This window comes from Tauraco erythrolophus, chromosome 5 (genome assembly GCF_009769465.1).
Source record: "Tauraco erythrolophus isolate bTauEry1 chromosome 5, bTauEry1.pri, whole genome shotgun sequence".
In the NCBI taxonomy this organism is placed as follows: Eukaryota; Metazoa; Chordata; class Aves; order Musophagiformes; family Musophagidae; genus Tauraco; species Tauraco erythrolophus.
Window position 1 is genome coordinate 65509880 of NC_141469.1, and position 72089 is coordinate 65581968.

The following is a 72089-nucleotide window of genomic DNA, read 5'->3' on the forward strand; positions in this document are numbered from 1 at the left end:
TAGAATCATAGAATGGTTAGGGCTGGAAGGGACCTTCAAAGGTCATCTAGTCCAACCCCCCTGCAAGGAACAGGGACATCTCCAACTAGATCATGTTTAACTCACTGTTCTAATAATCCCATAAACTCATTGCAGACAGCATAACATATCCATGATTTGTCAGCCATCACAAGTGGTAACTTACTACATGAGGAACAGCATGAGGATCCGTGTTCAGATGCTCCAAACGTCCCTCCAGTCTCAAACTTCATTGGAGAGGTGAGCTGGGCTCTTCTGAATTTCACTAAAGGATGACCTAGAAAGAGGTCAGACACCCTGCTAGGAATTTCTTACCAGCTCTCACAGCTACTGCGTTGCAGAAGCCACACGACATTACGGTGCAAAAAGTAGAAAAAGACAAAAAAAATGTTTCAGTGATATGAACAAACAATACCAGTACTTGGGCCAGATAATAAAATTGGTCCTTTCCAGAAACTCTACAGGATAGTTTCTCAGATGTTCTTTCTCTGTTCTCTCTGCCGCAAAGTGCCTTTTAAACTGCTCATGTCAAAGTAAAGGGCTATTAATATACTGCAATTGAGCAGCACTGCTGGGTGGTCATACGATGGTGACAGTCAGACTTACGGCTTACACTTATGAATCTGTAAATCATTTCAAGGTGAACCTTTATGCGAAATTAGGAACGTTATTAAACCATATAAACACTTTTAAGGTGAGCCTTTTCTCTTTACAACAAAATATAGTGGTATCTCTCTAAAAGGTAAAAAAAAGCAGAAGTGGACTACAGCATCCTGCTTAGGGTCAGAGGGGTGTCTGCACATGGTGCCATGGTGAGAGATGGGCAACAAACCTTTTCAGTGGCCTTTGTCAACGTTTGGTCATCTGTTTTCCTACTGGTCAGAAGATACCTATCCTGGAGAACAGACACAATTTTACTATTGTAAAATGGTACTTCAAAACAAATCTGGGGTGATTCTGTTATAATTTTTGCTATCTAGAGGGAGAATTTCTAGAGCATTTAAATTTGATGATGATAGCTTGTTGCACATTTTCTTTCTAAGACTATAACAACAGACAGTCTTAAAAAGCTTTGGGTAAATTTCCGTTTATGGGAAACGTGTTGATATATAACATAACAGCCTAAAGAGAAAAGTTATGCAACTCTTTTTCTCTAGAAAGCTTGAAAAAACCTTTGCAATTGGTTTCTTTGTTACATTTGTTTTAAATTGTGTTGGCTTAGCAAGCTTGTGATCTCAGGTAAATAATTATTTGAAATCTTCTGTCGGCTGTATGAAAACATCAAGCTGTTGGAAAAACTGGAATGACTTTCAGAATACATGGTACTTGGTAATTTAAAAGGGACACCCATCATTCATTAAAAAACTTATCCATCAGGAGGTCTGAAAGGTGAGCTTGCTCTCTGACTTTCTCTAGCAGACCGAACATTTTACACTTACAAGGGTATAACTTAAAAGACATTCTAGGAAATTTTTTAGGAAACATGGACGTTGCTTTACTTTCTCAAAACTATAAAAGTTTAATACATTCTTCAGTGAAGGTGATTACTACTGAAATCAATATAAATCAGTTGATAGTGACCAAGCAACAAGCAGGGTCAGATGCTTCAGAGAGGTGTAAATATCTAACCATAGCGAAAACAAGCAAGGTGATCTGCCATTTAACTGCAAGCACGTAGAGTTTGATGACAATCCTGTATTGAGAAATGAAGCATTAGAACTCATTTCCCTCAAGATGTGTGCTGGTTTATGACAAATTCTCTCTTTTCTACATACTTTGTGACTGTTCTTACTGCACTTAATTTTTATCTTCTCTTTAATGAAGTGATACACTAATAACTATGTTTACTTTTATAGAATTCATCAGTAAAAAGATGTTTACTAGCTGCAACTGTATTTATTTGTATTAAAACTGACTAAATACGATGGTAAATATATAGATAATCAAATTATATCTATCATGATACACATTTGGGATTAAATATTTAGGTGAAGGGAAGGAAATATTTTTCAAGAGGCAAATCATTATTTTTAACTCATGTGAAAAAAATTTTCAAAAATACCATGTTAAAATAAACAGATTACTTATTCTGTGATTGATTAGTTTATACCTCAGGTTTGCCGCAGCAGGGAGTATATTATCCTCCTGCATCAAATCGCGCTTTGCAGAAGGATTGCTTGCTTTCTCTCTGTCTCTGTCCCTGTTTCCCACTCTCCTCATGTCGGAACCCTACAGAAGCTCGTGTCTTAATGCAAGGACTTAGTCTGCACAAATATCCCTCTTTTGGCTCCCTCCAGTTAAATTTCTCAGCATGTCCAGTGCATGCCGGGGGCTGAGGGCCCCTTCCTATCCTTTCCTTTCTAAAATGGTTTATTTGCATATGCCTGTTCTTTTTCCCCTAAAGCTAAGATTTACTCTGTACATGGACATACACTTTCTATAAATTTCCCATAATACACATCACTTCTCACTTTTTCGTACTTCTATCTGATGATTACATTAACTGAAAAGGTGAGAAGCCTTGTGCATTATAGGAAATTTATCAAAAGTGCATGGCTATTCGAAACAGTGCCCCCAAACAAGACAAGACAACACCTCACTGTCAGCCTGTCAACACTGTGAGTGAAACAGTTTCTCAGCATAACATCTGCTGCTCTTACTCTGTTCTCCGTCCATCTTTAATTTATCAGAATGAGCCCCTCAAGCCATGTACGTTCTTCATGGAGTCTCCAGCAATAGCAGAATTCAAGATACTGATTTGATTCGGATAAGATGCATTGTCATGCACTTTTCTTTTATGAAGTGTTTGGAAAACATTGTGGATTTTACGTTCCTTTTTTTTTTTTTTTCCCTTTTTTGGTTTTAGTAGAAATAAATAAGCTCCAGGTAACATCCTCATTGGGAACACTGCATAAAATTCTAAGTATAGATCTGTAAAAAACCTCCTTGTCTTCTAGGACTTCAAAACTGTTTCATATTTAAACAAATCTAGAGAATCTCTTGGGTTTAGGAAGCACAATGTGTAAGTAAACTGCAGAAAGTTATAAGGGAAGAGTGGACCAAAATATTTAAAAATACATTCTCCTGAAAATACCTGAATTTCCTTATATAATGCACACATTTCCACTAGATACAGATTAGCCCCGTTTAACAGACTTAATAGCAACAATGAAAAGCATGAATACATAAACTACCCAGAGAGAGAGAGAACCCCAAAGCTCTCTTCCACAGAAACAGCATCACACACAAGTGTCTCAATTACCATGTAAAGACAGAACATAGAACTCAAGAAATAGAAGCTGTCATGAAACATTTATCTCTGAAATAACAGAAGAAACTAGAAAGAAAAAGTGAACTGAAAATATTACAATCATTGATATTTATAAAATGAGGGTAAAATTTTCTAAAGGCTTTATGGTAAGAATATTCTACAAGAAGTCAGAGCTGTCACTGTGTGGAACAAAAAGAAGTGGAGGATAGTAGACGTGAGAAGAAAAGCCTTCATCAATCAAAAAAAAAAAGTTATTTAATGAAGTGCTGTGTTTGGGGGTTGTTTTGGTCAATAATAAATCATAGAATCATAGAATTGCATAGGCTGAAAGGGACCTCAGAGATCATCTAATCCAACCTTCTTGTCATGGGCAGGGACGCCTCTCAACTAGACCAGGCTACTCAAGGCTTCGTCCAACCTGGCCTTGAACACCTCCAGGGAGGGGGCATCCACAATCTCTCTGGGCAATCTGTTCCAAAGTCTCACCACCCTCGTACTGAAGAATTTCTTCCGAAGATCTAATCTAAATTTGTTCTCCTTCAACTTAAACCCATTTCCCCTTGTCCTATCAGTGGACACTCTTGTAAAAAGTCCCTCCCCAGCCTTCCTGTAGGTTCCCTTCAGATATTGGAAGGCAGCTATTAGGTCCCCCCGAAGTCTTCTCTTTTCAAGGCTGAACAATCCCAGCTCCCACAACCTGTCCTCGTAGCAGAGGTGCTCCAGTCCCTGGATCATCTTTGTGGCTCTCCTCTGAACACACTCCAACAAATCTATGTCTCTCTTATGGTGGGAACACCAGAACTGGACGCAGTATTCGAGGTGGGGTCTCACAAGAGCAGAGTAAAGGGGAAGAATCACCTGTCTTGACCTACTGACCACACTTCTCTTGATACATCCCAAGATGCGGTTGGCCTTCTGGGCCGCACGAGTACACTGCTGGCTCATGTTGAGCTTCTCATCTATAAACACCCCCAAATCCTTCTCTTCAGGGCTACTCCCAACCCACTCTGTGTCCAGTTTGTATTTGTGCCTAGGATTGGCCCGACCCAGGTGAAGGACCTTGCATTTTGACTTATTTATTTTGACATAAATAACTCCCTGTGTCCTGCTGTGGTTGTGGATTATTACCTCCACCTTATATACGCTACAATACTTGCCCTTCTAACAACGTATTTACTTAGTCATTAGTGAGAGGAGACATTATGAATGACAGCTATTTTTCCCATGTGTTTCTGTGTTGCTTTCTCCAGCACTTCCAGAGCCTTGCTTTGTAGGTATTCGTGTCCAGATGTAGATGAAATTTAGCATATTTAATATTTTTTGATGTCAATTTATTTAATTGTTCCAATATAACAGATTATCTATCCAAAAGACACAGGGAAAACTCTCTTCTCTTCCTTTAAATACTTTTAATCTGTTCTAATGTAATCATATCACGCCCGTTCAGTCTTTTGAATGGGCCTCTGATAAATATGCCACAGCCTATTTAAACAGGTGTGCAGAAAGTCACATGGATCTCCCATGTGCAGAAAGTCACATGAATCTCCCGTGAAATGCATTCATGTTTCTGCTACGCCTGCCAGATTACCTGAATTAGGAGAACTACCACTTGTTTGGGCTCTTTTACTAACATCCTCCTCTCATAACACACATCAATTAAGACAGCACCTTTCTCCAAGACCAGCACAGCATACTAATACATTGTCTATAATTGCATTTGTCCTTTCACTCACTCCACAGAACATCAGGCTGTGGGTTTTTTTTTCAGAAAGGCGTTTCCCCAGTGTAACACAGCACAAAGTATTGAGTGTGCATCAGCCACTAGAGCATGTCAGATGTGGGGCCTGTAAGATTCCTTATTATCACAAACACGGGTAGAGGGTTTATTCGCTAATGTCAACAGAAATCTTAAATTGCTAATATGTGGGAATTACAGAGATACATATTTTGACATAATCAAGTTTTAGTCAGTTCTAATATTGTGCTTGTTTCTGCATGCTAATGAGTTAGAATCCACTGAACAATGCCTGCCTCTTCAAGTGATCACTGCTTTTGAGCAACCACTTTAACATGTTCCAAGACTCAGAATGATTTGGTTTATGATTTATCTTAACAGCCCAAACCATTTTTTGTTTACATTGGGTACTTAGTTAATATCAAACAGAAAAATAACCTTTGCAATGACAGACTATATCTTTGAAGCATATAGTCTGAATGACATACTATTCCCGATGGTCAGTTAAACTGACCACAATTGAGAACCATCAGAAGAGACTTTGTGACACTTAAAACACTGGTCTTGGCCTAAAAAACCCTCTAAAACCAGAACTGCTCTTGATTAGGAAGATTTCAATATGGAGCATAGATGAGGCTGAAGAGAATTGTCCTTTAGTCTGACATAAAATACTTACCTGATTTAGACAATTCAATTTTTTTTTCCCCAATGGTAAAATGAGGACAATGATATTTTATTATCGCACAGAGTCCTCACTGAGCTTGAAGTGCTTGAGTATGTTGTGTGTGCTATAGGTAAGCCTGTCTGCACCTCAAAGACTAGTCTCATTGGTGAGAGACAACACGATCATTGTCTAATAATCCTGTTCATAGCCAGGATGGAGCAAGAATTTACTCTGAGCTAAGTCATCTGGATTCTTGGTTAACACAGTGTATTTTTATTGGTAATATATATTTCCCATCTATGAATCTTAATGGATTGTAAAATTACTTTGAAGAAGCAAGAGGGAGCACAGAAGGAAATTTGACTCTTAACTAATTTAGTCCCCATGAGACAATTCTTACTTATTACTGGAGGATGGGAAGCGTGCTGCTCATCTTAATATCAACTGGAGCTGTCGATACTCCGAACCTTGAAAATAAGACCACTTCTTTTGATGCCTGAAGTGGCTATGAGGATTTTGGCCTTAGTGTCTATCTCTGAGTTATACATTAAGTTACTGGCAGAAATAAAAAAAAAAAACATGACCAAACAAACAACAAAAAACCACCACCAAACACCCCATACGCACTTCAGGTTCATCCTCAGGTGTGTTATAACTTGAAAACTTACCCTCTCTTTATATCTCAGCTCTGCATTGCAGGATCGTTTTAATATATCTGCTGAAAATATATGCTGAACTGTTCAAGTGAGTAGGTCCAATTTCAAGAGCTCTGGGAGATATGTTAGAAACAAAGTTGTCCTAACACATCTTAATGGCTTTAGAGAGTAGCTCTGTATTTTCCTGTCAGTGTTGCAAACTGACGCACTCTGCTCCTGGCGGGGAGGCGGAAGCCAAAGCAATGTCTGCCAGCTGGTTCACAAAGATGCTGCAGCGTCAGCACATTAGGGAGCCAAAGGGCCAGATGGCGAGAGAGACCAGACCTTTGAGTAGATTCCCATTCTCATCGCTGCAATCACCTACAGCTGTAGTTGGGCCAAGCCAGCTCATTTCTGACCATCTTTCCAACTGCAACTGATCAGCTTGTCACTACTACTTGGAAGTAAAAATGGATGATGTACTACTGAAATCTATGAAGTGGAATTTCAATGTTTCTCCTCAGGGTTGCTGAGTCCAGCAGCCTCCTGTATTGATCCTACTTAAACAATATTTCATCTAGTTGTTTATAACACTATTCTGTTTTCTTTTCTCTATTTGCTTTCCAAAGCAGATGTATGCAGTCCCGTTTCTAACGAGCTTTGTATCCACCTGCTTCTCATTGAAGTTAACAATAAAACTTTGTTAGAGATGAGAGGGTAAGAAAAAATACAATTACCACCTTTCCCTATGTGAAACTCAATTTTCATTTATTCCCCGCCCACCCCCCAAGAATGGTCTGCACAAGAATGGTCTGCACACTCACCATAACAGCAGATATGAATCACAGCATCAGCCAGCTCTGTCGAGAATAGGACTCCAAAAAATAGTGGTAATAGGAAAAAATGGAGACATTCAATACTTTAAATTGCAACCTATATACACGGAAAATCTTCATCTTTTCCTCTTAATAATGTCTTTCCCCACCGCTGAGAACAATCGACAGGAAACATTTTCATTTTAAAACATCTTGCATTTGTTCTCCTGACACTATTAAGTCTCTATAACTGCAGTATCTGTTGCATAAGTGTTATTACAATGTCCTCCTTTTTGAGGTGTACACAGCAGCCTGGAGGATTACGCAGACCTGTTGTAACAGGACCAGAAGGCACCTTCCTTACACTGGGCTCAGACTTCTGTCACAAGCAGCCACATCACACATATTGCCTTTTGTAATTTGTTTTGTAAAAAGTTTGTGAAAAACCTCCTCCTTAACAACAAATAGCCTTTTTGGCCTTCATTTTCTCTTTCTCATTTAGAACTATAACCTCTCTCTCTGACAGTTAGAAAACTTCTGCAGTTTTCAGTCTATATGTGTTCACTCGCATGTTATGCTTATTTGCTTTGATGTAATCTTTGTTCCTTACCTTGTATAGTTCTCTTCCCTCCATGGTGTATATCCATTTGCAGCAGTTATAGAAGCAATGATACCTCCCTTAGACCTCTGCAAACTCAGCTGTCTATTGCTTTGAATTTCACTCCTAATCCAGGCTGATTTTTTTTATATTTTCTTTCTTCTTAAGAAGTGAATAGTACAGGAAAATCACTAATTCTATATTTAATACAGGTAGTAGTCCTCAATCTTCAGTGGAGATACTTCACATGTGATATGTCTTAGGGTCATATTGCAAATGGAATTATATCAAATATTATACTCTTTAAAAAGCCTTATATAATTTTTTCTGTTGAAAAATCAAAAACTATCAGGTGGTTCTGATATAATCTTTCTTTGACACATGGGCAGGGCAACAGTTCACAACATTTCCAATTTAGTACTACTCAGATTGATAAAGTAATCAGAAACCAATTACTTTAATTCTTAATCTTTCAATTAATTAAGTCTCGTTGCATGGATTGGACTTCAGTACACATGTGAAGCTGGTTAAAAATTTAGATCATGCTTTGGCAAAATAGCATAGCAAAATCTTTGTTTACTTTTTTTTTTTTTTTTACTGGTCATTCATTTCCCACTAAAGCCGTCATACAGATTTTTGTCTTCAGAGATTTCTTCTGAAATGACAACAAAAAGGTTAAAAGACACTCCAGATCTTTGCTGCTTGTTTTCCATACTTAGGATGTGACATTTCTCCATCTAATATTATATACTCTAGTTTTTATCCAGCACACACAGGTGTTCCATTATGTTTAGCATAAATTAAATCAGGTTTACTCAAAAGAAATGCAAAAGAGCTCACATTAAAGGGCTGTTTTATATTCAGAGAAGAATTAAGTCATTTAAAAACCAACGTTTGTTCCTAGAACTCTATTCAAAACATTTACAGTCACCTGTTTCCAGAAGAGGAAATCCAGTGAAATATAGTTTCCAATGCTTCTTAAACACAAAAATCAATTTCAAAAGACTGCAGACAGAAATAATGAGCCCCTTGAGTTACAGAGAGGTAAAGATCTTAAAACAAAAGGATTTTTACATGCTGATGCAAGAAATCTGGGAAGAGCATAAGGGCAAAACAAAGGTTAGGAAGATGTAATTGGAAAAAAGAAGCTAGGAACACTTTGTAGACTCTGTGGCACACCAAGCCTGTCCCAGAGCCCTTTGCCTGCTCGCTGCCAAGGTAATAGAAATGAGAAACACAACTTTGAAATTTAAAATTTCCATATAAGTACTGATGGGGAAAAAAAAGGTGCAATTCTTTTCTGACCTTTCAGACTTAAAGGCATAGCTTTAGTTCATAAATCCATTCATCTAAACCGTATCAATTCTACATGACAAAGACTATGATCTCTGTTAATCTGATTGTTTGGAATAGAGCATCCAAAGAATTCCAATACATCATGTAACAGAAAACTTATAACAATAGAAAAACCTGGACTATTTATGTGCCAGTACATTCCTGTCAACTCAGAATGGTACATAAAAATAAGAAAACAAAAGGAATCCAACCTGCAAAGCGGCAATGTTTAAAATAGAGTCCTGGACTTTAGTATCTTTATGGTCTTTCCAAAGAAAACAGGTCTCCCTATTTGTAGAGTCTAGGAATTTCCATCTCTTGGCATTAATGAGCAATTCTATAAAATCATGACTGATTATTGAAATGGTAAATATTTAGGAAAGGATTTCTCCTTTCCTACATCCTTTGTTAAATTAATATATGTGAAAATAATCCTATGATTAATAAAAAAAAAAAAAAAAACCACCCAAAGAAAAAAAGCTGAAACCTCATTCTTTTCCTCAAAACTGGAATAAATGTGATTTAGAAATACATGTTCCTTTGAATATAGTCTTTCAGAAGATAATCTGAAAAACAACTAAAATTAAGTGTTTGATCATATATTAGAGAAGGAGTATTTTTTGGCTATTTTGGCCAACATTATTAACATGTAATATTGACTATTCTTCAGAAATTCACGTATTCATGACAGCACAGATCTGTTTTCATCCACCAAAATTCTTGCTAACAAATCTCAAATAAGTTTATCAAATCTGAAAACTGGTATGTGACTGGTTTGGGCGTAGATGTTAGCTACAGACAAGTTTGTAATGTTAAATAACAGTTCAAAACAAGATTTTTTTCATCTTCACAATGCATATAGACATGAGGTTCTGCTGTCATGAGAATAGTTTCTTACTAGTGCTGAAACACAAATTTAGCTCCAGGCTACGCAGCTCACTTGCACTAAGTAAAACTTCAAGTATTGCAGCACCAGAGACTGATGTCATGGAAATAATTATACTGTCAGAAACTCAAGCATACTGGAGATTTCCCATTAAAGTTAAAAACCTATAAAGAGTTTAAATAATTATATTACTTTAAAAGTTGCCAAGGATCAAAGGAATAGAAAATATTAACCTTGGATGACTGAATAAAAAAGACTTATTTTATTGTTTAAGGAGGTGTGCTTTGACTGAAACATTAAGGCAAAACTCAAGGAGCTGAGTCTTTTTCACATAGTCAGTAGGAATTTAGGAACAAGTTTTATCAAGCTCTAAAACATTAACTTTTATAGAAAAAAAAACAACAAAACAACAGAGATTGCAGGGTAGTGTGATAGGTCAGTTGGATGGGTAGCAGGGCAGGTCCTTTAATATGCAAAAAATTCTATGCCTGAAAAGTCTGGTTTTATAAAAGAAAACAGGCCTAGACACAAAGTGCTGAGGCGCTAAACAAAACTAGCAACAATCTTCCAGGTGACATGAGCCTGTAAGCATGAATTGGAATTTCTCCAGCAGAAAGTGGGAAGTATTTACCTTGGCAAAGTAACACAGGACATTCCCAGAGGTATCAAAGTCCAGAGATGTGCACTTCTTGGACAATCACCGTATTTTTGTTTCACAGTCAGATCTACCCTACACAAAATTTTTAATATCCCCTAACAACTCTTTTGCACAGCTATCAAGTGTGTCTACTATGGTGGCATCCGTTTGCTATTTTGACAGGTTGGCTCTGGGTACATAGTGGCAGGACCATAACCTTTCTGGCTTTTTTTCCTCTCAAGGTCAGCAACATCATTTCCCTCCAAAATTCAGTCTCTAAGATTAGAAAGTAAGAAGTACTCCAAATGTTTCCTTCTCGTCTGTTATTTCTTTACTCCGACCTTCCCAGATACGCCTGGAACTATATAAGTGCATTTGAGTCCTTAAAATTAAAGAAATACATATCTCAGAAATTTTATCTATATAAATTTTATACGGAGAAATATTAAACATAGTAATCTATCAGTTCTATTCTCTTAAACTATTTTTCTCAGTGGAGAACACGAGAAAATTGGCACTGAATCAGTGCCAATATCCCCATAAAACCTTTCCCTGTCTTCCATTCCATGATGGAACAAAACTTTCCTCATCAACGGAAGATCATCACAGTGACTCTTTTCTTTCAAGCATCACTAGTAAGAATACCTGGGAGAGGGAAATCATGCTACCTGTAACTTCATATTCAAACCACCAGAATTAAAAATTCTACTTGAATGGTAACATTATTAGTTAAGAATAAGTAGACTAGACAGATAGTTAATGCAATGTACTGTAAGTTAATGAAAGTGAAGGAGAAAAAAGGTAATAAAAGAAGGGAAATAAAATCTGTCTGTATTTACCAGATGGTCAAATAATTAATCTATCAATCAACTTATTTAATAACCTAGTTACAAATTTACAGCGTGCTGGAAGTACGGTACTTTTGAAATTAAAACCATATACCCAAGAATAAAATCTGACTCAGGTCCATTCATATTGAATCATACTTCTGCAGAACTACACAAAATCAGAATAATTTTTCCTGTGTTTGTGTTCTTTTGCTATTGTGTATTTTCACCTGTATTACTGATTTTACCTTATTCTCCTATGGACCCTGGTCCAGAACTCTTTGAAGCCAAAAATTCTTGAGAGATTTAGAACTGTTATTTTTTCCCCCCTCAACATCTGCAACAGAACTGCTCCTATTTACCAAGCAACAACAGAATCTATTTTATGCGCAGGGATGTAAATGTGTTTCTAAAAAGTTAAGAGATGTACCTAGAGGGATGAAAAAACCACAAGAAACAGTGCAATATTTTAAAGGTAGAAGGATCAGCTAAATCTACAGAATAGGCAAAACCAAAAGCAAAAACAAAACCAAAAAAAAAGGAAACAAATAAATGAAATGGAGCCAACCACAAACATCATCTCTCCTGAACTAAGAAGGCAAAAAACATGAGTCAAAGAACAAAGCCCAGGATAACCTGCTGCAGAACTTAAACAAAAGTAATGGCTCTCCAAATGAGAAAAGAAAGCAAAAAGCACTTATCCTCCACCGGTTTTGTTTTTTTCGGTATCTCGATGATTCTTAAAAATGAAACTGGTTTGTGGGTACTTAGCAATTTTTATGAGGCGTGCTTATTTTTTTTGAAACTTCGCTACCAACTTATATGCATAAAGAATGAAGGGGAGGGGAAGGAGAGGTAAAGAAATCAGCTCAACCTTTCCAAGCAATTAGTTATGCATCGGGTAAGTTGTTTTCTACAGCTGCATAACTGAACTTCTTTTTAGATTTGGGATTCAAATTGACTCATAAATATTGAAATTATAAGCTTAAGAAAACGGTACTATTTGATGCATGGCCTATTTCTAAGAATTAATCTAATGGAGAAATCATGGCTAAAGTGTTACCATTTTAGTATGGTAGTACTTCTATTCTACTAACACTTCGTTGACCTTCCTAATAAAAGGTCTGTGTAGTGATTATGGTGTTACTGTGCACTGTTGTCTTCATCCTACTACTATACAGTTCCCTGCAGTTCATTAGGTTGGATTTTCATTCAGAAGTGCTTTCCTCACTGTTAACTATTGCAGTGCTAAAGCATCTAACACCAGTCTGTTTCACAGGCCACTTACACAGAATCAATAGGACCTGTTTCTGTACTGGTTTCTGGTATTTTAAGATTTTTACCATCCTGGATATGAAACTAGCTGTGCAATTCAGTCTTCCTCCTACGGTCCACTTTTCTGTTTACCTCTGAATGAACACTCCTTTTCTGTATATCACAACTGATAGTCCCCTTTCTGGGAGCAAGCTATCCCCAGGGTACAGTGAATATGTCTTTAGAAGGAAATCAAACTGTTTCATCAGTCACAGTTTGCATCCAAGGCACTACAGAGGCAAACGAGATATACAGAGGCCAACCACAAACAGATTCCTTCCAGCTCCAGACTGCAAGTTCTGGTGCTTTGACCCCTTCAGTGTACGACTGCAGTAATAAGAATTATGAAAATGATTATTCTGTTTCCTGACAACTTGTGAAAATTTGAAATTTGGTTGAATTTTGACCCTGAGAATGAAGGACTCTGGTAAGGTTTTACTGAAGACCTTTCTAGCACTACTTCTATTAGCTGTTTTAATATCTGGTTGGTTCATTTGAACATGCTGTATATTTTACATGCGACTAACTGCCAGTGTTTCCTTCTAATGGACAAAATTTCTCAGCTTTCAAGGTTCTAAAATTCCCACCACTCTTTAGCATCCAGTTCTCGAACACATTCATTCTTCTCGTTGATCTTTGCATATCCTTTGCACTGTCACCCCACCTCAGTGAAGCCTGCTTAGGGAGATGTGTTGCAAATTATAACATAGTTGAGTATAGAATCTGTTCTGTTTAAGGACACCATCATTTCCCCAACTGATCTATTTGTTCTAAGCTGACTGATTTTCTCCCTATGTTAAAGTTTCACTGTTTCTTTGACTCCCTCTTTTGATTGTATCTCCTCCTTAGCAAGCGTTTTATTTCACCACTCTTGATAGCCGATATCAACATTGCATTGCAGCAGATGTAGGGGGCTTGTTAAAATACATGCTTTACAATGTTCCTGAAAAAAATAACCTTGAGTGTATTACAACTTGTAGTAAATATGACTGCAACAAGAATTGTAACTCACATAAAACTAATTCAGTATGTTCTTTCCTACCCAGAGAATATTAAACACCAACATCCTGTTAATCAACTGTTAAAAAAAAATTACTTTAATGACTTGTAAACAGCCTCTGTGCTGGGCACAGTATCTCAGCTGTCATATGTAATCATAAAAGTCAGTTGCATTAAGGTATATCATCAAATGTAGGCTTGTTCCCTTGCAGCACTTTGTTGGAAGTTTGTCGGGAGTCTAGTAATTACTGAGAAACTTTAGACTACCAAGAGCCTGACTATAAAAATGAGGCACGGGTAACCAGCCAAAGACTCACTCTGAAGTTCCTCACAACATTCAAATCAATTCCAGGAGCAGAGTATTTTCTCGGTGATCTGTCGTCTAAATCTAACTTAGGCATAGCTCCAGACTGATTGAATACTCATGAGGTTCGGACCTGCTAGCATGAAGAGGTTGTGCCACATCACAATCCAACAAGAAATGACTACGATTTACTTGATATGAACTGTGTTAAAAGCATTACAGTCTTCAGCTATTTAAGTTTCAACTGTGCTGTTTTTTTCTCTAATAACTTCTGATACATTTCTGAAAACCGCATTAGATAAGCATAGCAGAGAGAATTTGCAAAGACAAGCAAGAAAAAAGGGCATGTCTAAGAACTATCTTCACACTGCACTGTGATATTTTTAGATTTTGTATTATGGAAGTCCGAACGCTTTAGAAACCAATGTGTAGTCAGTCAGGCATGCATAAAAGTCACAAACTAAAATGAACCAGCTGGACATAAGAATTAGACACAGGAATACAAACAATTGAATGAAGACACAACTCTACAGTCAAATATAGCCTCCTTACTCAATTCCTCAGCTCGGAACAAAATCTTACTTACTAACTATAATAAATGCATTCCTGCTGCTAAAAGATTTCTCACAAATCATAGGGATGAGAATATATTTTAATCTAAATAGTTCATATTTGTTATGGGTCAAAATAGAGAATTCTAAAGTATGCTGGGTACAGAATGACCTGGCAGTAAGATAAGGTTGAGCAAAAATAAAATACATCTTGAAATGAGAGGATTGAGAACACAGATTGAGACATAATTGCTGCACAGGCACAGTTAATATAATTGTAATTAACAAAAAGAAAGTAGGAAGAAAATGCAAAATGTGCCCAGTATAAAAAACAGGTTGCATTTGAGAACACAAGAATGAATATATATTTAAAAACTTCTTTTTAAAACTTCTGAGGCTGAGGGCCAGTTCAGACCAGTATTACCATTTCTAAGAAAGCATGATATGGTTTCAGTAATATCTTCATGTTATGTCTTATCTAAGATTCACGTTTTTTACATGCACTAAATATTGTCTTACTGTTGTAAATGTTCTGATTGCAGTTTTAGTCTAGCAACTGACATGCTGTTTTCATCAATGAATGGATCTGATACTGAAAGAAAAAACAGACCAAAAAAAAAGGTAAATGGGTTCTTCTCTAAGTTTTTTTGTGTTATAAAGCTAGGACCTTTGAAAATACAAGATTGTAGAGCTGCGATCATGAGTTACCTTTTCATCAGTGGACCATGTGAAATGCTTCACAAAAATGAGAGAGCGGATGTGCACTTCTCTGAAAGACAGGAGGAAACTCTCCAAACTAAACAGAACATTTCTTCCTAGAGATTATTCAGATTGGATCCATACAAGTCAATTTATTCAGAGTTTAAGACCTGATAGGTTGCACAGAAATTTTTTTTAACAGCCTTTTTTTCCTGTATCCAAAAAAAGTCTTTGGCAAACGTAAATTTAATGCAGCTTCTGCAATATACAAAATTCTTAAACAATTTCATGCAGACTTCAGAGGAAAGAGAAAGCACTGTCTATTGTGTTAATGGCTACAGAAAGAAAAAGATAAGCATTTATTTATGCATTCATCATCCACAGGCAAAAGGGTAAAATAATGAAATAGCTTCTGCTAAAGTCTTCTGGCTGCCTCAGAAATTCCTAATGCTCAAGGACAAGAAGCATGTTCCTTGAAATGACCCTCCAAAGCCCTCCCAAAAGGGTTATTATCCATTCTCAGATCTGTTAGCAGAAAGTTGGCAACTGGATTTTATTTTCCTGGCTGAAGTGCCAGCTAACTCCTGTCTATCTTGTCCACATCGCAAAGCCTTGGAGTAGACATAGGTGCTGCCTGTGTCAAATTTCTCCAGAGCACTTTTGTGTCTGGATAACAACACACATTAATCCTTCTATCACACGTACCTAAAACGTAATTTGTGATTATGCCAGCATGCCTTTATTTAGGCTTTATAAGGCTTTTAAAGGTTTGATAAATTGGCTGAGGAAGGGGAAGGAACAGGAAAGAGTGGGATGCTCAGGAAAGTTTCCTCTGTCTCAAGGCACTGTGTCCCACCTGACTCCTATCCACCATGTCAGCTCACATACTCTACCGCCAACGTGTCTTTCTGTTTCACCTCCCCTTCTCTCCCTACCAATACGTACAGTTACACTAAGACGTAGTCCTTGCAAGTGTTGACCAAAGCAGTGTCTACTTCTCTAAGCAAGCATTTTAACTTCATAAGGGCACATGAAAATGAAACCTATCATATATCAACATACCATAGTGTGATACCACTTAAAGTGGACTGAGCGCTTTGGGTCAAGGAAGAATATGCAAAGCCATGAGACTTTGCGAAATATCATCTGCATGGACTACCATGGGCCAGAAAAGCCAGATATAGTGCAAGCCTTATTTATACTGTAAGAAGCAGTGAGAGCATATGTTTTAGCATCTAGTCCATGCCCAGATTTCCTTTGGCTAATGACCTACTCAGTTCACCCCAGAAAGCACACTAGTATGAATTTGTTATGAATGACCAGGAGCCATAGCATCCACCAAGAGATACAACATCATAAACTTCCCAGTATTGAGATTTTCGTTTGAGCCAAGAAAGACAGACTTTACAAACATGGGTGAAGGAGTTTCAATCTAGTTACTATGATGCTCCAACTTTCTCTTAATAGGTGGAAAGAGAACAGGTGTATAGAACATTACCGCCTCAGGTTAGAAAGAATATGAAATAGTTCAGCAACTGTTTTGAAATGTAAACTGGAAAGGATTAAAGCTTTACAAAAGGCTGTTAATTCTAAAATATCTGAATACTTTAATGTGACTCTGAGTGCTTTCAAGCCTACACATTTGCATCATAAACTTTTGAAAATGGTTCATAACAACAATAATACCAGAGAGATTTACTGTTACTGCAGTTCCTCCTTGCTTTAGAAGAATGTTCTCTACTCTCAGTCGTGCCTCGGGCCATTAAATAATAAACCAATAATTACCAGAAAATTAGGAACTGTTGCTTCATTATTAAAGCAGGATATGGTTAAAAAAAAGAAAAAAAAAAAAAAACAAGTGGAATTTTCAGAAATTACTTCACATAAAGAATAAACAAAAGCTGATTTCTTTCCAACGTAAATTTCGTGCTTGCAACTCAATCCATGTGATACAAAGGTGAAATAAATAAAACATAATGGGTGATACTAAAGCAAAATTTGCAGCCTGAGGAAAAAAACGGCAGTTGGAACAAACTTTCTAAATAAATCAAGGATTACAGCATGGATGAAGCACACGTGAGCAGCCTGCAAATAGAGGTCCACATTTGCTAGGTTTTAGCTAAGTACCACCTTATGGAGTCTCTTTCCCATTTGTCCTTTCAGCTATTCTTCTGCTTGCCTTGCCACTGATTCTCTATGCATTTCACAAAGAGATGACGTATGGGATTCAGCTACCCCTGCACTTTGATATAAAGAGAAACTTGTTGTAGAGAATAGTCTCAAGTTCAACTTTGCAAATTAGGTAAACTCTTGAAGTTTAAGATACAAATTATGCACCAACTCTGAGCAAATGGAAGCCAGCTAAAGGTAAATAAAGCTGGTTGGCCAAAAGTAACACAGGAACATTTTCTTTTAAAGGCTGCAAATGAAAAAAAAAACAAAAAGATGAAAGATAAGATTTTTCCACAGTGTTGTGTGATGGCCCAACTCTCTGCTCTCTTGAATTCTATATTTAGTATAGAATATATTATATATATTTTCATATATATATATATATAAAAATTACTGGTTTTACTCAGTGTAAACTGTATGCTTAGAGCTATTAAGTTTTCAAGGGTCACAGATTTGTTTCAAACTAAATGTAATGTAAAGCAAAATACTAATGATTTCTACTTGTATTACTGCATTAAGATTGTTCAGTAACAAAATAAACAATTCTTTGACTTCCTTCTCATTAAATTCATAGCTTAAAGCACACAGTATAAAATGATGCCAGTATAATAATCTGGACATCACTGAGGATACCTACATGTAAAATTACAAGGGCCAAAACACCAACTAATATCATGTTCTACTGCATGTTCTGCATGCCTATGTGTATTTATAAACCCCCTGTAAGGATAGGAAAAAATGAAGTTACTAGAATCTTTTCAGTACACATACAAAATACCATTGGTCTCCTTCTCATACTTAACCTGGTGAAAGTGCTTCTGAGAATATTGTATCTAAGGAATATCGCCCCTGCATAAAAACTGCCCAGAAACAGCTTATTACACAAATTACCATATTCACTCTGAGCTGTTTGCCCAAGAATACTCACCTATGTAAGAAATTGTTCTAACGTGTTCAATAGTTTATGAATGAGCTCTCTATATAGCATTGCATTACACAATTAAAGCTATTACTGTAAAAGCAGGAAATTGCATTCATGGTTAATTGCATAATTCATGAACTCAGGCAAAGTCGTGAGCTTGGTAAATATGTAAAACTTTTCAATCAATTCAAGTAGAATGAAAGAGGAAAACACATCATTGCTGAAGCTTTATATAGCAAATAAATGTTGAGTGGAGGAAAGCATTTTGTTTTATGTTCTCGTTTAATATTACAGAGGAAAAAGTCATGAGCACTATAAAACAAACCGAAATTACCTTGATATTTTTGTTTTCTTCTTATGGTGGAGATAGAAAGATTCAAAGATTTCAACTAGTTGTTCAATCTAATGTTGATTATCTTGACTTACAAAGCACTAACTGAAAAGTTTATAGCACTGTACACTTATTTACATTTTTATACTTTCAATAGGAGCAAAGGGTGAAATAGGAAGAGATAATACTTCTGAGGTACAAATATCTTTGAAAGTTTTAGGACTTGAATATTAAACAGAATATACAGGTCTGAACCTTTACGTTGTTTTTTGTAACAATCCCTGCTTCTTTTCAATTTTAAAGCCAGCTTCTACATAAACAGAAAAGAAAAAAAAAACTTCATTCAAAATATCATTAATACATTGCTAAAATTAATTTTTCTCTTATGAATGAAGACTTATTTTAGCAATCTATTAGTGATATTTCCAATCTTGGTCATTCCAGCACTATGGTATAAGCATATGGCTATTACTCTAGATCTTACCGGTACTCTTTGACCATGCTTAAAATTTTTATTATATATGATGTTCTCTTTTTTAACTTTCTATAAGGGAACTGAATAACACTACCATTTTTAGAGCAGGTTTTTGAATTCAAGCAAAACCAAAACTTTCAGACTAAGCAAATGCTCTACATTTATTCACATTTTGTTAATACTTTTGCTGTCCTTTCTCTTTCACATGTGGATTTATCCAGGAATGTGTTAGTAGCCAGCAAAATAGAGGTGACCATGGTTATTTTAAGGGGCTGGCCTCGTGATAGTGCTAGACCTCAGCTAACATACTGCAGGTATGAATGTCTGGAAATAGCAGAACATCTGCAGGACAGCTAGGGGAAAGCTAGTGCTTAGCCATCCTCTATAACCCCCTCCCGTTCCTGTTAGGGGCTTATAGGTTTTGGCTGTTTTTATGTATCTTTATCTAGTCACATAAAATACAGACAGACATTCAAGGCCTCAAGAGTAGTGTACTAATCTCTTTGACACAGAAAGATTCTTGCTCCAGATGAAGTTGGAAACACTATAGGAATAACTAAGAACCTAAGAAGCTGCCTTTCAGGTTAAATATCTACATCAACATTATTTATATAAAAGTTACTCGACTGCCTGTTGCCTTGAAATATCAGACCACATACTGAGGTGACTGAACATGAACTCAAAAGCTTACCTCTAGAATGGATCCCATAAGCTCTGCAGAAAATCATTATCCAGGGAAAAAAGGACATGAAAGCTAAATGCTGTGGAGTTGCTAGTAAGCTGCAACTTTCTCTTAGATACGTTGAGCAACAGTTTTATCTGGAACATGTTTTATAAACATTGTCACTAATAAACATAGCTGTGTGTTGCAGCAGATTGTACTTGTCAATGCATGACACATAAAAGCATCCTCCATAGGAGTCACTGGTAGGGTGCAGTTTCTACAGCTAAGAAGAATTGCTTTCTCTTGCTGCAGCAAGGCTAAGGAATTTACACAGGAAAATGTTGACAGCTAGGAATTAATATGCCATACTTAATAGTCACTTGCAGTACTTTTACACAGAATCTGAAATGTTTACAAATTAGGAACCAAGAGTCAAAGACAGGAGTTTTCCGAACCCATACATTTATTTGCCCAGTGCTTGGAATTTAAAATGCAATTCAAGCTCTGCAGAAGAACATAGGAGACTGCAGTAATCCACTGCTGAGCCCCACAATAAACAGGAGTTCCAAGTCATGTTATCTATGACAGAGCTGTCACATAAGAAACACAAGTAGGGTCTATTACTGCCAATGGTTCCAAGAACATGTTCTACGGATAGTGCAATACTCTGTAGAAGACGTGAAGACTTCAGCATCAAGAAATTAGTCAAAGACTTTCTACCTAATAGTTTCCTAGTCTAACAATACCAGATTCTGATCGATATCATCATAGCACAGCAAACAGCAAAAGAGGGTTTTTACCAGCTGTTCTGATCAACTTCCAGATTTTTAATTGTTTTGTAACCCTTAGCAGATCTCTCTCAGGAGCTAAAGTCTGAGCACTCATTAAATATAGTAGCAGAATATCTAGCATAATAAATATAAATGCAAAATACTGAAAACAGTTAGAACAAGAACAACTTTTACTATACAAATTACTATTCAGTAATAATGAAGTCCAGGCCTTTGAACAGCACCTTGACTCCCCTCAATCCTAAACTAATTCAGGTTCCATCACTGTTTGTTAACATGTAGAGCTAAAGAGCTTGCTGGGAAATGTACAGAATGATATCACTGAAAGAACTACTCGCCACACCAACTGACGATGTCATCTGGTGCGCATCAGAGTACTCTCCTGTCATTACCAAGAATTTTGCTGCTTTGTTTAATATTACCGCATAAAAGAAGAACAAATTTACAGCCAGAGCTTTGAGACCCACGATGTCTGAAGAAATAACCTAGATGTGGAGGCTTCTTGTGTTAAAAGCTGCTGCACTGAGGAAAAAGGAGTAATAGAGTCAATGACCGAATGGGGGAGAGGTGCTCATCTGTCACGCAGGGCAATACGTAAGCAGAGCAAAAGGCCATAGTGTGTTACTACCTCTCATTAAGCAAGCGAGATGTATGTGCATTCTGTTGAAGGAACAAATTTTGCTAAAAAGTATTGATGCTAATCTACAGTACTTCAGAAAACACTACGTTTTCTCTTTCCAGCAAATGCCAGAAATATAAACGGTTATCTACTGATCTTACGATTTGGAATCCTGCTTATCTAAGGGAATTTTTTAAAATTGGCTTTCACTATTTGTTTCTCTAGATAAAAATAGCAAGTTAAAGCCCCAAAATTTCCACTTGTAGGAACTATACTTCTACAAAAAACCTTTACTAGATTGCTTCTGTTTTTTTTTTTTTTTAAATTGACATTTAAAACCAAAATAAAATGGAAGCTTCAATAAAATATAATGAGATTTTAATGTCTGCCACAAGAGTCATTTTTTTAAAGCTAAAATGTAATAAACAGAATTTTCACCATAATAATAGCTGCCGCAAAAAAGAAACTAGTAATTTTCAATAATATTACAGCATCATTAATAAAATGACACACTTCTAAGGAATTTGAAAACAGGGTAGAAATAAAAAAAAAGTAATATTCTAAATAACTACCCCTATAAAATCAATTATCTCAAATGCCCACTGACTGGTTCAACATGTTCCAGAAACTGGGTTTTTCCTTCCTTCTGTTCATGACAGAACGTAATGAACAGTTCTGTCACAAATATCTTTGTCAGGACAGGAGAAAAAAGGCAATTTACCCCTGTTGGGGGGAGAAAAAAAAATTCTCACGAGGAACCTGGGAAAAGACAGTTTTCTGCTTTTTAATGTGCTTCCTGGGCTTCCAGTCCTAAGGTTTGAAGTGATTTTTCTAGTTGATCTTCGACCACTGCAAGAGTTGCTCTGTTCTTTCTTAAAACAGTAGCAGGAGCTGCTCTTCATGTGAACTTGTCTCAGCTTGCATTACAACAAAAGTTTGCTATTCTTTTATGCATCCTTTATTTACTGAAAATAATCATCTGTTCAATACCACAGATGACATAATTGAAAACTGCTCTAATGTAAAGATTTTTCCTAGTCAAAGATTGTTAGTGCGTCCCAATACAGAATTTTTCTGTAAATAATGCAACAGTCTGGCAGGGACCTTCAACCATTCAATAAGCCTTAGGTATTCTACAGAACAATGCAATAACTTACAGGCAATCTAATCAGAAGGTCTAGAGTTGACACTGGCCTCTCTGCATAAATGTATTCTTCCACAGAGAAAGGATTCACAGCCTTGGGCTTCACTGATTTGTAATAGAATAGAATAAGGCACAATAGAAACAAGATATTGGAAATATCATTTAAGGCAAACAGAAGCGATGAAATGTTGGAAGATGAGACAGGAAACAGTAGTAGAGATGTAGTCAGTAAAGTGAAGAACAACTTGTTAGTAATTGTGCTTAGAGAGAAAGGGCTTATAGGACCTCTAAATGAGGGAGAACTGAATGAGATCTATAGCTAGAGGCGACTTCGCATTAAAGTAGCAGAATATTTGTTGCATAAATATGTAGTCTAAAATGCAGTCTATGGGTTTATATTGTTTCAAATTTTCCATTTGGTTATCAAGATTAATAATTATTTAAAACTTTTTATTTTAGCATTCTCTCTAATTCATGTAGTGTGGTATAATACCAACTAAAATCTGTATTCCAAAGCTTCAGGGACTTGCACTGCTGTCGTGGTTTTAGGCTGATCCAGCAACTAAAACTCACACAGTCTCTCCTTCTCCAGTAAAGTAGAGAGGAGAGAAAAAAAAACCCAAAGGGACTGAGGGTTGAGACAAGAACAGAGGGAGCACCCACCAACCATGGTCCTGGGCAAACAGACAGGGCTTTCTCAAAGCAAAACAGTTTATTAATGATTACTTAGAAGGACAAAGGGAAACAAAAAAACAATTAATCGACGAGGACAGAAAGAAACAAAACCAGATCTTAAACCGACACCTTCCCCCCCCCCTTTCCTTTTCCTCCCGGCTCTACCTCCTCCCCCCAGCAGCACAGGGGGCAGGGACTGGGGGAGTGCAGGTCAGTTCATTCCGTGCTGTTACTGCTGCTTCTTTCTTAAAGGAGAAGGAGTCCTTACACCCTTTCCCCTGCTCCAATAGGATCCCCTACCCACGAGGAAAAATCCACAAACTTCTCCAGTGTGAGTCCAGCCCACTGGAAACAATCCTTCCCCACAGATTGCTCCGGTGTGGGCTTTACCACAGTCTCGGATACTTAGGGAGTTGTAGCCACTCGCTCCGGCGTGGGTCGTCACACAGCTCCAGATGCCTCTCTGCCTTGTCGTGCATCCCAACACGACCATCTCAGGCTCAGGCATCTTATCCCCATGGGCTGCGAGTGGGTCGCTGCTCCACCGAGGCCGTCCTGGTTGCAGGGGGGCCGCCTGCTATCTCACCATCAGCCGCAGGGGAAACTCGGCTCCGGCACCACCTCCTCCCGCTCCATCCTCACTGAACCTGCTGTCGATGCGGCTGTTTCTCTCAGATCTCAGTCCTCTCCAGGTGAACTCAGCCCAGTGGGCACTCCGGGAGTGGGGTGCCCCCGAGTTCCCCAGCTGGCTCCGCCGCCGCCATTCTCCGTGGGCGGCGCCGGCCCGACGCAGGCAGCTGCCCGGCCGGGAGCCAGGGAGCGGGGGCAGTGCCCTCCTCCCTTCTCTCCTGGCTCCTGGGCAAAGCACCTTTTCCGGTTCCTTTGTCCTGACTTAAATAGGGCAATTCGCAGAGGCGCCCTATTGGCTCAACCCCGAGGGGATGGCAGTCTGATCTGGTGGCCAGAACTAAGCCTAACCCGGTTCCAAAACCGGGGAGGTACAGGGACCAAACACCCTCTCCTGCCACCAGAACCACCCCCCCCTCCACATCAAACCATGACAACTGCACATATCCTACCCTGCCTCACACAGAAACAGAAATGCAAATCTGAATACAATCTACAGACAGATGAACATCCGAAGCTAATGTACTTGAAAAAGATCAACAGTTTGGAAAGCAGAATGGTGTCACTTATCAGGACATCAAATGGTAACCTTCAAATGAAATGCAAATAAATTACTATTTCAAATGCATTTTATACAAATGAAGCGAAGACTAAAGTTCACAGTGTTAATTGTTCAAATCCTTGTAACAGTTATGAAGCCGAAGTTCATCGTACAAATGACAAGTCCTGCAACGTTTCTTTAACAAGACATAATGATTTTACATCTGGATGTTCCTCTAGGAATAGAAAATTCATCCTGTTTCTAAGTCTGGTATTCTATGTCTGATGAATCTACAATCAATTTCTCCAAAAGTTAACTTTTCAGTGGAAGTTTGTACTACACTCTACTTTGCCTCTTTATATTGGATAACTAGCTTATAAATTTTAAAACTGTATATATTTTGTTGCAGTGAAAATTTGTTGTCTATCAAAATTCTTATTCATTTAGTAAGCTGAAAATTAAATCGACTATCTTTTTTGCACATGACCTATTAGACAACCTAGTATTTATCAAAACTTAACTCTTTTATTACTAAAAGATGATGAAAATAACAACATGGACAATATCCACATGCAGAAATAAACATAAAGAACATTAGAAGTTTTTAAATGAAGGGGTTATATACAAAAACACATGCATAAGACATAATGGAAGCAACTTGCTTACATACAGATAGAATGCAGTTGAAATATCTCAAAAACTCTAGGCCACAGCGTACCTGGTCAGGTTATTTGAGACCCACCATGACATTCTGGTCAGTGATTCTTTATATTTCACAGACATTTATATGTCAGAATTTTATCATTTATGAAAGAAAGTAAAATTCTTATATTGACAAATGATGTAGTCTCATTACAAACCTCGTAAGGATTGTTTGTAGAATCCTTGTACAGGTGATTTGGGAAATAACTTTTTTCTTTTTTACCATGTATATTCCACATAGCATTAAGAATATACCAAGCCCTCCTCCAGCTCAAAGCAAGAGGCCAACATAGAGCTGGCTGTGAAAGTACTTTTGAAATCCTGAAGCAATCTCTGGGGAAAAACATGCAAGTGAGAGACTGTCAGGAGCAAAGCATCTTGACACAAGATCACAAAAATAAAATGCCTTTTTCCCAGAGCAAACGTCCACATTGGAGGTTGCTGCTTTAAATTATAACTATGGGAGGTATGAAAATCAGAATTCAGGCTAAATTAGTTATTGTCACTGTTTCTGTGGAAATAGGAGAATATGCAAGTGTTTATTTTCAATTGATGTTTAATTTCAAGTAAAACTTCTGTAGTGTGGAATGATCATAACTTCTCTTCTTTGCAAGGTGAAAATTATGACCCTTGCCATCTTTTCATTGTGTTCTACCATCTAAAATTCTGTGTTTCCCAAACCATATTGTCGATTCTAAATTGTTAAAGAAATTGGCTTATTACTGTACTAGTGGACATTTATGCTTAGACCAATGCCAATGACATTGTTGTTTCCATAGCAACTAACGTACCTCAGATGGAAAACAGCAAAGGAAAACTGGAAAAGAGGAAACTGAAAATAGTTAGAGTAAATGAACTTTCTGCTGTTACAGTATATTTGTGCAAAACATTCTTTGTGTCTGTGGTTTAGGATAAAGCTGAATCCCTCATCTATTCTATTGCAATGTGAGAAAACTTATTCTGGAGTGAAAAGCTACTGCAATATGGTCCTGTCTGTTTTCTAGAACAATGACACAACCAAAGTTTGCTTGTCAGTGTCTTCATGGCTCCATTTCCATATCTATATTTTGAGATAAGAAAGAATTCACTACACTTTTGCAAAAGGTTTCATGGTAGACAGTTAAACTAGTTAGCCTGGGTCCAGTAGTCCTCCAGGAGTGATAGCGGGAAAAAGAAGAAAAAGGGAGGGGGAAGAGAAATGAGCTTTGCAACACACCAATTTATTTTAGTGCTGAGGACTGCAAAGAGAATCTGCAATAGGGATTGTACAGAGTAGCCTGCTGATAGTGCATGTTAGTTTAGAGACATAGTACATGGCCAATAGCCTGCAACCCTGAGCAGAAATCCATTTGGGGCAATTCAAGGCAGAAGGAAAAAATGTCAGTCTAAATATCTGGGCAAACACAGCACCAGGCGTCTGGATTCCTATATCTGGGGTCCATAAACCAGGGCTCCTAAAATCTTATTTGACATAGTCTTACATTCCCAACGGCATCTAAAGCTAAATGGTTCCAGGCCTGTGTAGTGCACTGCTGGTAGAAGGCAGGTAGGAGTCCACTGACAGAAACTTCAGCACCAAAACCGTATCTGAATATTAAATTTAGACAGCAGGTTCATGGAGATGATGCAACTATCAGAAATAACTGAAAGGTGGAAGAAAACGTGCAGACATCCGGTTAAAAGCCAACTCCCTTTTCTAAATTTACCTTCAAAGTTGATCTTAATTAGAGTTCATTAATGAGTTGCATTGAGATGAACATCTTCATAGTATCAGAACTACATCCCTGGTAGAAGCTTTACCACAGTTTCTAAACCATGCAGAAGTGGTGTCATAAAAACTGAGACAGACCAGCTTTTATGGACTTTGACATTTTACCCAGTGATTTTAGAGTTTGTGATGAGGGTAAGATAATTTAAAGGTGATTAAGACAATGTAATGAGGAATGAAAAGAATAAAAAATATCTCAGAGAAAGAGCTGGGAAAAGGAAAAAAGAAATTGGCTTAAATCACAGTTGAGAAAAACTTTTAGAATCATATATTGGAACAGATTCATCCATGCCTAATTTTAATCCAGAGAACTTTGATTAAATTTCATACATGTTAAATGAAGGCTAGAAGGGGAGCTAGCAAATACAGATGTTACAGAGGAGCTGTACAGAACATAGCATCTCTTAACTAATTTCCATAAGTCATGACAACTTTCCTTAGATAAAGTAAACACTGTGTTTCCAGTACAACTATCAGAGTAATAACAATTTTTTTCCCACACTCCAAGAGGCCTGGACAACAGAGCACAGCAGATTTACATATTCTTTATTGCCTTTTACTGTTATCCATTCAAAAGGAGAAGGAAACCATGTGTTTACTGAGTTAATGTAAATTACAATGCAGACTTAGGGAAAAGGAAAAAATTAGAAATGGTTAGAATTGATACACAATGTTATTTACTCTCTTGAATCTTCCTGCTAGGCTTGAAATGAAGGTGTGATATCTTAACACAAACAATACTACCACAGTGACATTCTGTTTACTGTCAATTTATGGTTTCTCTTATCTGCAAGATAAAGTTAGCTGGAAACTGTAATTCTATAAATCAAAAAAGAACAGTACTTGCATATAAATAATAAATACTAATGCTTAAGGACATATATCTTTTGTCTGCTTGTCCTATGTGGTTAATACACCCATGTATTTCAAGGTGCTTAGGCAGTATTCTAGAGAGATCCTGGTCTGGCTATATGTCATTGAACTTCCTTATCTAGTAGGCCATTTTCATTACATATTTTCAGTAAAGAATGATTACAAAAGGACAACTAATTTCAGAAGTATCTGCTTTCTTCTGCGTGATGAAATACATGCACATGGATATCTATATGATTTCATATGCTATTCAGAGGCCGTTAGTGTCACATGGTATATACAATGACAGTGACCTCCTCCCATGTATTTCTTTTTATGGCAACTCTTTCAAACTGATCAGAAATAGCTTAATGAATAACTTTTCTGCAGTTTTTACAGCACATTAACCACATCTTGAAGTAGCTACTTGAAGTCTAGAAAGGTGCACGTAAGAAGGCTGCCTTGCCTGATGATTGCTACAGGGTTTCACTGAATTAAAATGGTTTTAAAAGCAAGCATCAGAGCTTGTCAAAAATGAGCAAAGAGTGACTACTGATACTGTTTATTAAATGTCAGTCTGCTATCAAGAGATGATGACCACAGATATGCTAAGTAATTTTTATGTTGCCTATCTAGAACCAGATGAGGTAATCAAATACTGTACATTAAAGACAATTTCCTAAAGCAGAAGAAAGAATCTTTAGGAAATGGGTATCAAGTGAAATGTAAGATGAGTTTTACAAAAATATTCTGGAGAATTCTGACATGTGCATATTTCTCTGGTCATAAAATTATCACAGCTTATGTCAACATCAGTAAAATCAGGATTTGGCCTCTGTCACAGGTATTTTTGAGAAGCCTATTCACTGTTGCATCTAAGTATCAGAGTAGCATTGTTAAAAGGCACAGTACTAAATCCTAAATAGATTTCCTATCAAGTTCAACTGTTTTATTAGTGGTTTTATTTGTTAATTTACTCTATTCAAAGAAACTTGCTTCATAGAGTAAAACTGGAAAGACTGGCTTGTCATGATGAAAATGTTGCTGTTGCTTTCTGTGCTTCAACGGTTTAATAATTCAGTTATACTCTTAAAAAAAAAAATCAGAGTACATTTAAGTATTAGCCTCACCTTTACTCCATTGTATATCTTGACTTTCAAGTACTTCCATTTGATCACATAGGTCATGATGGCTACTAAAAAAAGAGAGAATATATTTGTCAGCTTGTCATGTAAAAGATTTTTCAAGCGTCAAAGAGACATCTCATGCTTCAGCAAAATAAACCTTTCACTGGATAAACGTCAAACATAAGCATGCAAACCAGAAAGTCTGTTCCACATCAAGTACATAACACACACAAGTTGATACATAAACTTTTCCTTTGGTTTACACTAGTCTATGTTCTCTGGCATAAAGTAAAAATTCTAAAAGATAAAGTACCAGGTTATGGAAAACACACATTCAGAATGTTGAATGCAACTTAGTTCTAGCAGACAAAAATTGATGCAAATATTGTTACTATTTTAAGGGCCATACGACTGCAAAGTGAAGACATTAGAAGCGCGTTTCTTAAAGGCAGCTCCCAGCTTTCTGATATTTCTGTTAGGTTTGACTTCTAAATGTGTATACACTGTATAATTTACTAATCATTCCTAGTAACTTAAGCTTCCTTATCTTAATTATTACTTGTTTCTTCTCTGAATTACACGTTAGTATACCATTCCCAATTTACTTGCTCTTTCCTATAGCAGCATAAATATGCATTTAGCAAATTTCTTCCTCTTCATTCAGTGCTCCCGCTTCCATACTCTGGACAATGGCCAGCACAAAACAATAAATTACATATATTATGGAGTACCCCCCTCCCAGTCTTGAGAGGATTAATCTGAAAACCTAGTGTTATTTACAGGAACACAGTAGGGACATGATTCAGTTTGCAAGTAATCAGTGTGAATCTTTTTACTCTAATTTATCAATTGTAATAGAAGCTGAAATAAGTCACTTGGCTCCTAGAAGATTTCCCAAGTTATAGTAAATTCTGGCTCAAATGAAAAAATGTGTAACTGTTTTCTACCACCATAGCTTTCCTGCATGGTAGATTTTGGTCACAGGTGTCTTGGTTTTTGTCTGAGTTTTCTAAAACTCAGGACAAATGAAGTCTTTTCACTGCTTGGTATTTTTTCTAATTATAAAAAAAAAAAAAGAAAAAAAGAAGAAAGAAAAAATACTTCTTTCAAAATGCATGTCCAGCTTCTTCTAAAGCCAGATATGTTACAATGAAATACTAAGTACTTTTTTTTTTTAATTTTCTGCATAACAAAATATAGAATTTAAGTCCAATTTGAAATCGTAATGTACTGGTACTTAAGACTATTATATCTGGATTTAGCTGATCATGTAATCTACTTCTGAAAGAGTTTTCAGCTCTATTGTTACTTGAATAATTTGTTTTAGCACTACACAGAACTCAGAACTTGCTGCGTTCAGCAAAATTACTGCCTAAATAGTGTACGTTGTTGAGTTATTAATATGAAAAAGGGCATTTAAGTATGTTCACTTTTCCCTACTGTATTTCAACTATAATATGATCCACTAGCTTTTACAGTTTGTCTGTTTTACAGTAAGATGCAATGGTCTGGCACAAATACTGAAATAAAGGGTCATCGTTTATTTTCTATGTTAGAAACTTAATTTTCATTGTTCGTGTAGTTAACTACACAAATGTCAGCACTCGATGCCTTCATGATATTTCAGTCAGAATAACGATGAGTACTGCTGAGTACTTTAAGAAACTGAATGGGTGGTGGTTTTTAACACACCCATGTGCAAGATGAGTAATAGAAAATTGTGCAAGGCAATGTTTCAAATGATGAGAATGTAGATAGAAACAAATATTAATTTGGATGTAAAGTTGCGGATTTATATCTGATCACTGAGGAAAGGTTGAAGCATACTGTGAGTTAATGGTGATTACCATGCTATTTGGTAATGGCATTAGATGGCAATTTATGCCAAATACTAGTTAAGCTGTACCATAAATTATCACGATTAGTATGTGTTTAACATTACAGTAAATGTGCTGGACCTTGCTTATTTATTTTATTGTGCCAGCTTATTTCATGACTGTAACACTGGATTGTCATGACCTCTAAGATGCCTGGACTATATTTTACGCAGGGAGAATAGAGACAGCCTTAGGACTCAAAAGTCCAGCAGAACGTAGAAAAACTAGGAACAGAGATGTTTAAATAGTATCAATATTAAGTCTGTGGACAATATGGTGAGTAATTGTGCATCTTTGATCACTTCACTCAGATTTGCCTCCTAGAGAAAATCCAGAAAACCACAGCACAGTTGAGCAGTAGGAGGAATCTGATAAAAGAAGTGCAGAAAACTTCCCTTCCCTTTTCACAGAACACCAAATTTTATTTGAAAACAAATTAACCCTTCAACACCCTTTCTTCATCAAAACTTTTATTTCTTTTCTGTTTTTCATTGTTTACTGGTTGGTTTACTGTTACAGACTAGAAACAAAAGTCTTTCTTCCAGAGAGTTGAGATGTGATCAAATGCTCAGCAAAAATGAGAATAATATAGTCTGCAACAGACCTTTTATATAGTTTTCAAAGTTTTGTGTCACAGATACATTACTTTCATAAGACTCATATATATATATATATATATATATCTGAAAACTGATACAGAAAAGAAATGTTAAGACAGACATATAATTTCTGTCTTAGTAACAGGAAGTTGGTATCTAATATCCAGAACAATTACGGTAATGATTTCTCACTAAGAATCTCCCTATGTCTAGACTAAAATAGTTCATCATGGTTACAGATTATTTACAGAACACTCATGGGTTGGAGTTGCTGTTCTCTGGTGATGTGATATGCCAAGTTTCGGCTGAAATGAAGAGATTAAACCTTCTGAAAATCCTGTTTCCCTTATTTCAGCAAACAAACAATTTATGCTCATTAATTGATGGATGGACCACTCGGTGGATAAGGAATTGGCTCAATGGCCACACTCAGAGAGTAGTGGTCAACGGCTCGATGTCCATGTGGAGACTGGTCACGAGTGGCGTCCCTCAGGGGTCCGTGTTGGGCCCGGCCCTCTTCAACATCTTTGTCAGGACGTGGACAGTGGCATGGAGTGCACCCTCAGCAAGTTCGCCGATGACACCAAGCTGTGTGGTGCCGTCGACACGCTGGAAGGGAGAGATGCCATCCAGAGGGACCTCGACAGGCTGGAGAGGTGGGCCCGTACCAACCTCATGAAGTTTAACCAGGCCAAGTGCAAGGTCCTACATCTGGGTCGTGGCAATCCCAGGCACAAATACAGACTGGGCGGAGAATGGATCGAGAGCAGCCCTGAGGAGAAGGACTTGGGAGTACTGGTGGACGAGAAGCTCAATATGAGCCGGCAATGTGCTCTTGCGGCCCAGAAGGCCAACCGCTCCTGGGCTGCATCAAGAGGAGCGTGGCCAGCAGGTCAAGGGAGGTGATTCTCCCCCTCTACTCTGCCCTCGTGAGACCTCACTGGAGTATTGCGTCCAGTTCTGGAGTCCCCAACATAAGAAGGACATGGACCAGTTGGAGAGGGTCCAGAGGAGGGCCACGAAGATGATAAGAGGGCTGGAGCACCTTTCCTATGAGGACAGGCTGAAAGAGTTGGGGCTGTTCAGCCTGGAGAAGAGGAGGCTCCGGGGTGACCTTATAGCGGTCTTCCAGTACCTCAAGGGGGCCTACAAGAAAGATGGGGAGAGGCTGTTCAGGAGGGCCTTGTGATAGGACAAGGGGTAATGGTTTTAAAATAGAGGGAGGTAGATTCAGGTTGGATATTAGGAAAAATTTTTTACCATGAGAGTTGTAGAACACTGGAACAGGTTGCCCAGAGAGGTGGTGGATGCTCCATCCCTGGAGACGTTCAAGGCCCGATTGGATGAGGCCCTGAGCAACCTGATCTAGTTGGAGATATCCCTGTTCCTTGCAGGGGGGTTGGACTAGATGACCTTTGAAGGTCCCTTCCAGCCCTAACGATTCTATGATTCTATGATTCTAATTATTGTGACTCACAAAAATAACAATATTTTTGATAGGCCTTCCTAATAGAATCTGAGTTGGTCATTAATTAACTGCTCTGTTGATTTCAATTTTGTGAACATAGTTGTGTGATTAATGAATAGTTTCACCTCATCTAATTAATTTTAAAATGTTCTGCCCACAAAACAGTTTGTTTACTGAAAAGTAAACGTGGTTAGGATGTACATTCAGTTGTAAAGCCATGGTTACAAGTCCATAATGGAGCTGAAAAAGTATCAGGCTAAAGGAGCTCACTGGCCAAGGATAAACAGGAGAAACTGACATTGAAAAGGAAGATTAGAACCAGACAGATGGTCAAAGTTGGTAAATCATAGGCATTACAAAATTTAATTAGGAACTCAATTATTTTCTATTTGTAAGCTTAATCTTATATTCTGTGATTCTAGATGTCTCCCAAGAAGTCATGGCAGATGTAAAAAAAAAAATCCTTCATCCATTAAAACTCGGTTAACCATTGTCCTGCATATTAATGAGAATGTAGAGAGAAGCCAAGCTGCACACTTGCTGTCTGTAACTAACATAACAGGCTAGTCGAACATGTAGTATTTCTGATTTCTACCAATAACAAAAAAATTGCTTCTAATATCAATATTACTTGTACTTAAAACGCATGGTTATTTGTCCAGTTTTTCAAACATAGTTCCATCTACTTCTCTAACTCCTGAATACAATTCCATAAATAAGAATACAGCAACAATTTTGCTGATACCTCTAGAAAAAATAAATTTGCAGTTTTTCGTTTGCAGGATTCTCTTCATTCAATTAAAAAATAGTAGTGTGTAGCACATTTTAGCAGTAACCTTAAAGTTTTACAAAGGGAAACAAATATCCTTTTAACATACTCTGCATATCTTAGCTTTAAAAGTATAGATAAGCACTTGAATAAAGTTTAAGTGTAGCTAAATGCTTACCTGAGGTAAAGATAAAAGAGAAGAGCAGAGAGAAATATCTTTGTAAAGCCATTCCTATGATTCTTCATATCCTAGGCATGAAAGCAGTTTCCAAAACTATCTGAAAGGAACAGAAAAAAATAAGAAAACAGATTAATTACATAGAAAATCAGTTGGACAAAATGATGACTGCTCACATCTTAAAATATAAGGGAACAGCAAAGTGCTCTAAGTTTGATTTCACCTTCCTGTGATAGAAGACATTAGTTTCTTTCCTGACGGAAGTGTGCCCAATAAATCAAACTCATCTTCAATGTAAAACTGAGAACTGGCCCCTTCTAATCAAATCTTACAGAAGAGCTGGGCCAAAGATCAGTTATGGATGCAGTAGTCAAGTGACATTAATAGAGAAAAGCTTGTCCTCTATGTCATACTGCTTTAGTCTACACAATTGCCTTTCTAGATGACAATAAATACTTTAGCATTATTATGCCTGCATTTCAAAAGTTATGTTTCCTTGTAAAGATTTTGCTTGATTTGCTCTATTTATAAGATAAGACACTCCATTAATGCAGGTATTTTCAATTATATCCTCCGTATCCTTTAATCAGCATCAATGGTGAGTTGTCATTTGATAAATATTTCATCCTTTCTGTCAAAATAATGACAACTACAGCTGGATTTTGTTAGGAGGGGAAAGATATTTCTGAAACAAACACGGTAGCTATCTTTCCGTATGCAGAACTGGCACAAGGAGGCAGAGGATTTCATCATCATCAGGCGTACTTTGGGTGGCCTGCTTTCTGCAGCAAGTCTCTGCAGCCAAGCAGGAGAGAATAACTGTACCACCACATCAACTGAGCAGGCAGCATTGCTATGACATGGAAATGAGAAATTAATCTGAGCCCTATAATATGAATTTTAGGATAGGGACTCCTAATCTAATTTTCATTACACCTCTATGGTTTTTAATCATTATATATCTTAACTAGAGGGTAGGGAAAGAAGAAATCTAAGGAAAACATAGGAAATGAGTGGTGAGCCTCTTTCTCTCTTCTCTTTGAGCTTGCTTTGTGTTTTTTGGAGAAGAGAGAAGAGGAAAAGTTATAATGGAGGATCTTTTGTTTTATTTCCTTTCCCTGATGTGGAATGAGACACCTACTACATCCAATTTTCCAAGAAAGCAATTCAAGCATGGAGAAGTTCTAAACTGCAGGAACGTTAGCCAGAAGGTAAAGAGATTGGGGCATACCACGTTCCATTTATTCAAGGCAGACAGACAGTCTCTTGGAAATATTATCTGTTATCATCAGCTCTAGAGCGTGTTATCATCGGCTTTAGATCAAGCATGAACTATATGTATTTTCCCCCCTCAACATCTGCACTACTGAGTTCACTTCAGTGCAACAGAAAATCCAGTTTTCAGGACATTTGAAGAAATATTCCAAATGCCCAAAGTGATAAAAATCAAAAAATTCATTCAGAATATATCCATTCTGGCATGTTTGCCACTTTTGATCACTACTCACAGGCAAAGTTAATGAGCAAAACTGTCAGAGGTTCTGGTTTCTACTCACATACCCTAAAGGACAGTCCTCTTTACAGTATACAGCAGACACCTCCATTTGCAAATGCCGAAATTGGACAATTCAACTTTGTTCCTCAAATGGAACCTAGCTGTATTTTTATGTACATAGGAGAGAATGAGTCCTACCTTTTCCACACAGCACTGGTAGCAAAAAAGGAAGCTACAATATATTACTATCATCCTTTACTTCCATTACTGCTCATCCTTAGATTAACTAAAGCAACAAAGGATCTGTGTTAGAAGTTCTTTCTTGTCCCCACCTGCTGTATTCTAATGACATTTATAGTATCTGCCAAGAGTTTTTGCAAATCATGGGTCAGTGATAGTCTTTGTCTTGACATCAAAAGGAAATATAAACTCTCTGAGGATGAGAATGCTCATATTTAATTTTATGAAGATGACTAAGAATTCTGGTTGTTGCTATAAGAGGAACCATAAGCAGTAACTGACAGTATCAAAAACCAGGGGGCTGATTTTAGGTTTGGATAGGTGAAAATGATAAGTGACTTAAAACTACACTAACATAAAACTGGTCTGAGTATAAACACTGTGTTACAAAAGAACCTGCAGATATTTTCTGAGAAGGATTTTACGATTTTTCTTACCATTTGTGCTTTTGTATCGCTCTTGCTCTTTGCTCTCTTGCTGCTACGACCTCGAAATTCTTTCCAAAGATGGACAGATAACAGTTCTTTTAGCAATAATAATTCATACCAGCTAATGATTTCCTTTTTTCTCCTCTTAAACTTTAAGGAAATTATTTTAGAGGGAAAAGTACTCTCAAATGTACCTTGTATCTCATCCCCTTCGCACAAACCTACAGAAATAGATAACGTCGTATGGTACAACCCCTCTCTGAAGGCTTGCAGGCCACATCCAGCTGCCAAACTATGAAAATGGGTGAAATCAGCATCAAACACTGCTGAACAGGGCACAGCATTTCATTCCTTGCCCCAGAGCCCAGCTTCATCCATGCTGTGCTACCACATCCAAATACAATCATTATGCTGGATCATCATGAAAGTGTTCTTAAATGCAATGAACAACTGTAAACCACCCAAATTCGCCTCTGCCATCTAAAATAAAAAAAAAAAATACTTGCATTTCAAAGCTCGGGGTTCAAATCAGTCAGGAAAAAAGAATGCATTACTCCTCATTCCCAAACTGTTTCAGATTGTTGTCCTAGAACAATACTAGATTTTGTTAAACTTAATCTCGTAGCTAGAAAAAAGAAAAAAAAAAAACAAATCATAATTAAAAATCTTTGTATGTTTATTTAAAACTCTAGTTAAATGGCTTTTTTTCTAAAAGGAGTATAAGATGGAGGGGTCAGGAGCTGAAAACATGTAGTATACCCTGAGAACTTCCCAGTTTGAAATTATGATTTCTCAAAATGAGCACGTAGGAGACACCTCAGTCAAATTAATGATTTGTATATTCTTTACAAGTGCTAATAAAAAATGGGAGAACATCCTAGGATCTAAATCAGCATGGTAAAAAATATACAAATGATATACTGAAACACAGCTAATTCCAAAACTGAGATTAGCTATACTGAGATACAATATAATGTTCTATTTATCACTGAAAATGTCTTCTCTTCAGGAGACCAACAGTGGCAGGACACAATAACACTCATCATAAGGGAGTATCTCAAAATACTCTGCTATGCAAAACAATGAATTAGTTTAACATAAGTCAGTGATAAATGTAGGAAAATGCAACCGCACATAATTAATAATCATACAGCCCAAGACATTACAATCAATTTCACAAGACAGAGTGTGTTGACAATAATTCAGAAATTATCTTCTTCTGGCATACTGCAGTTTTCCCTGGATGATAACCAGGAACAGAAGGAATTGAAGTTTAAGATTATGACCAGAGGTGAATGTTCCTTAAAGTGTAGAGCACTTTCTAGCAAAGCTTTCTGAAACTTATGTAAGCTCCGAATGAATACTGTTTGGGTTTCTCAATGAATTATTAGGACACATGAAATAAGAACCATAGAATCATAGAATGGTTAGGGCTGGAAGGGACCTTCAAAGGTCACTTAGTCCACCCCCCTGCAAGGAACAGGGATAATCTCCAACTAGATCAGGTGGCTCAGGGCCTCATCCAACCGGGCCTTGAACGTCTCCCGGGATGGAGCATCCACCACCCTCTGGGCACCTGTTCCAGTGTTCTACAACTCTCATGGTAAAAATTTTTTCCTAATATCCAACCTGAATCTACCTCCCTCTATTTTAAAACCATTACCCCTTGTCTATCACAACTGGCCCTCCTGAACAGCCTCTCCCCATCTTTCTTGTAGGCCCCCTTGAGGTACTGGAAGACCTGCTATAAGGTCACCCCGGAGCCTCCTCTTCTCCAGGCTGAACAGCCCCAACCTCTTTCAGCCTGTCCTCATAGGAAAGGTGCTCCAGCCCTCTTATCATCTTCGTGGCCCTCCTCTGGACCCTCTCCAACTGGTCCATGTCCTTCTTATGTGGGGGACTCCAGAACTGGACTGCAATACCAAGTGAGGTCTCACGAGGGCCAGAGTAGAGGGGGAGAATCACCTCCCTTCGACCTGCTGGCCAGCTCTCTTTGATGCAGCCAGGATGCGGTTGGCCTTCTGGGCCGCAAGAGCACGTTGCCCGGCTCATATTGAGCTCTCTCGTCCACCAGTACTCCCAAGTCCTTCTCCTCAGGGCTGCTCTCGATCCATTCTCCAGCCCAGTCTGTATTTGTGCCTGGGATTGCCACGACCCAGATGCCTGGACCTTGCACTTGGCCTGGTTTAAACTTCATGAGGTTGGACGGGCCCACCTCTCCAGCCTGTCGAGGTCCCTCTGGATGGCATCCCTCCCTTCCAGGTGTCGACGGCACACACAGCTTGGTGTCATCGGCGAACATTGCTGAGGGTGCACTCCATGCCACTGTCCCAGTCACCGACAAAGATGTCATGGAAGAGGGCCGGGCCAACACGGACCCCTGAGGGACGCCACTCGTGACCGGTCTCCACATGGACATCGAGCCGTTGACCACTACTCTCTGAGTGCTGGCCATTGAGCCAATTCCTTATCCACGAGTGGTCATCCATCAAACCCATGCCTCTCTGTTTAGAGAGAAGAATGTCAGGCTGGGACAGTGTCAAAAGCTTGCACAAGTCCAGGTAGATGACATCCGTTGGTGACCTTGTCCACCGATGGCTGTCACCCCATCATAAAAGGCCACCAAGTTGGTCAGGCACGATCTGCCTTTGGTGAAGCCATGTTGGCTGTCACCCACCACCTCCTTGCTCTCCATGTGCCTTAGCATGGTTTCCCAGGAGAATCTGCTCCATGACCTTGCCAGGCACAGAGGTGAGGCTGACCGGCCTGTAGTTGCCCGGGTCCTCTTGTTCCCCTTTTTTAAAATGGGGGTTATGTTCCCTCTCTTCCAGTCATCGGGGACCTCGCCAGACCGCCACGACTTCTCAAATACAATGGCCAGTGGCTTGGCAACTTCATCCGCCAGTTCCTTCAGGACCCGCGGATGGATCTCATCAGGTCCCATGGACTTGTGCACCTTCAAGTTCCTCAGACTGTTGCCGAACCTGCTCTTCAAGTACAGTGGGGGTGGTTCATCCTCACAGTCCCTTGCTAGTTCTTTCCGCAGCTTGGGTGGTAAGACAAGAGGCTTTATCAGTGGAAGACTGAGGCAAAAAATCATTGAGTAACTCAGCCTTCTCTATGTTCCCGGGTAACCAGAGCACCAGTATCCTTCCGGAGGGGGCCTACATTCTCCTTGGATTTCCTTTTGTCCCCTACATACCTATAGAAGCTTTTCTTATGCTTTTTATATCCCTTGGCCAAATCAATTCCTTCAGGGCTTTAGCCTTCCTCACTTGATCCCCTGGTCACTCGTACAGCTTCTCTGTATTCCTCCAGGCTATCTGTCTCGCTTCACACCCTCTATAGGCTATCCTCTTCTTTCAGTGGTTACAGGAGCTCCTTGCCATCCACGCAGGCTTCCTGGTCTTATTGCCTGACTTGTTCTTCGTCGGGATGCACCTCTGCTGAGCTTGGAGGAGGTGCTCCTTGAATGTGGACCAACTTTCCTGGGCCCCTCGTCCCTCCAGGGCCGCCTCCCACGGCACTTTGCCCATCAGGTCCTTGAAGAGGTCGAAGTCCGCCTTCTTGAAGTCTAGGGTACAGAGCTTGCTGAATGGTTTCCTTGCTGCCCCATGGATCTTGAACTCCACCGTGTTGTGGTCACTGCAGCCAAGGCTATCCTTAAGTTTCACATCGCCCACCAGTCCCTCCCTGTTGGTGAGCACAAGGTCAAGCATGGCACCCCTCCTTGTCGGCTCCTCTATCACCTGCAGGAGGAAGTTGTCGTCCACGCATTCCAGGAACCTCCTGGACTGCCTGTGCCCTGCCGTATTGTCTCTCCAACAGATGTCAGGGTGGTTGAAGTCCCCCATGAGGACCAGGGCTTGTGACCGCGAGGCTGCTCCTATCTGGCTATGAAGTGCCTCATCTGCTCTGTAACCATGTGTAAAGTGAGGTGCTTGCACTGCTCTGTGAATCATAGTATTCAGTATAACTAGTTAAATATATTTGTTTATCACGGCCCCTGCTAAATGAAATGTCAGATGTTTTCATACTTGTTACTTGTAGGCATGGCAGATAAAACAGATTTTTTAATGTATAAATGTAAAAGCATGCCATCAAAAAAGTCATGAATGACAGCTGTATGCTGAGCTAAAGATATTCCTTCTCTTCAGCATTCCCTGTCCTCCTGCACCTGGTGACTGTTCAACAGGATGGTAGTTTGGGAATCACATCCCAAGAGGCTCAGTCCTCAACGTGCTGCACAGCAGTATCTTTATACTGAACAAAATTCTGGAAGATGCTTCAAGGAATCAGTGTCCAAGGAATTTTAGCCTAAAGCCACTCTCTTAGGTTACAAATTTTTTCTTTCAAAATCATATTTAAACTAATTTTTAGTAAAGAGAGCTGAAATTTCGTAGTACCACTGAAAATGAAGCAATACATAAGTAGTACCCTAAACATAGCAATCAAGAGTTAACATTTTAATCAACACAAATTCCTGTGCAAAACCTGCTTTAGAGATTACCAAAATGTAGATGAACTAAAGAAGACCGAAACAGAATCCTGACACAAGACAGGGGCTGTAGAAGACAGAGTAATTTTTCTCTCTGCTTGTGTAAAAACTAATCCTAAACTCTCTAACATCTGCAGCAGTATTCATGAACAGCTAAGTAAGTTCTTAAATACTCCTTTATCAATACTCTTAGTTTCTACTTTCTGAATATCCCATCATAACGGTCTAGTCATTTCTACATAATAACACAGGGACACCTACAGAAAGTATATCAGCATTCTACCTTGGCAGTTGAACATGGATGGGTGAATTTTGGGTTCAGTGCTCTAATATCACCACTATTTATAGTATTCAGGTCGTAGTGACTCCCCAGATTGTCATCAGCTTCTGAAGAAATTGCTGCTCCAGAAGAACCCTGGGCTGAAGAGCTGCTCATAGCTTCTGTTTTCCTGAATACTTGGCAGGTTATCAGGTGAAACTAAAACTACTTCATTCTGCACCTGAACGTGAGAGGTACAAGTCACTGGTTTCCTCACCCAAAGAAAAGGGAGAGGAAGGAAATCTGAATCCTGTCTAACTACTGACTTTGTTTTGGACTCTTTAATGAGGATAATGTTCTAGTAAGCCTGCTGACACCTCTTTTCAGGAAAGAACTTTGAAAGAGATATGTAAAGATAGATTAACAGGTTTTACTTAAAATGTTTAGTACTAGTATACAACTATGTGATACACAGAAATGTCCAGAGGACTCTTCAGTTGCTGCTTAGTAATGTTTTTGAAAAAGAACTGAATTCAGCTTAGCTTACATGAGTATAATTCCAGAAAGCTCATTGAATGCCCTTACTATAATTTGACAATATTACTGTTGAAGGCACTTTTTTTTTTAACAGCATAGATATTTCTGAATATAAAAAGCTGATTGCAACTCTTTTCAAAATAAGAGAACAGGAGACATTAATGTTTTTATAGCTTGTCTATAAAAATAGTCAAAACCTTAAAGTTATTTGGAATAGGAACATCTTACTCATATTTTAGTTTAATTTACCTGAAAAGTATGCCTATAAGAGTCTCTAAATAACTCTAGGTGGGAATAGGGTCTTAGAGTTTTATACAGAAGCAATTTTTCTCATGAAAAAATGTGCAATTAATTAAATATCAGAACATTTCCATTAGATTCATAGATTCATAGATTCATAGATTTCTAGGTTGGAAAAGACCTTAGAGATCATCGAGTCCAACCATCCCTAATCCCCATTAAACCATATCCTCAAGTAGCTCATCCACCCTATTCTTAAACACATCCAGGGATGGGGACTCAACCACCTCCCTGGGACTGGATGGACATTAGCTGGATGTTCTTATCTCTGTGTTAAGGATTAGTAATTTCAAGCACAGACAAGTAACTCACTGAATTTCACATAGCAAATTGTAAGTAGTGGTAGAATCACAACTGAGGAGTTTTAACTTCTGGCATTTATTTGACTTCATTGACCCTCTCAAGTGCATTTACCTGCAAAATGGTAATTTGAGGCAGAGGAGGTAAAAATGGCTTATAATGGACTTCCAAGGGTCCTAAACATCCTGTATAGCAAAGCCTTGTTTGACTCATTAAAGTACAGTTATATACGTCTATTCTGCTCAATAAGGTGTTTCTCCTATGTATCCCATGAGTAGAAGTTGTACCTGAACCATAACACCTCTTCTAAGATGTATGTGGGTGGAGAACTTCGTAAGACATCAGATCTCTGAAGGATTCTAACTGGCTTTAAAAACAGCAAAGCAGAGACATTTAAAAAGTGAGTTTTTTAGTGGAAGATGACAGAAAGGGAAACATAAGGACTGGGACATTGTTATTGACTTCAGCTAAAAAAAAATAAAGCAAAGATCCCCTAAGTCTGATCATCCTCAGAGTTTAATTAGAAAACACCTTACAAATAATCAAAGAAATAGCGAGATACCACAAACCAGACAAAGCCTATGCTAAATATTTCATTCTAAGATGGAAATGTTTGCGTTCTGTAAAAAGACAGTGTCCAGCATATAAATTATTGTCATTCCTATATAGCTGTTGTCAACAAATCTGCTGTTGAAGATCACTTGAGTATTTCTGCATTTCGTCAGCCAAAATCATCCAGGTTAGTCTTCATAATTTAAAGAAGTGTTTTATGCCAACCCAGATCATTTTCCTTCAAATGGTTAAGGAAATGCTCATAAAGACTCCTCTACACATCAATATGTGGAGACAGTCAATTGAACAGGCAGGCAGAAAGGAACAAGATCCCATCCATTACCTCAAATAAATGGATTTGCCATGGCACAAATACTGTCATCATATAGGTACCAGCATACAAACCTCTGTTACCAGGAAACTACCCTTTCTTAGTCCCATATCTAAGTGAGGATTCTTATTGTTTCATTGAGTTACTTATTGGGTTTGCAGAATTTTGATAAGAACATTTAAAAATCTGGAACCAGTGCTAGAAAATAGAATAAAAGTATTAAAAGAAAGCAAAAGGCAAAAGCAGAAAAATACCTTGCATTACCTCATCTCTTTCTTAGCTTCAATAGGTCTTTATATATATCTAAATCCAGATACCTTGGAAAACAAACATAAATCAGAAGGAAGTTTCCCTCAAAGCCAGAGCATTGTTAAATTGTTAAAACAGCGTATTTGATGACATAACAGCACGGAATGTCTTAACATTCATTAATTACATTAACTTAATTAAGAAAAAGTAACATTAATTGTTACTGTGCCATCATTGCACAGAGAGAAAGAAGGAGGCAGAAAGATTCTGTAGAAAATTTTATCAGTGGACCCTACTGAAAGGCTATTCTTTCTGTAAGTGGGTGTATTCTTCTGTCAAAGTTACCAGGACAGAAATATTTACTGCGAAGCTAATTTGTATAGGAAACCTGCACTGTTTTCACCAGCTGTGAATGGCAAAGCACACTCACACTCTAGTCTAACCGTAGCCAGGCATGTGGTGACATGTATGTTCTGAACCTCTACTACAACAGCGTGTTCATTTTCTTCATCACAGGAGCAAAGAAAAACGCTGTGATCTCTTCTGATTTTTTTTTTTTCCAATGTACCAACTTTACTGAAATGTACTTTAGGTAGAGCCTCAGGCAGTTAACCCTCATTCAGAGTTTGTTCTCATCCAGATACTGTCTCATTCTCCCAGTAAATTCAGTCAATGTCATCCTTAATAATCATCATAGTGATTTCACAGTCATCTTGAACAGGCAAAGATGGGACACTTGTCCTGACGTACTTTCAAGGACAGTATTTCTTAACATTTTTTAGTCAAAAGTTCACTTGACTTTCCTGAAAAAATCCACAGCCCACATCCCATCATTAATGCAAAGCCAAAGCATTGTTATAATGATTTCCACTATTCTAACCAAATAATGTTTAGGCTAAATTTGAACAAATTGTTTGTTATTGTTCCTTTTGCTAGTGTGGGAAGAGATGTGTATGTTGTGATGATTATTTCACCCACCTTCTGATGTCTGATGGATCACCAGCACTTCACTGATCTAAGCCATCTTTCTGTCTTCATGTGGTGACTCTATCTGGATTGTATAAGATGCCAACACATCAGCAATAACCACATCACATTAATAGCAGCTGTAGCTCATCACGATTGGATCTGAAAAGCAAGAGAGATGGTGCTAATGATCACTGCAGCTAAGCACATGTGGGATCTGACTGGTGTTATGAACTGAATGCTTTCAGAATGTGATGGGTTTGCCCTACAAGCACTTCCGACGAATTTTCCTCTGAAAGGCATCTAATTTGTACAGTCCACCGTCTCTCCCTGGTGTAACAACAAAGCACAGGTTGTGGGACTGATCAGGAGACTAGCTTTAAATAGGCAATCTTAATCTAAAGACAACTTCTACAACAGATACAAGTAAGCATTTCTTCATCATCATTACAAAAGCAATCTAGTAAAAGAGTAGTCTGTCAGACCTAACACTGTGCTGCAGCCAGTATTGTCCTACCAGATGACTAACGTGGGAGAATGGGAAAGCCATAGAAAATATCACTAAAACAACAATATTGGTAAATCTAAGTAAAATCTTACATAGAAAACATCAAAAAGTTATAGTAGCCTTACATGAGTATGCTTCTCTTCAATGAGAAGTCAAACAGTTATGCAGACAGCAACAATTTCAACAGAAAATTGCATATGTTTCAGTTAGAAAAAAATGTTATAAAATGTTTTCACTAGAGATAGGAATGACAATTAAAAAAGAAAAGGAACAGCTTTCTAGATGTCAAAGAAGGGACTCATGAGTCTGTATATCTTGACCCTGTTCTTGGATTTTCTAGTGCACAGCTGTGTAAGCTTACATAGCCTCCCTTTGAATTGCATTTAATACATGCATAAAATATAGATCGTGCTATCCTCTCTATGTTTAATAGTCTAGGTTAATTGAAAAGCATTTATATCCTTGAAAGACAAATTTATGAATCAAATCTTAAACTGCTTATTCACTCTAGCAGTCCTATAAAAGTTTAGCCTTAGTGAAATTCAGTAAAATTGATGAACCTGGTATTTTTGCCTTAAGTGATCAAATGTTGTTGGTTTTGTGTGCAGACAGCTCTCAGAATTTCTTTGTGAGACTTGAAACACAAAGAAAAAAAAGTGTTCAGAATTATTAGGCAGTGATCAGACTGTAGCACCAGGAAAAGCCATGTTCCAGGAAGCTTGGAAGTAAATGAAGTGGGAACAGTATTTCCTCTCCTGTTGCTGCAGTAATGAGGAAGTTTCTCTATTGTGTTCAGCACAAAGTGTTTTCTGCTTAATTTCTTTTGGGGAGGATGTGCAGATCTCTGATAAGCAATGATACCTGGTTTAAATATACAGCACTCAGTACCCAAGTAGCTACTGTAGAAGGTACTTCTTGTTAACAACCTGGATATCAGATTTCCAATAAGAAAAGCAGGACAGGATACTTCACCATCTAAGTGTACTAACAACTGACTAAATGAAAGAGAACAGTGTCTCTAAAAACAAGCTAATATATGTGGATTAAATTGATATGTCTGAGAAAATAGCTTTAGTTAAAATAATTTTTAACGTAATTCTTTATATTTAAAGTATGAAGTGCGAGTAAACTATAGAGATTCTCCTACTTAAACACTGGAGAATGTTCCCTTTTGGGGTCTATACTTTCATTTTCGGTAGAATGTCTCTAACTATTTTGACCTTACTGAAAGAGGCTTATAAGGGAAAAAATATTTTTTCCTTCTCAATATACAGTGAAGGAGTATACATGAGTGATTGCTATACTTTTCTAAGTAGCAATCCTTTTTATTATACAATAAGGCAGTGATACAAGGCAAAGACCTTGAGGAAGAAACTCACTCAAATCCATACTTCAGTTAGCATCAATATTAAATAGGGCTTAATGTGCAGCTGTTTCTTTCAGCTTTAATTTAATTTTATTTTGGTTAGAAAAGACACTCCACAGTTGTAACCCCAAAATGCCATCTTTAATTATTCTCCATTCATATTTTTTCCATTGTGGATGCCCAATTGCTACTCAGCACCTTTGCATTTTCAGAGCAGCCGCTGCACTCCCTGAACCCCCCTCCCTTTTCTCTGTCAGTTTTCTCCAGTCTCAGAATTCAGGGCAGCTTTGGAACGAGCTGACATGCGAAAGAGTAATTATCTTTCAGACACAGTCTGCATGAGGAATTAAGACATCAGTTGAAGGCTGGAAATCCAGCACTAGCCTAACCATCAATTTGTGCCCAAGCACTTGACCCAGCTGTAGCGCATGAAGATTAGACATGATATCCATTAGTGTTTTAGTTGTGCTGATTGACAGACAGGTCTTTTGTGCATGAGTTGGTGTTTGGGTACTTACAGATAGAGAACAATTACTTTGACATTCTTATTAATTGATTTAACATTAGTTAAAATGTTAGTTTGTAAAAATAAATGATAGAAAAGAGGAAAAAAGAAGCAGCAGAAAAGTCTCCTGTGTATTGTAAAATCTTTTGTGTGTCATTCAAAGTGACATATGTAGGGTGTTGGAATTCTTTTTTTTTCTAATTACTCTATTCTTTCCTGAGTGACTGTATGTTTAAGCTTCCTTCAAAGAATTAAATCCTTTATTTTACTGCTTAAGTCTTTCTGGCTCATGGTGGCTGTTGAAAATTGCCTTACTTGAGACATTAGCCCCAAGACATCTTATAACAAGATACTAAGTGATGCCATAGACAGCAGGATGAGCTATAACAAGGTATAACAAGATACCTTCCTTCTGTTCGAATAGTTAAGCATGATTCCCTTCAATCATTAATCAACTTCACTTTTCAGATCGTGCTTAACTATTCAAACGGAAGGATGGTACAAATAGCTCTGCTTCATTTCAGCAGCCTCCAACCGTACTCAAAAACACAGTATCGTACATCATTATTATATTGTCTGAGCTGTTATTAGGATGGTGCTTTCAGACTACTTGTGATAAGCCCCAGTGAAGAATTATAATCAGACATACAAATCAGTCTTTTTCAGGAAGTATTTTTCTTCAACAAAAGAAACCCCAGCAAGACCTTTTCCTGCTAAGTACAGACTGTGTAAATTCCTAAGTACTGAACATTATAAAACAAAGGGAATTATCAAATGAAAAGAGAAGTAAATCTTAGTCCTATCCTCCAGAAAAAGTGTATTTAGTTTATGTCAGTGGACTAAGGATTTATCCTAGGTATTTCACCACTGAGCAGGTGGACAAAATGTCATAGCACAGTTGACAGCATGGACCTCTGTAGAAATAAGTATTACGTAAAAGCCATACAGATTGCTTGAAAACACAAAACTGTTCAGCCAAGAAAATTAATTATACATCCTTTAACCAGCTATTATAATTTGGTGGGAATTCATACGGGTAAATAATGTTTTCTAGTGTGGAAACGCAACTGAAGAGAAGTTCAAGTAGCACAGGCCTTGTGGTAATACTAAGAGAAGATTGAATTTCATCCTTTTAGTCTGACAGCTGAGAAAGATAGTCACAAATATCTTTGAGGTTTCTGCTTTACATACCAGCCCATATATCTTTATGGTACTTTACTGGAAACTTTAAGTCTTTAAGATCTTCTTGTAGTCCAGAGTTAACTATACCTGAAAGTATTTTACTGTTTTTTCTTGGTATTTTTTTTCTTTTTTCTTTTTGATACTTCTGCAGTTTATTATCCTAATGCTGACTCCCTCATATATAAAGCTGCAGATTTTGCAGATTGCTTGCTCTTTCTCATGCGTAGCATTATCTGAAACTGAATGGGTATTAAAAGAGTTTTGTTTGGAGTGTTTCCTTTTTTTTAATTTTTTAATAAGACATGCTGATGCAGCATGATGTTGTTTCATTACCAAACACATATTTGCCTTTTAGATGATATTTATGAGCTCCACAAGGGAAAAAAAAAAAATAGGAGTTTCCCATAGTTCCACAGTATCTATTCAGCTGCCACACAGACACAGGGAAGCATTAACACATGGCTGCAGCACGCTATATACAGTAAAATCAAAAATACAGCAGCACTGTTGTAAAATACCTACAAGTTTTTTTCAAGTTTTTGAGGTTTATGCTATAGACTAAAGAAAGAAGCAATAGTAATGAAAACGAAAGTGCTGATCCTGTAGCAGTTCACAGAAAGAAGCAATGTCCTGAAGACACCTAATGCATTTTCAGGTATTTCCTTAGCAATAATAGGTAGAGGAAACACAATTATATAAAAGATTCAATACATGTTTGTCAGAAAGTCAGCATTCAGCAAACTTGATTCCAAGTAAATCCTGTACCTGCAGTCATAGTAAAAGATATGTGGTTTCCTACCAGGGAAATTCTTAAACATATAGATGGCATATCATAAATACGACAACAGTTCAGAGCAGTTTTCAGAGAAGACTGAAAAAAACCCATGCTAATAAATTTATGTCTTTAGTACTGTAGTGTAATCAAGAGCGACTGTTCAGCCTAGGTCAGGACTTCCAATGAACTTGTGTTGTGACAGTAAGCAGCAGAGACTGTGTTCTGTTAGTCGGGAAACTAAAGAGCAGAAGAGGCATGGTTTGCCTCCTCCACACAGAAAATTTTCCTCCCTACTAATTATGATCTGAAGAACAGTGTTTTATTTCTTACTACACTGTAACTTCTCCAAACTCTTGATCTGCAGAAAATTAATACCTGAAAACACTGCATATTTGTATGAATGTGTATAAACACAAGATGTCATAGTGATGAAGAGTATGTAAATAACTAGGTATATAAATTTGCTGTATATCCTGCATGTCCTGGTAGTAAGCAATCCTCATATTTTTCAAGACACAGCAAGCTGTATTTGCTGGTCACTATGTGGTTAATGAACATCTTTCAGCTAGATGCTTATCAGATTCTACCTAATTGATGAAACACAGTTTCAGCCTCAACTAACCAAGAGTCGTAATTAAATGTACCACCCAAGTAGATTGATATCATCCAGCAATTGGTTAACACCTGAGGGCTTGGAAAAGACCTTGAAGGGTACTGTGAGAAGAAAAAAAAACACCTTAACCTAACTTCTAGTTCATGGGCTGACTGGGACTTAGGAAGAGCTCCTCTTCTAAGAGAATCTTTACTATTTCCCTGACTTCCTCTCTTGTGCGAAGTATCTTGTTTTCCCTGTCACCCCAAGGTTAAACTAAAGTGTGATAAACAGCATGTAGCAAGAGCTAAAACCAACGACAGAGCAGAAATGTCAAGGCAGTTGATTCATCTAACTGAGAATATTAAAGCTTTCTGCTTGGGGGAAAGGCCTTATTTCAGTGGGAGGGTTGCGACTAGTGAGCATACCAGACAGCACAGTGGTGGCATATGGAGCATTTTAGTTCTGGGTCATTGGGTTCAAATTTGACCTAGCTTTTAGTAGCCTGTAGTAATTACCATCTGTTGACTATTAGTGGCTATATGAATTGGTCCTCTGTCTAAATCCTAATAAAATTATTCCATTTCACAAATAAAGGCAGTATCCTAGATATTGTTAGTTGTTCCTCCACCTTTTTGTCCCACTGTAGGATGGCTGCCTCTCAAGAAATCATCTTTTCCACAGAATTGGGCCCTACAGGAAGGATTCAGGCTTATTAGGGAAGATGTGTGCACTGGTGCTTATCGTGTGGTACCTGCTGTGCAGATAAAGGGAAACGTCCATGCTCCAGGCCTGCCAGTCTGGCCAGCTTTTACAGAGTCAGAAATTTTAAAGCTAGAGAGGAGCATGAAAACCATCTCATCAAACCTCCTGCATTTCACATGCTATACAACACAATAATCAAATAAGCTCTACATTCTTCAATACTGTTTTGAGCTATAGCACTTCTATTTTGTGCTCTTCTACTCTTGATGATCTAAGATAATATTGATAAAAAAATACTTTCCTAAGTAAATTGATAAATAAAATAGTGTTACCATTGATAACCTGATCTGCACCTTATTTTGAGTCTGAATTTCTATAACTGCAGCTTTCAACTAGGTGATTTCCTATCAAGAGCCAAATATCATCAGAGATCTTTCTTCAGGTAGGTAGTTCATGCCATGGTCAACTCCACTGAACTTTTAGCTTTTAAAGGCAAGTGTCTGTCAAATTTCGAAGTATTACTGGATGCTTTGAAAAACATTTTCATGAAACAAAGAAAATTTTCAGCTTTCATTCTGAAGACAGCTGGGATTTATATTGCTATAATCAAACAAAATTTCATTTCCTTACTTTATGCCTCCTGCTTTTTTTTAGGGCTGTTAGGTAAGTATTTTAGTAACATCAGTACACTAAAATTCATTTCACATAATCTTTAAAGCCTGCAAGATACTGTAATTCATGTTGCAAGGACATGATACAGTCTTATTTCCTAGATACATTAATTTGCTTTTGGCCACTTTAATGTTCATCAGATGAGGTCCCTGTGAAAAAATCTAAATGTATGGTCTGTCTCCAGCACTTTTCACTATTTCTTTGTCACCTGAAATCTTACTGGGATTATGGCTTTTCAAAACACTCTTCCATTCCAATGAGTAAATCTGGATCCTTAACAGAAATCTTTGGGACATGAAATATAGTAATCTTCTGTTTCTTATTCTTTAAACACTTCAGTACCTTATACTGCAATTACTTTCTAAGATGTACTTTTTAACCAGCTTTTCATCTATTTAATACGAGTTCCTTTAATTCTCTATGGTTCTATCATCTGGGATTATACGAGATACCATTAAGAAGTATAATTTTTCTGTATACAAGATAATTGTGACACAGCCACAGTCCTCAATTTACATTGTGTTCCTGAGACTCTCCTATATTGGAATATTTCAGGAGTCATCAATGATTATTAGAGCAACAATTGACACCTGTCATTTAATATAAGGAATCTGAACAATTCCTGCTCTTACCCATAGTAGTAGAACTGTATAGGAAGATCCTGTTGTGAGGAGAAGGAAGGCTCACCTTGTTTCAGTCATGTTCAGCCTGCTCTTCAATCCTGATGTAACAAAAGCCTGCAAGGTGCAGAGCACAGTTGATGGTTGCTGCTCCTGAGGTCAGTAAACTTGCATTTGCATGCTTGTTGTGTTGGCCAGCATTAGAGGAGTCCCAGAAAGCAGACACAGCCCTACAGTAGCTGAGACCAGCGTCACGCATGATCCTTGATGGTTGTGTTCTACCAATCAGTGGTAACTCGAGTGGTACTAGGCAGTTAGGTGATTAGTGCTGGTGTCTTTGTGTGCTCATTATCTGTCCTTCTAGAAAAAAAAAAAATACATCTACTTATTTAAAAATACTTATTTCTAAATACCAGGCGTGAGAATTATCCCATAAAGTTTTAGCAAAAAAAAAGGCTACAAATTTAATTTCCAAAAGAAGTGTTTCTCATTCCTCTTATTTCTCCATATCTACAATCAGAAACTAAACAGCAGCAGACATTCTTGCCATCTCCCTTAGTGTTTTAATTCTTTCCATTCAAGACAGTTATGAGCTGCCTATAGGATATATCCCATGAACACTCTTTTAAAAGTCCTATTACTCACAATCCAGGAATACCCAAAACCAGCCCAATATCTTTCTATGCAGCCTAAACCCAGACTTTTCTACTGTGATGGCTCTCAGCAGACCCTACTGCTTGTGGAGGCTGTGTTGGTGAATAAGTCCTCCAGCATCAGAGGAGTGGAGGGTAAGTGTCCAGGAACTGAGGTGACCACGGATATCAGCTCTTCAGAGCAGAGACTTCATGCCCATGGAGGTCCACAACTACCAATTCCAGGTCCTCCTGGTGCCCCTAACCCTTGCTACAGATGCACACAGAAACAAGAAATACCGCGTCTGTTCCAGGACCACCATATCATTAAAGGCAGGACAAATTGTGCTGGCCTGTCCTCTCCTTCCAAGCATTTTATCCCTTGCTGGCCCTTCACTGAGCAAGCCTCTGGGAATCTCTGATCTAGTGCATCACCCAGAAGAAAGTTCTATGCAGCACATGCTTTTCTTTGCCCCTACCCCTATCGTGAAAGAGCACAACCATAGCTCGACACAAAAGCTTCCTTCCTCTTTCCTAGGTTAAAGTCTGTTTTCCCGCAGGCTTCTGGGATCAGAGACAGGTGAGAGCCCTAAGAATATCAGAAGCATTTTCCTCTTCTATATATCCCTTCTGAAGCCCTTGATCATCTCTGAATCAAGCTAATTTGTGCCAGGGCTTCCAATCATCAGCGGGACTTTTACCACACTATTCAGGCTCCTATCAGGCCTCTGTGTGATGTATGTTTTTATTGCTTCAAGAAGACACTACGCAGACTTTCCGTCCCTTTGCCCTCTGCTGAATGTCTTGTCTGCTGTTCTTAATGTCAGGAACACCGAATTCATGAAAGAAAAAGAATATCCCATGCCCTATGAATGCTGTTGCTAAGTGTTCCCAAAAAATGCTGATGTGCTCTTCTAACTGATACCTTTTAACTATCAAATATCTTCACACATATTAAATTACCTCTGTGCTTGCTTTCAAGTTAATTTGAAGACAACATTGCTTTGAAGTGTTTTAAAAGACATGCTTTCATTTGTTCCGGTATTAAAAATGCAAAGCCTTACTTTTAAAGGATGAGGACAGCTTTCTGAAAACTGTCTGGGGGTTTTGGGGGTATTTGTGGCAATTGTTCCTGTCTATGCGTAATGACAGCTAGTATTTTCTACAATGACTTTCACAACCAGAATCAATCAGGTAGCAGCATGAATACACAGCAGTACATACTCAGCCGTAAACTGATTTACAGGGTCATTACCTTTCCCACTAAGTTAAGGGAGCAGCTCCTGTTAGTGACACCAGGAGATGTTTGACATTCAACTGCTCAAAATAATAAGACACAGAAATAAGACGAAATTTTTCAAACTGGTCCTAGCAGCTAGTGGGAAATTACATTTAAAACTAAGCTAATATAACAATTCAAGATTCCAGGGTGACCCTGATAAAACAGCACAAATAATCTATCTGGAGATTGTATTATAGAATTAAACTTTCAATGGCCTGGAATTACCATGGAATTACTTCACGCTTATGCATATCTGAAAAAATTCTTTTGGAATAAAAAAGCAATTTCTTATGTCAAATATCCTTACTATGCATAGCTTATATAAAAGAGCAAAATCCATTAAAATGTGCAACCAGCTTTATAATAATGAGACGTTGTTTGACTCCTGGTTTATTTATTTATAATTTTCAGGACAGAAGCCCTTCTGATAAATACAAATAAAGCTATCAATGCTATATCAACTCTGCATTCTAAGACTTCTTTTAAGCCAAAGCGTTTAAGTGATCTTTCACTCACTGTTCAACAAGGTTCATGCTGCTAATACCTGTCATCGCCACCCTCAGACTGCTAGTTTTCCATGTTCTACCACCAAGTCTATGTTCTGTACTTCAACTTGAAAGGTGAGTCTGTCTCCTGAACATCAAAGGATGACACTTCAGAGCTTTTATGTTACTGCATGTGCTCCTGACACAGCTGAACAAAGACGTTGCACTTGGAGCTCACCTGAATCAGATTTAACACTGCAACTCTGTAACAGCGATTTTCCTCTCTTTTGCTAGCCCAGTCCCAGTATCTCTTCTCCCATTTTGCTGTTGCTTTTAGTGTTCTCCCTTAACTCCATTCAGGACTTGCCACTGCTATCAGAGTGATGCAAGAGAAATTCTAGGGCCACATCATTGTGGTGTACTAATAGAATCATAAAATGGTTTGAGTTGGAAGGGATCTTAAAGATCATCTAGTTCCAACTCTCCTGCCAGGGGGGCATTCTCTCTTGCTGGTTTAACTTTTTGCTCACTAACTTCTCATGGTGGACAGGTAACAGGCATCAGCTGCTATTCCTGGTAATGCAAGAATATTTCAAAAATTTACTTTTGAAAAAAAAATAAATTTAGTCCTTTCCTTCTAAAGGAATGAGTTGATTCAGGACTTGAATGCATTTTCCAAACAGATTGTCATTTATGGTGCAACCATAAACCCTTAGTAAGATAAAGAGTCCCTCACTGGCATCTTTCTCAGCACTGACACAGCACAAGTATGTTGGGAAAAATCAGCAAGACAGTATAGTCTCACCATATTTACCTTCTTTAGTTTTCTGAATAAGTCCAGGCACTTTATTAAAATCCTCATGATAGTTTCTGTAAAAAAGTACAGAAAGTTGCACAGTAGATTTAGTTGTGTGAAGTGTGAAATAAGAGTCTGTGTGTGAGCTTGTATTATGCATTCAAAGCACTGTGGTAGAAAGTTTAACACAAAAAGCTAGAAAAAAAAGAGCTTAAGGCCCACCTTTGTTGCTATTATGCTGAATATACAAATTACTTTTTCTGCCTGTTTCTCTCCAGTGGTAAAATAGGGGCACAATATTTTCCAGGCTAAAAAGGCCTTCAGGAGCATTAGGAAAGGCATTGTGGAAAGTACTTAAAGACTATTTAAGTGTCTCAGTTAATAAGAGAAAACAAGAGCTGCCTAAATAAAGAAACATTATTATTTTCTTATTTATCACTTATATTGTCTTTATGAATACATCCTTTGTCAAGAACCAACTCACTAATGTGCTAGATGCTGTGCAAACACAAACTAGAAAAAGAGCTTCTGACATAAAGACTCTACAATCTACATATATGACAAGAGAAAACAGGTGAATACTGACAGTGAAAAAGAATGGACATTTCAAAAAAATTGAATTTTTGTTTCCCAGCTAGATGTAGAAATGATTTCTGGATGAGACAGCAATGGAATTTTACTGATCAGGATTAACAACAATGCTTCTTCTATACCGGTAACATATTTTGCTCAAGGTTTTCTGTGAGTGACATAGTAGAGGGGCATTTTAAGGAAGATTACGAAGTAGCTTTCTGGCTATTTATGACACAATTCTCTAGTGTAGAAGGGGCATCATAGGTCAATGCATAAGGGTGTCTTTTGAAAATTTAACAAGTGGGCAGTGAAGGCTGTTGCCACAATATGGTTGACACTGATGAAAGAGAAGCCTCTTGTTTGCACTGAGTGCTTCTGCTACAAGGAAAACATTATTTTCTTTGGGACTCTGTTTTATGTCACAAAACAGAAAGTTTCCGCTTGAGAAGATCTATCTCCCTGCTGTGTGTCATTCTTATTTCCACAAATAAACAAGAACATTTCTTAACCCAGCTAAATGTTCCTGCTTCAAGATTACGTGTTCGTAACAGCATGTACTGCATGTTACCAATTCATGAAAAATATGTCCATCTTCAACATGAGTCATTTTTAGCGAGCAGAATCTTTTCTTCAGTTTAAAGCATACAGGCCAGGATCTTACTGTTTTCAAATTTTCAGTCTCCTGTTTCTGCTACCTATTAAGAAAAATACCAGCTCTCTTCTATGAGACTTCTTCCCTACCACATGCACAAGCTTAACAAATAGCATATTTCTCCCGAGAATGTAGCTTAATAGGCAAAATGTACACAGTTCCACTTTTGAGTTCTCCACATGGATTGGATTGTGCTTAGACAATATTGCCGTTATCAATTAGCACTTTGACAATTAGCCAAGCACAGGACCTGCAGCAGGTGATGCAGAACTTTCAATTACATCTTTCTATTTCCCATAGCACAGCATTGAATTAATAATACACTTAGGGAACTCTGTTGGCAGGCTGATAGAAATGAAGATATGGACTAGCTGTAGTAATAAAAGCAGAAGGGAAAACTTTAGGCAAACAGCAGAAGAGCCTTATATATAGACACATATCCTGTGAGACAACATTAAGGTATAGGTAGCCTTCATCAAACTAGAATATGCTGGATCTTATTTACATATTTGCCTCACAAAGTCTCACACAAAGCTACACTTTTCAGAGCTTTCATATAGTTCATGAATTCCTGCATGATTAGGTGTTGGTATGTATTCAAAGGCACTGATTTATTTTTTTTTTAATTAGCACACAGCTGGTTCTCTGAGCCCTCTTTGCCACAACCTCATCCTCTCCTGCCATGGTAGAGACAGCTTTGATCCCTGAGCTTTCAAGGGCTTGTGAGTCTTCAAGTGTTTTGCAGTTTTACCTGTAGGACATCAACGATTATTTGCGAAAGAGGCACCACAGAATTGTAACTTTATATTACCCAGTTTGTGCACCTTAAGGAGAATTCACCTAACACCTTCTCTTCTTACAGATAAGAGACTGGGGGGAGTCCCACAGGAAAAGCTAAGTAGAAATGGCAGTCTTACCAGGACACATCTAAGTTTGCCCCTTTTATTGGGGGTTCTCTCCTGACACTGATGGCAGCTGTTGCACTGTATCTGCACCTAAGAAAGGCAAAACTGCTGGATAGAGAAGTAGCAAGATCAGGAAAAAATCCTCAGAATTTGTGTCACAATGTGCTTGTTAAATTGTCATTTAAAAGCAGTTTTTGAAAGCAAGAAGCACATTTAAGAAGGGACAGCTGTGTGTTATGAAGGGCATGCCTTCCTAAAGGTACTTGAAGAGACTGACAGGTAAAGGAGGGGAAAAGAAAATAATTTAGTATTCTGGAGCAGAAAAAAAAAGAACATTAAATATATTTATTTCATTACCCTCTCCATAACGCAAAGCATTTGAGTTTGCTGGGCTTTTATGATTTTGACGGATATTAAACATGACAGTGCATTTCCTATCATCTGTTAACTCATGATCAGCCACTAACACTTTCAGTATAAAATAGGTCTACGTTTTCAGCTTCAAGAACCATTCAGTGCCTACTAAGATCTTTATTCCTCTACCATGGTTGCTGTTAAAGAGCTGGAGAAGAGGCGCTGGCCAAGAGTGGGGCCATGCCTTTTTGTATGCCCTAAATTTATTTGTCTTGCATGGACCTTTGCAGTGGTATTTTTTTTTTCCCAAAATAGATAATTAGGTTTAGATTATTCCGAGATAAGACTGAAACAATACAGTCCAAGCCTATTGTAAACTCCTTATATAAATCTGGCGCTGGTCACCACCCCTGCAACTCTTCTGTTTGTGAAGTGTGGATGTTTCATCCATCCTCATCTTGTTTTCTTTGTCTATATAATCTGTATGACATTGGGAAAAGAGACTGCCTTTAGTGATTCCTCACAGATGCATTGTCTTAAGAATTACGCATCTTGGCACTGGGCAATACAGCTGATTAATAGTGAATTCACACCTTTCTTCTTACATAGTCTCACCTCTTTCACAAAATACAGGTTTCATTCATGCAACCACAACATTAATTATATCAAGTGCTCTCCTGTCTTTGTCCTGTAATGTAAACTCTGGAGCAGCATATGACATGTGAAATGGAATCAAGGGATAACTCTGTTAAAAAAAGAGAAAGACCTAGTTCCCTATTTGCTCTGCATTCTTGCTATCTCCACAGTTACCTACTTCAGCTACAAGACAGAAATATGAAACCTTGTCATTTCAATTTTTCATTCACTGTGCATGTGTTCTATAACTTAACACCCATTTCTTCTCCCTGATCTTCTGCCATGGGCATCAGTTTGTAAAAAATTCCTGCATGAAAAATGTGAAATGTAAAGAAAAATATAAACAGGGATCACTGAAGAGAAATCTGGGCACTGACACGTTTCTGGGTTCCATTTTCCTTTTCTTTGAAGGCAATTTTGGATCACCACCCAAATCTGACTAAAAGCTGTGAACTTCTTTCCTACAATTTATTATTACTCTTTCTTTTTTTTATGCAGATGGATCCTGCTAGAGGCAATAAGGATCTGTTACCCAGATAACAAAGAACAAGCCAACAAAACATAAATCATTAAGTGCCAAAGAAGCTGCTAAAATAATAAGAAACAGCAGCATCTGTAGCTGTACTTCTCCCATTTCTAAATGCTTTCTGGTAGACTGACAGTTCGGACAAACAGCTCTTCCCTCCAGAACAGACTGGAATTGTCCAGGCAAAAATATCAGTCTTTCTCAGTTTTTGTGAAGTCTCACAAAGCTAAGCCGTTCAGGAAGAGACCTCTGTCTTTCCAGGCACATCTATTCAGTCCTTGGCAATGTGACAAGTGGTTCTTGATTCTTTTCTGTTGTAGCTAGTGCTGGCAAGGATGTATTTAACATGAAACTGAAGTTAAACTTCGTAACTGCTAAGGAATTGCTGAATTGAGTGCACTTCAAGACCTGGGGCATCCCTCCTTCCCAACGTGCCAGAGTTAAGCCTTGCACACGCTCAAACCCAGGAGGTTTCTCCCATCTCTGCCCAATGGATGCAGCTGCTGCTCTTCTCATCTGCAGGTCTGGCCAGCAGCACGATGGACACACATGCACTTGATAGTAACATTGCCTCTCACTGACTAACACAGGCAGAGCAGAGCCTTTTCAGCATTCACATAAGCACCGACCTTACTCACCCAAACATAAGCACAGATAGCCAGGGCTTGTTCTTCCTCTACAGCTGACCAGGTTTGGAGTTCATTTCTGAAGACAGACACATTCATCTTAATTATCTAGATCTGCAAACACGTCACTTTGTCATGGATAGGACAGGCTTTACGTCCCTCTAACATCCATGCATAAACCCTGCGCCCCTTACCTGGTCACCCACTCAGACCTTGAGTCTTTCTGGGTGCAGGTCACCGACTCACGAGCCAGTCCAAGCTGAAGTTCACTAGCGAATTACACATAAATATACACACACACACACACAGAAGACTGAAGTTCACTGGGGAAACACACACATCTCCAGACTTTCTGGCTGTTGGTATCCAGACCTAAAGGCACCTGTGGCCCCTTTTCCAGCTGCTGGTATTAGGCCCATTGCATTCTTCTTACTCGTGCATGCTCGCACACGGTACAGAGAGTGAAATCACAGAGGAAATATTTAATAAAAAGACTTAAGAGTAAGTAGCAAAGCGGGCAGTGATCAGGCCCTGGTGAGCGTACTGACTGACAGCTTGCTTGCACTTGACTGGCCTCTTCCATCCCCCTTCTCTCCATTTCTCCATGCCTGTTGTTCCGCCATCAGCCTTAATCCCTCTCTGGGTCACCTCAGCCTCACATGGTGTTACTGACAAGGTTACACCGAGGTACTGTTGGCCTTGATTGCACTCTCTGAAATGTCCCCAATGCTCCTCTAAAATTGCACGTGAAGCTTGGCAGTCTCTCACATCGCTTCCACTCAACCAGTTGTGAAACCCTGTCCTTCCTCGAGGCGCTGTGTGTTACTTTGTGAGTCTCTCACTCTGTTATTTATACTTGCTCTGTTCAGTAGCTTCTCATATTGTGTCCAGCAGTTTCTGCTGGCCTGCTTAGGTCCCCAAACCCCATGCCAGGGCCTGTGCACCTTGACAATGACTGCTCGGCAAGGTACTTACCTGTGCGCACAGGTCTAAATTCATGCCTAAGTTTCAGGGAGCTCCTCAGTGGCTACTTTCTATCAATAAAAGAAAATTCAAATGTTGTAGGTTCATTAACATTTAGAGAAACATTGCAAGATTATTGCAATTAATCATAATGCCACAAAACACCCCAATGTTCCTGTTATCCCTCTCCATGTAAGAATATTGCTATTTTATCAATGTACATAGAACATCTTTTCTGCAAGGTTTATGTTCCGCTGACACAATGCAGACATAGCCTTCAATAAAATTTAATGACTGCTGTACTCTCAACATCTTATAGAAGTTCAAATTTACTTGAAGGCAAATATATATATATAAAATAGATTATATTTATGTTTGTGTGTATTTAGTTTAACCAGCATCTGTTCATAGCAGACATCATCTGTCCCAACAGTTTCCTAAGAGTTATTTTAAACAATGTGTAAGAGCAATCCTGTACTACTTTAAAAGTATATTGTACACTGACAGGAAGATACTATTATCTCTCTTATAGAGGAATTTCAGTTAGACTTTTGGCAACTTATATTTTATATTCTACATTTTGTGAGGAAGAGAGCTTTGTACCACAATCTGGAAATAATTTTGCTGTAACATACAATACATTTGCTTCCCTTCATCAGTAACATTCAGCAGCATATTCTGTTTATTTTTGCCGTCAGCTTTGGCCTGTTTTAAATATGACCAAGATTACTGAACTCCTTCAATTGCTTGTTGCATGAGCCATCTGGTATCTGGGCATAAGAATAAACATACACAGGGACATAGGCAGCCTACAGCAGCATGCACAACTTCCAGTGACAGCCAACTTGTTTCCCTCAGCAGAGATGGGGCAAGACAGGACTTAATAAAGAAGGATACATAGCTTGTATGAGGTTTGGGGTGAAAACACACCTTCAAATCTGCATAACTTCACATCATTTGCAAGACTGGTATAGATTTAGCAGTCTATAAAAACAGAATTGTTAAGTGAGAAAATCAAAAGTCTAAACACAGAGGCAAAACCACCAACCAAAAAGGTTTTCTCTCTTACAGAAGAATGGAGCTACAACTTAACTTACTGCAGTTAATTATGAATCTGGGTACTGCTGGATCGAAATCTCTTATGTGCCAACTGAGTAGGAAATTTGTGAGTCATTTAAAAAATCCTCCTCCTCCTGTAAACACTGCATGTGAAAAAGAGGAAATAAGTGACCTAGTCAAGTGAAAGTTTGCCCTCTGGCTCTGGCCTGTGCACTCAGCTGGCTTAGTAATAGACTGTCTGCCTGAAAGGATTTGCCTTTTTTAAATGGTTCAGACATGCAGTCAGAATCCACATAAGGAGGAAGCAGAGTTTAATCCTCTGCAGCCCGTTATTGTTCAGGATAATTGCTATAATGGCATAATACCTGTGGGAGAAGAGTCTATTTCTCTCTACAAATGTAGCTACTTCTTCACTGTACATTGGACATAAAGATGGAAAATGCTCTAAAAAGACTGTATCGTGAAACCTTAACAGTAAAAGTCATTCCAATTTGAAGAAAGTCAAGCATAATTAAGCATAATCTGTACTATAATTTTGATCAATACACTTTTTATAATAGTAATGCGGGGGTTTTTAGCTGAAGAAGAGCTTACTTTGCCTGGTGGTAATGTTGAAAGGTATTACAAATTCAATTATTCAACAGGTGGAACAGACAGAATCTTTACATTTTCCTGTGCTTTTTCAGCCACAAGGAGAGATCAAAGCCAAAAATGTCACTGCTTTTGTTTAGCTGAAAGCAAGGCAAGTCTCCCTGAACATTTAGATAAACAACTATCATTTCTTGCATTATTATTTTATTCTATGCACAAACTGCTCTATTAATATGACAAACTTCTTTATTTTCTTTCAAATGCAACAACAACAAAGTGAACATGAAATAATTTACTGGGATTATGTCCTCTTTTTAAGTGCTAAGTCTGGATATCTACTTTATGTTGGTACTGAAGATTGTGAAGGAAAAAGGAATTTCAAAGGAAAAACCCAGTGATGGTTAATAATACAGTACATGAATGAATGCAAATGAAGCAGCAAATGCAAAGACTTCAGGTAAATTTGAAGGCAGACAGAAAAGATCATCAGAGATCCTCCCATAAGGCACATATACAAAGACAGTGACAATTTTGGTACGTGGGATCTCAAGCATATAAGAAATCTAAAAAACACTTTGGGGCTAACTTCACTCCAAGTCAGATGTCAACTACTTGTTCTCCCTGATTTTCTGTCAGTGCAGACTATAAACAGAAAAGGTAGGATGACCTGAAACACTAGCTATTTCAGACCTTGCTGAAAAAGCTGACGTCTAACTTTCATTAAATCCCCTCTCTCACACATACGTAATACACATACGGAGATACCCAGCTGTCTCTAGGCATAGGCAAGGTAGGCTATTTTCTGGAATGTACCCTGAGAAGTGACAGAGTGGCTATGGCTTTTCTTTATACACTGCCAATGCCAGACATTTTGAGACAGAAAAGGCTGGCTGGTGCAGCTCCACTTGTAGCTCCAAAATTCAGCCTGCCACCCCTTTCCGTGGCAGCATCTAGCTACTCTCAGCTTACTTTCCTTGGCATGACAAAATTCACCAACATCTACCTATTGAGAAGTACAGAGATGGTTCAGCATACACATCACAGAACTGATATACTATTTGAACTACTTATACAACAGGCTGGAAAGAAAGAAAGGGAGAAGACTCTTTGTATTGGTTTTAAATACTCACAAGTGGTGGGTGATTGAGACCCCATGAGCAGATAAATATAGAACACCTGGAAAGACCAAGAGGTAAAAATCAGAGATTCACCACTGACTGAAGGAGAAACAACCAGAAGGTAGATGAAAACAGAGGATTATTTCGGAGGCAAATAAATGTATTTGAACTTCTGAGGGATGAACAGTTTGCCACGGTGTCAGGTGTGTGCAGAAAAAGGGCAAATCTAGACTAAAGAAGCAGATAAGCCTTAGCAAATGTGTTTATATCAACCATAACTCTGACATTCACACTCCAGCTGAGGAGAACCCGAAGAGTGCACACATCGGCCAAGGACAGATCTGTTTATGTCCTTGAAATTTTCTCTTTCTCAGAACAAATCTTCAACATTAAGACAGATAAATCTTATCAATTACTGTATGTCATATGAATCAATGTTATTTCCCAGATAGTAGAAGCAATATTCATCCAAGATTGACATCTTCCAGGTTTTTACACCTTGAGACAGAAGGTTAGTCAAAGAGAAAGCCAGGTATAATGTTCATCTGCTTGTATATTCATAGTTTCCACAATATAATGGCTTTGTTTTTCTTTTAGTTTATCTTGTGCATTTAAAAAGCAGAGACAAAGCTGAGCTGCTACTTTTCATTAGCCAACTTGGCAATTAGTATTTCTCAATATCATTGACTGCTGCAAATCTTCTTTCGGAGACTAAAAAGCATTTGCAGTGAAATTTTTTGAAGAGCATTCACATCCATAGTGATTAGGATGTTCTTGGCTCTGAAGAGAAGAAATATTTTCCAATCTCTATACAGGAGCGATGGCTTAGACACAAAACAAAACAAAAGAATACTTTCAAGAAGAATTGTGCTATTAAAACATCCTCCTGGTTGCACCTTCTCATAACAAGTGTTCTCAAGTATGGGGTTGTATTGCAGCAAATGACCACCATATTTTACAAAGTATAACAGTGACATCTAGTGCAATAAAATTGCATGGCAAGGCTCAGAAATGTCTGGTAGCCTATTTTCATTTCCTCAAATACTGAGGCAAAAGTCATTGCCAGCAAATCTCTACAAGCTAAACTTACTAAATGGTTTTCGGTGTTGTATTCTATCAGATTGACATTAATTTCTTAAGTCTTGGTCAGACAAAACAAGATAAACATTTATGATGTGAGAGAGGAATAAACAACAAAGGAAGAAATCTTTTTCTGGTTCTGACCTACTCTTTAAGAGGGAGGGATCCACCATGCTGTCCTGGCAGGCATTTTCATATCAGCAATTGTGTCATTGGTTTCAGATGACTCTTAGATCTCTTATGCAAACGAAATAGAGGAAGTTAAATGGAATCTGTGTAGATGAAGGAAGAAGTTAAAATATTGTGCCAAGAAATGGAAAAAAAAAATAATATGAGAAAGTAAGAAAACTAAGAAAGAAAAGGAGGAAAAAATATAAGCTATCTGAAGGTGATAAGTAAAATAAGAGAATGATAATGTAATCTGACAGGGGAAAAAACCTTCACCAAATAAACAGCAAATCTAATAACATGAAGGAAAAATTAAAAAGAAAGAAATATGGAGACAAAGATAAAGAAATTGTGCTAATACCAGTTGTTTCATACCAAAGACATTACCTTAAAACTTTCAAAATTCACACTTTTTATTCATCATGACCACTTAATGCTGCTTATATGGGCTGGGGCAAAAGTTAGGTGTATCTAAATTCCAGGCCTGGAAGAAATTTCGGAAGGACGTTCCACCAACCACTGCAAAAACTAAAACCATGTTGCTGGGTTCTGAGCCTAAATAGTTAAATAAGAAACATTTTCTCAGATGTATTTAGCCATTCTATCAGAATAAGGTAAGCAGAGAATAACGCCACTTTCTTTTTAATTGCTGTGAAGATGGCACGAAAGGTGGAAGAGTGGAGCTGATGTATTTATTTAAGACATTGTAATCCTAATGGAGCAGAGGATTAAATCTTCTGACATTTGGTTCAGTTCCTATTGACTAAATATCTTAAAGAAAAAAAAACAACTGAACCCTGAAGTAACATCTGGCCAGCTCCAACAGTACTAAAATATTACCTTCACAAAGTAAAACTTTCACTGAATTTTCTGACAAAGATACCCGTGTATTTTCTATCTGGGTAGCAGAGATAGGGCACTTTGGTTTTACTTGAGATGAACCACAGGTGAGGGTGTAAAATAGACCTTGCCTTGCTACCCAGAAATAAATGCTTCAGCTACGTTTTCTCACTTTTGATTTTACAGTGTCTCAGTCACTTCACACTGTGGCCAGTTTGTCACGGAAAATAGTCCTACCCTTAAGCATGCTGGAGAGATTTGCATTTGCTTGCAGTCTCCCAGGTTGTCTTCAACTGTTAGTTCTGATTTTTGAGAATTCTTTTGGATCCTTACAGTTCAAGGAAGGAGAAGACGGCCTGTCTACTTAGAAAAAGAAAGTTAAACCTGTTCTATTTCTTTGAAGAAATTCCCAGATGGAAAATATGAATACCTGCTGTGTTGCATATGTGCAGTAAATCCAAAGCCTTCAGGGTATGTTGCATGAGTGAATACACTGTGCAATGTGTGCACAGTAAACCCAACCTTTTCCAGAAGTACATTACTCACTCTCTGTGCCTGTATGCTATGGAAATTTCCAGGCTTTCCTGATTCACGGTTGCTCTGTCAGAGCTACTGTACCAGTAACTCCAACAGGGCTGAATGATGGCCAGGAATCCTGGTGAAGGGCATGTGGTTTGAATTCTGTTATATTATTCAGTTCTGGGGTAAAATCTTTCAAATCTGGTAAGCAAAACAAGACAGTTTGACTTATCTCTCATTTGCCACTATCTTTTTTACCACCTTACAACCTAAAGCAAAGCAGCCTGTAAGACCTGTTTGTAAACTTCAGGGACTTTCTGAGGAGCAAAGGAGACAGGCTGGAGACAGGAGGAGACATCCTCCACAAGGGAGGATTCTGGTCAGTGAGATAAGCCAATGCCAGGGAAATGCAGCAAAAACAAAAGAGCCCAAAGGACAAAGAAAAAAATATCCGGAGACACCAGGAGCTTTCTAGGTAAAAAATATTAGAAATACTTGATTTAGAGAGGAACTTAATAAGGAGAGATCGAAGATATATCAATAGCATAAGCAAAGAGGAATCAGCTACTTAAATCCATCATCTCAGAGCACAAAAGGACTATTACAAATACAAGCACATATTAACAAGAGCAGCCTTACAAAACCCCAACTAAATACAATCAAGCAGATATGTTGACTGAAAGAATCATATTACATGCCAACAAGTTTGCCACTCAAGCTATTAAAATCCTGTGTTGCAAGCCAAACCAAAACCAGATCTCACATTTTCAATGGAGCAAATAGTAAATCTCAGGGCAGTTACAAGAAGCCTGCGACACGTGTTCACTCCCGCGGACAGCAGGTCCTGCCACACATGGTTGCCAGCTGGGCAGAAACCCTCTCGCCCCAGTTAGAACCTTCCCCCGCAGAAGAAATTTTAAATTAAACCCTGAGTGTCCTCTCCCTAAATTCACCACCACAGCTGCCTTTCCCTGCTCTTAACTCATTACAGCTACTCTCAGCAGGAAGCAAGAAACCTTGCATGGGCCCCTCGATTTACTGTGTCTGAAGCTTTCACTTTTCTGCTTTTATAATTGATTGTTTAAAACTTTCACATTCTTACCATTTTTAAAAGATAGACTCTCCTGTCAAGTATGGTGTTTCTTAATTCTTAAGTCTACATACCTGACTTTCTTAAAAACAGAAAAAGCTGCTCTTCTCATCGTCCTTTTTTAGTCTCTAATGTGGTCCTACAATGCAGCCACAACCTCTTCATTCCAACTCTACGGTCTTACTACATACAGTTTGATTTTTCAGCCAGCTACGTAAGATTTCTTCGGCTGTCACAAATCTGTTCTCTGCATCTTCCTCATCTCCTGCCACAGTTAGAATTTTCTCAAGGTCTGTCATCAGCTCGTGTTGAATTCGAGGGCAAGTAACTATATTCAGACTCCTCCTTCATGATCCTGGTATTGCCAATACTCCAAGGCTTGTTCACCTTCTAATTCAAATGCAACATTCTCCTCAAATCCCTGAAGAGCTGCTTTTTCCTTTAACCACTCTTATAGACATTTCAATTTTCTTTACTGCTTGTACATCTTTCATTCTCACATACTCTAACTTCCATTATCAAATAGTCTTTATCTTCTTAGATACTCACTGGCATCCCTTCTTCCATCCAGTCTTTTCTTATAAAACACACAAGTTTCACTATGTCTTCAGAGATTTGTGGAAAATGCGCTCCCCGAGGCTTCCAGTGCCCAGAAGACACACAGGGTCTTGCTGAGGGTCTCTGCAGTTGCAATAGAAAAATTACTGGCATGATCAAGGAACTCAAGCCCACTTATCATAAATATATCTTACATGTGGAGGGGCAATCATGCTTTATGGTTCACGTTCTGTGTTTGATCTCGGCCTATAGTTCCTAGCTGGGACTTAAAATACCGTACTGAGTCTCAGAGAGATTGTTTTGGCTTCTCTATCCTTCACAAGTGTTACATGTCTTTGGATGCTTCAGATGCCTGGTTCTTCCATTTGAAGTCTGTTTCTGAAACAGAGTTTCATTTTTAATGGCTGTTTTACAGACTATTAACTTAGAATAAGGAACTGTCTCTGAATTCGACCAAGCAGTCATTTAAAAATGGTTGGCTGTGTAGTCTCCCCACCATAATCTCTATTAAAGTGTTTTAAAGGTTTTTTGGTACAGGGAGTTCACCTGAGCCCTCAGATTTGCAGCACATGAGTACACAGAATATGCAGCATACCATATTCACCTTCTTTTCCAGCCTCTCAGCATATAGAAGTCACAAGCACAGTAGATTGAAATTTTATATTACCCAATGGAATAGGGAATACGGATACAAGAGTTTGCAGTAAACCCACCTGGTACATGTAGATGATAAAACTGAACATTGTACAAACAACTTGGACCTAAAAGTGGTAGGTAGGTAGGTCTCCACTCGCAGCACGACTACACACCATAACTAATGAATCCAGACTATTTAGTTGTCACTGATTTTCTAATGCTTCCAGTTCTAATAAATGACTTCAGCACATCTGCACTGACGTGACTTGAGGTACAGTCCCATAAAATTAAAAGTTACTATTACTATTCAGATATTTAGTGATTTCTGGGCCTGCAATGAATGAACTAACTTTACATAAAGGGTAGGTACCAACAGCATTTTGTTAGCATGTAAATCAATTTACATTGCTCAGAAGCAGGTTAAATTAGCTCTCTTTGCCACACCTAGCTGGTAAACTTAAGTTTTGCTCTGTCATTTTAGATTTTAATTTTTATAGTTTTTTAACCAGGAAGCCCCATAGGAGATGTTTAATTTGGGAACATATTTCAGATAACTTACACTTGGGTTTTCCCAGAAGTTTGAAAACTGTAATCCCTCTTCCAGTACAAAAGTTGAAGAAATAAAAAAGATGTACCTTCTGCAGAAGTGTTCACACTTATCAAGCCCAGCAAAGAAGCATCCCCATTAGCTGTTCACAGAGTGAAGTGAGGTGAGGTGACTATTCAGACTTTGCGCTTTCACTCCCATCTCTCTCGCACTTCACAGGCCAGTGGATGATTTTTACTTATATAAGATAATCCCATTGTGTCACATTAAAAGAAATCTGCTGCTTTTTCACAGACAGCACAACACTGAAGAGACATGGGGAGATGGGGAAAGAAATGAAGAATAACACAATTTTTCATGAACACTTTTGCATAGCTTTTCACACCTGACTACTCCTTGACATTGCACTCCATGTACAAAGCGCCAACCAATGCTGTGAAATAGTCAATATGCAATCATGGAAAAGTTCAAGAACACAGTCTAAAAAGTTGGTTTAAAACCTTCATGGAAGTTTATCTGAAAAAAATGCATTGAAAGTGTACCTGTACCACACCAATAGCAAACCATGCACACTCCTGTTTCAGACTACATTCATTTGTGACATTATGCTGATGGTAGGGCTATAAATCTAAACTTTCTGCTCCAGCGCAACTACAGTTTCTGTGATCAGAAAACTAACAGTAGTTATAAGTAATAAATATTCTACGACACACTGTTGAGCAACCTTGTGCAACAGAGGACGGATGTACCAAAACCACATTAATAATTTTATTATTTTAGATTTATTGCTGATTTCCTTTAGAAAGTAAACCGTTTTGGAAGCTTTCTTAAATTGTTTTTCTCTGTGGTTCAGTTGTTGCATTGAAGTGATATCAAAGAATGGAGGGTTTTTGTAAGATGCTTTTTAAAACAAAAATTCGTATTTCTAAATGCCTGCTAAAAGCCCATGGACATTTATATCTGGGCTATTTTAAATGATTGTGTTCATGGTTGCAGCATTCAGGAGTTATGATGTGTTATACAGCAAGCCTGACAAAAATGAAGGTGGGGAAGAATAAAGAAGGTGGAATAATCTGAATAACACCTCTGGTAACCAATAATTCTGACACACGTGTTTATGTGTTCTAACCATAAGAAACTGAAGTACATCTCATTTCACTTAATCGGAGCAGATGGATGCAGTACTGTCGAGCATCATCTACAACAAATGATTGTATTGCAGTCTCGTTGACATAACAGTCTGCATCACTTTTATTCTGTTTGGCAAGCACGTACTTACAAAAATGCCCTAAAGATGCAGCAGCGGCATATTAGGAGCCACTACAGGGAAAGAGCAGGCAGTCCCACCTGTTCCATCTTTTATGGTTCGCAATCTCACAAAGCCTTTGGGCTGCCTTCCCGAAGCCCTGCAGAATAAACAAATGTTTCAGTGTGGCAAAGCTGAGAACATGCTTGGGTGCCTTAGTAATTTGCTCTGCTCCATTTGTTTTTAACTCAAATCAGGAAGGTCACTATCAACATGAAAAGTGTGAGAAAACCCTTACTTCCCAAGCAAACAAATAGTGAGCAACAAAACCCAGGAAAAAAAAAAAAAAAGCACATCAGCACATCATCTTTCCATTATATTGTTTAGTTCAATATTCAAGAAGCAACGCTTGTAAAGGTGTCTCTGTTTCATTAAATACTCTGTGTTACCGAATTTTATCGTAAAACGACCTAAAGTAACTCTGGTCACAAGAAAAACACACATATCTCAAAACTATGAATTTGTTCTGAGCTGTAAACATGGGTTCTCCACTAAAGACAAAGGAAAAGGGAGCAGTTGTCTTAAACACAGCCAGGAATTCAGCCCCGAGTGCTATATGGCACCACAAGTCACAGGTGTTGCAAAGGGCTGAAACGGAGGGTCTTGACTGCACCCAGCGCGGGCTGCTAAAACCACAAGCGACCTGATGGCCAGTTCCTCTCCTCAAAAGTAAGATAACCTCTTTTAGTTTTTCCTGCTTCTCTCACAACCACCTACCCTGGCTCATCTGGCCAGGAAGAACATAGAGAGAGTGTAATTGCTGCCCTGCCTGTTTAGACCTGCCGAAGGACTGCTGCTTACTTTAATCACTAACAGAAGCGCGCTTCTTCGAGACAAGAATGTGGACACGCACACACCGTGGTTTCTCACTTCCCTTCTACAGCTAAACTATTTTCCTGTCAAAGGAGAACGTGCTACAGCAAATGTACCCGAAAGAAAGTCATTCTTACAGAAGTCCTTCCAAATACAAAAATGATGAAATGGAAAAAAAAAATAGATTATGAAAAAAACTTTGTTAAATCTTTTCAGAGAGCAACTGAACAGTAAATAAATGTTGGGCTGCACAGGGGAACAAAAATAGTCACATGCATGGTGCGAGCACATTCTTTTCTGTGCAGCTGAGTAGGAAGGAAGGGGCTGTAATCACGATAATTACAGGCTTTAACAAAAGCATATGCGAGTGGAGGGGGAAAGTGGCAAATCAATATTATTGAATCAAATGACAAGTCTGATGGTTTCTAGCTTCCCATTACACTTTCCTGCTACGATCTTAATAGCATACTTCTGGTGTATGCACTTGAACACACGTATGTTATATACATGCAGAGAGTATAAATATTTAGAATTACCTGGACACTTCAGAAAATGTTGTTAATTTTTAAATTACCATTCTGTCTCAAAAATCAAGTTCAGATCACATCTTAAGTATTTTGTCAATCATACAGCCAACCACCAATAAAATTAATGAGTTATCAATGCAGAAGCTTCTTTACTATTTGCCAAATTACAGAAACTTCTTTTATATATATATGTATAAATATATAAAAAATTGCTCTTGTCTTTTCAGCTGAGATTTGGAAGTATATGGAGGAATCTTTTAATGGACTTGCATATGATTTATATATTAAGGGCATGTATGTGCTTGGATGAACATTTATGGTGTAAATGTACATCCAAAAAAGTCCCAGCCTACAGTGATGTGAGCTCGTTCTATACAGAGCTGTCAAATGGCTATTAAATATTTTTAAAAACAAACTGATGGCACTCCTCTTTAATCTTGCCATGCATTATTTGTCAAAGCAATATGCATAACAACAGAGATGCACCTTTTTGTCAAATAAAGAATGATCAAGAAATCAGTTTCATTCGATTTTTTTTTAAAAAAAAGGTTTCTAATTACTTTGTGAATACCGTTATTTTTTTGTCCACAGTTTAATTTAGAATTATGCCATCCTAAATTACTACAACGCTCATTTTGGGCTACTGTATCACTGGTATCAGTTTCACTGGAGCATAGCTCAGGCCATACACTGCTCAAAACAAAAGGCTTTTCCTTAAGTGCTGACTGAAAGGGACTTTGCAGTGCTGTGACCAATAGATAAACCGTTTACATAGATGAAAGTGCTAACAAGGTCAGGAGAATGTTACAAGATACACAGTCCTGCCAAAACTAGATAACTGAGATCAATTTATTAAGCATGGGATGGTGCACGGCCAATGACAAGGGAGGAGTGTGAACATGCGGATCAGGGGGGCAAGTCAGGCACAAAGCCGGGGAGGGCTGCGGTGCAGGTGGAACCACATGCACAGGTTTGGGTCAGCGCACATCCTTCTGATCACAGAAGGAAGAAATCACGTGACTCTACCAACCAAAAGAGCACTGCTTTCAGCCAGGCATACAAATACATCACCCCGGCAGAACAGCCACCCAAGGACCACCCTTACGATAACAAACCTCAACCAGCTGTCATGGTTTAGCCCAGCCAGCAGCTCAGCCACCACGAAGTCACTCCTCCCCTTGGTGAGGTGGAGAGGAGAACAATGTCACAAAAGGACTGAGGGAGACAAGAACAGGGAGGGATCACCCATCAACCATGGCCCCAGACAAAACAGGCTCAGCCTGGGGACAAATCAATTTAATTCATTAACAGCTCATTCAGAGAGGGTAACAAGAAATAAAACCAGATCTCAAAAAACCACCTTCCCCCACCCCTCCCTTCTTACTGGCTCTACCTCCTCCCACAGTGACGCAGGACAGAATGGGGGGATTGCAGGTCAGTTTGTCACATGTGTTTCTGTTGCTCCTTTCTTAAAGGAGGAGAACTCCTTACACTTTTTTCTCCTGCTCGAATGGATCTCCTCCTCACGGGATAGTCTACAGACTTCTTTAACATGAGTCCTTCCCACAGGATGCAATCCTTACCCATCAGATTGCTCGAGCACTGGCTTCTTCCCCACAGAGTCATGGCTTCTTAGGGAGCTCCCACCCGCTCTGGCATGAGGTTCTCCATGGGCTCCAGATGCTTCTCTGCCTCGTCATCATCTTCCAGCAGCTCACAGAGACAATTCTCTACAACCTCCTTCAGGCACAGGCATCTCTGCTCCAGCGTGGAGTTTCTCCAAGAGCTCTGGGTAGATATCTGCTCCACCGTTAGTCTCCACAGCAGCAGAAGGGCTGCTGCCGTCTCACCATGGGCTGCAGGGGAATCACAGCTCTAGCACACCTCCTCTTGCTCCATCTTCACTGACTGTGGTGTCTGCGTGGCCATTTCTCTCAGGTCTCAGTCCTCTCTGCAAACCTCAGCAGTCCTAGCAGGATGAACTCCTCCCAGTGGGTGCCCTGGCAGCGCGGTGCTGCTGTGGCCATCTCCAGTTGGGTAGCAGTGGCCCAGTGTGGGCAGCTGCCCGCCCAGGGGACAGCCCCCACCTTCTCATTCTCCTCAGTGCAGGTCTAGCCCCAGTTCAGGCTCCCTTGTCC